The sequence below is a fragment of the Nuphar pumila genome, chromosome 1 (assembly GCF_984573655.1).
Source record: "Nuphar pumila chromosome 1, dmNupPumi1.hap1.1, whole genome shotgun sequence".
Taxonomy (NCBI): Eukaryota; Viridiplantae; Streptophyta; class Magnoliopsida; order Nymphaeales; family Nymphaeaceae; genus Nuphar; species Nuphar pumila.
In genome coordinates, this window is record NC_143249.1 from 43,125,501 (window position 1) to 43,197,589 (window position 72,089).

Genomic DNA, 72,089 nt, shown 5'->3' on the forward strand with positions numbered 1-72,089 from the left:
GATTTTCATTTACGTAGGGTAAGCATTATAATGATTTTTGAACAGTACACATCTCTAATCGCTTATAAGATTTTCATTTATGAAGGGCGAACATTACAAGCCTTTGTTCACTGTACACAACGGTAATCCCTTTTACGATTTTCATTTATGTACGGTAAGCATTACAACAATTTTTGAACAGTATACATCTCTAATCGCGTATAGGATTTTCATTTACGGATGGCGAGCATTACAAGCCTTTGTTCACTGTACACAACAGTAATCCCTTTTACAATTTTCATTTACGTAGGGTGAGCATTACAATGATTTCTAAACAGTACATATCTCTAATCGCTTATAGGATTTTCATTTACGAAGTGTGAACATTACAAGCCTTTGTTCACTGTATACAACGGTAATCCCTTTTGCGATTTTCATTTATGGAGGGTGACCATTACAACGATTTATGAACAATACACATCTCTAATCGCTTATTGGATTTTCATTTACGAACGGCAAACATTACATGACTTTGTTCACCGCATACATCGTTAATCCTTTTTGCAATTTTCATTTACGGAGGGTGAGCATTATAACAATTTCTAAACAATACACATCTCTAATCGCGGATAGGATTTTCATTTACCAAGGGCAAACATTTTTTAGGGAGAACATTACAACGATTTGTTCATATAGACAAACTTCACAAAAAGCAAATCATGATAGGATAAATACTATTTGTAAAATGACGTCTATGTCGGAGCCAACATATGCATGGTATTAAAAGGCATAATGCCTTCTTCTTTTAGAAACCACACTAATGGTCTGAAAGACTTAAGATTTCTCGAATTGTAAGTAGAGATACATGTGCAAAGAGTAGTCATCTATAGAGGTGACAAATAATAGTCCGACTTATTCATCTGTTTAGTAAAATTGAAATTTTATTTCAACCCAGAAAGATTTACATAATTTATATATCCGGCGGCAGCAAACGACGAAAAAGGGTGCTCTAACGGCAGCAGACGATGGAAAAGGGTGTTCGGCGGCAACAGACGATGGCAAAGGGTGCTCCGGTGGCAAGAGACGACGATAAAGTTTGTGTCGTCAAAGGGAGCTCCTGTTACAGCAGATGGTGCAAAAGTTTACTGCTTAGGGCAAAAATGGAACGTTTGGACTATAAAGAGTTAACATCATTGTCGAACCAGTGTTTCACTTTTCTAGATGGAGGATCTCGAACCATCGTTTCCCTTTTTTTTGAATGGAGGACATTTTTGTCATCTTTCAGAACCGTCGTTTCTTGTCAAGAATGGTGGGAAAGGGTACTTATGTCTTTGCAATCACACCGGATTACGATGCTAAGTGATACAGACACACACGAGGATACGAGCCCCATGAGCTTATATATGTGGCGCTCATTGAGACCCCCGAACACGCACTGTGGCTAACGGCCATCTTCGATGGGGTGGGGAACATATAACCTGCTTCGACTCTTTGAAGCCTTTAAAGGAGGAGAGTTGTTGAAAACTGCACATTCTTATCCAAAGTCCCCTTCAAAGCCTTTTTCTTTATTTCAAATCCCTAAAATACCACTAACGGAATTTATATGCCTAGACTTCAGAGAGATCTAATTAAGTTTGTTGATTCTCAGCTTTTTTTTTTAAGGGGTTAGGTTGACTCCAACCAGACTTCATGTTAAACACTTGAAGGATACCAAACAGGTGGTTTATCCTTCCAACATCTATGAAATTCCATAGTTCCTAACTCAGCTAGTTTTCTAAGAATGTGATCACATTCTTTAAGAACCCAAACACAATGAAAGATGTTAGACTGTGAAAATCTTTGAATTGTCACTTCGTCTGCCCTCACTCAAAAATCTCGACCTTTAAGAGTTTGATTTATTGCACTCACCATCACCACATCATGCTTGGATGATTCAATTCTCACATGTTCGGAATCAACTTCCTCAAGAATTTTCAGCCACCAACACCACTCTTTACTCCTTTGATTGTAAGATCTCACCATCCAACCCAATTTAATATAGTGACCCATGTGGTCCAACCTCAAGAGGTTGAAAATGAGTCCGAATTGAGCCTAGACTTGTTTAAACCAGGTATGGAATCGGCATGTAAGGCTTGTGGGCAGGCAAACCAGTTCAAAGCAGAACCAGTTTGCCTACTCGGTTCATCCTGTGGACACCTCTCACCCGTGTCATCGGATTGGAGCATCCCACTTATGTTAGGGTAGGAACGAGGCTCACCCGTCGACCCTGTTAGGTATTAGGGTTTTCCATGGCCAACTGACGGTGTAGAACCCCCTCCCCCACCTGCGACACCATGGTAGGGGGAGGTCATGCAACTGGTGGGTGACACTCCCGTCGTCTAGTGATGGCCAGCAAGTGGTTGCTCGGCGATAGACGGCCAGCAACAGGTCGTCACCTGAGTCATTGGATGGGAGCACCCCACCAGTGTTAGGGCACCGAACCACCCTTGTTATATTCGGTAACTGGAGGATGCCGCCCTTGAGAGTCCAGCCCATGAAGACTCTTGCAGAGCTTTTCTATAGTTTTTTGTTTGGTCATATCCTTATCTTGTTGATAGTCTTATCTTTATCTCCTTGTCTCCTCCTTTGGTTGGATCTGCTCATTGTGTTTCCTATATAAAGGGAAGTCCTATATGTGGCTAAGCATTCAGCTGCTAATAGCATAAGGCAGTTTGCCTCTTCTTCTCCTGGATGTAGGCTCATATGGCCAAACCATGTTAATCATTGTCTCTCTCATCTATGTGTGTGCAGTTAGGTTTTTAACATGGTATCAAAGCAGGTTTGTGATTCTTGATGGTGTTCGCTGGTTGTGGTCTTTCATGACAGAAGATCGAAGATCGAGTATCGACAACACAATGGAAAGATCAACAACTGATAATGGTGGAGCATCATCGTCTAATATTGCGGATGCGAAGGTCAGTTACCATGATCAAAATCACTTACTCAAAATCACCAACACCCTCTTCTCAGGGACTGGTTACCTAAGTTGGGCAAAGGCTGTAAAACTCTTTCTAAGTGAGAAATCCAAAGTTGGATACATCACTGAAAAAATGTGAAGCATGATCCCTCAGAATCCACCTATGAAAAATGGGAATCTGAAAATGATATGGTCATGAGTTGGATATTAAACTCCAAGGAACCGGCCATTGGTATAAGTTTCTTGTTTATGAACTCCACCAAAGAAATTTGGGATGCAGTTAAAGAAATCTATGGTGAACAGTTCAACCTTGCAAGAGTATATGAACTGCAGCTTGAAATTCCTAAGTATAACCATAAAGACAAGCCCTTTAGTGTATACATTGGCACACTTAAGGGAATGTAGGATGAATTGCTCCAATATTGTCCCCTAACAAGTGACATTCTTGGAAACAAGAAACGCCTCTAGAAAGATAAATTTTTTAAAGTTCTGGCTGGCCTTTGGCCTGACCATGAGAACTTGTGTAGCCAAATTTTAATGTTGACACCCCTACCATCATGCAACACCATTTGCGCCATGGTTCAATGTAAAGAAACCCACAGGAAAGTTATGAATCCAAGACCAAAGCACAAGGAAGGGCAATCAGAACAAATGGCATTTCAGGTAGGTTTCAAAAAATATCTTACTCCCATTGAGACAACCAACAATATTATCCAGAATCGAATAAAAATAAAGCCTAAAACTAAATGCTCCTACTGTAAGAAAAGTGGTCACACCAAAGATCGTTGTTGGGATCTCGTTGGTTGGCCCAACTGTGACAAAGAAACGGGTATAAAAAGGGATTCAACTAATTTTGTCACTAAAGATGATTTGACTCGGTTCTTCCAGTAGATGACCAAGACTAATCTAGCCATCACGTCACCAGTCAGCGATGTCCCTGCAGACCAGCAAGGTAAGATTCAAACTTTTCTCTCGTGTCTCTCAAATAATGAATGGATTGTTGATTCCGGGGCTTCGGACCACATGACAAACTGCGTCAACAGTTTGACTAATTTTGAAAAACTGGTATATACGGCAGATGGATCTATTATGATGATTATGACTCTACAATTCTTATTGTCCCTAAACTTGCAGCTAACCTGATATCTGTGAGTAAGATTACAAAAACTCATGATTGTTTGGCTATTTTTTCCTCAAAGGATGTGATGTTTCAGGATAAGAAAACAAAGAAAGTGATTGATAGAAGCATTGAACGTGATGGGCTATATGTATTCAGTCAACCAAGTAAAACTCTTTTATGTTACAGCAGTACTTATAGTTTGTGGCACTCTCGTCTTGGACATGCACTAGCCAGAATTCTAAAACTCTTCCTGAACTTCATAATGATAATTTATTGTGCGATGCTTGCGAGTTTGCCAAGGCAACTCGACTTTTTTTCAAAATTCTTCTAGTCGCAGTAGCATGTTTTTTTAGGTTGTTCACTTTGACATGTGGGGTCCAGCCCCCATCGACTCTATTCTTGGTTTCAAATATTATGTTACCTTTATTGAAGATAAATCTCGTATGACTTAGGTATATTTTTTAAAGCATAAATATGAGGTGGCCAAAGTGTTCAAAATTTTTTATAACCTTGTACTCACTCAATAAGAGCGCAAGATAAAACATCTAAGATCAGACAATAGAGAAGAATACATTAATGAAGTTCTTGGTGATTTCTTGACCCAGCAAGGGATACTATCGCAAACCACCTATGCCGGAACTCCACAACAAAGTGGATTAGAAAAAGGAAAAATCGTCACTTATTCAATGTTGCACTATCTCTCATGTTTCAAATGAACATGCTGCAACAATATTGAGCGGATGCTAAAGCTACCGCATGTTATATTATAAACTGTATCCCAAGTTCCAGTTTGAATAATGAAATTTCTATGGAAAGTTTGAGGAATCGCAAAATTTATATCAATCATTTGAAAGTTTTTGGGTGCAAGTGCTTAGTCCACCTTCAAGAAAAATTCTAGAACAAACTAAAAAAAAAGAGTCGGTAAATGCATTTTTATCGGTTATTCTGCTTCAAAAAGCGGTTTAAAGTGTTTTGATCCTATCACAAAAAGGTTGCATGTTTTGAGGAACGTAAATTCTTTGAAAATGAAGCCTACTAACTGTGTCCCAATAAGGAAAAAAACCAACCTGATATGACCAGTCCCATAACCTTCTTACCTATCCCATAGACAGATTTTGAATCCATCCATAATGACCCAGATGACTCTGAAATTCAAGCAACAGTCAACCCTTCTATACTAGATCCAAATCCCATTTTTGAACCTTATGCAAGTCAGATCACGTCCAATTCCGTTCAAGAGAGTGGTAATATAAGAAGATCCTCTCGACCCTCGGTCAGATTTAGAGATTATTACTCTTATTGTGCCACTGAAAATCCCAAAACCCAGTCTATAGAACTTTAATTTGCTTTCTCAAGGTTGTCCAAGACTTATCAAGCCTATATCTATCTAAAATTTATTCTCAACATGAACCATCTAGTTTTAAAGAAGCCATTGGAGATATCAGATGGAAAAAGGCAATGAACAACAAGATGAAAGTACTGCTGAAAAATAATACTTGGTCTCTTGTCAAGCTATCACAAGGAAATAAAATGGTTGGATGTCGATGGATATACAAAATTAAATACAATAGTGATGGCCCTATAGAAAGATACAAAGCAAGGCTCGTAGCAAAAGGGTATATGCAAAAAGAAGGTATTGATTTCTCTGAAACCTTTGCTCTGGTTGCAAAAATGAGTTCTATTTGTATTCTTCTCTCAGTTGTTGCCAATAAATAGTGGGATATTTATTAACTAGATGTTAAAAATGTGTTCTTCAATGGTGATTTAGAAGAAGAAGTTTATATAGACCCACCATCTGGTTTTGAGTGTGATCTTGGAAAAGTGTGCAAGCTCCAAAAATCTATTTATGGCCTTAAACAATCTCCTCGAACATGGTTTTCAAAACTTAGCGAAGTTCTTGTTAAAATTAGATATAAACGTAGTACTGCCGATTATACTATGTTTGTACATATCTTCTCTCAGAACATTGTTATCCTATTGGTCTATGTTGATGACATAATTGTAACAGGAGATAATATAGCTATGATACAAAAAACTAAAGAGGTCATGCACTCCAAATTCAAGGTCAAAGATCTTGGCAAATTAAGATACTTTCTTGGCATAGAAGTGGCTCACGTTGATAAAGGGATTTTCTTGTGTCAATGAAAATACACATTAGATCTTCTCCCAGACACTGAAACAATTGGAGCAAAAGTTGTTGATACTCCTCTTGAATCTAATTGCAAACTCAAGAAAGATGATGGAAAAGCCACTACTAACATTGAAAGTTTTCAAAGGTTTGTGGGAAAATTAATTTATTTGACTATTACTCGTCCCGGTATCAGTTATGTTGTCAGTATTATTAGTCAGTTCATGCATCGGCCACAGTCCACTCACGTTGAAGTTGCCCACAGAGTTCTTCGATATCTCAAAGAAAGTCCAGGAAAAGAAATTCTTATGAAGAAAAATAAAAACTTTGACATTGTCGGATTTACTGACGCAGACTGGGGTGGTGATCCTAATGACAGAAGATCAACCACAGGTTTTTGTTCTTTTGTTGGTGGTAATCTTATAACTTGGAAAAGCAAAAAATAATTTGTTGTAGCTAGATCCAGCGCTGAAGCCGAGTATCATGCTATGGCTGCATGCATATGTGAACTCATGTGGATTAAAGCTCTTCTCCTTAACATGAGCCTAGAAATTTCTCAACCAATGGAGTTCAAGTGTGACAATATGACTGCTATATATACATCAATGCTAATCCAGTGTTTCATGAAAGAACTAAACATATTGAGGTTGACCGTCATTTTGTGAGTGAAAAGATTCAATCTAAAGAAGTTTGTACTTCTCATGTTGGAAGTCGAGAGCAATTGGCAAATATTTTCACCAAGTCCCTATGTCATGAGCAGCATCACCAATTAAGCGGCAAGTTGGCTCAATTGATATCTATGCTCCAACTTGAAGGGGAGATTGTTATATTTGGTAACTGGAGGATGCCGCCCTTGAGAGTCCAGCCCATGAATACTCTTGCAGAGCTCCTCTACCATTTTTTGTTTGGTCTTATCTTTATCTTGTTGATGGTCTTATCTTTATCTCCTTGTCTCCTCCTTTGGTTGGATCTGCTCATTGTGTTCCCTACATAAAAGGATGTCATGTATGTGGCTAAGCATTCAGCTGGTAATAGCATAAGGCAGTTTGCCTCTTCTTCTCGTGGATGTAGGCTCATATGGCCGAACCACGTTAATCATTGTCTCTCTCGCGTGTGTGCGTGCGCAGTTAGGTTTTTAACAACCCTCCTCACCACTAACTGCATTGATGATGTGGGAGGTCATCCATCCAGCCAGTAGGAGACCACCCCCCGCTTGTCTCTTTTGTCTTGTGGGTGGCCTCCAGTCTGGTTCTCACTGGTGATGAGAACGTCAGGAGGCAATATCGGCTACCCATAAACAAGGGAAGCCGATTGTGCGATTAAAACCCCCACTGACTCATGTTGTGTTTTTTATGCTCAAGGGTGGCCCTGGTTTGCCGGCGCCGGTGAGGAGTCATCGGCAACATCATGGCCGAGCTCGAACTCCATGTCTGATGGGCAAAAGGCTTGCATAGGATGAGCCAATAATATGCCGTTTGTACTTCTAGTAACAAAAAAGGTCGGTAGTAGTAGTTGCAGTTCTCTGATACGATGGATGCAACAACTTCATCATTAGATACGATGGATAACAATGATCGTCAACATATTTGATGCCGTTGGGGATCTTTGTGGAGAACCATCTCTATTACTTAACAGGATCTTTCCTCAAACTTTGCAATAAAGTGATAATCAAAGAGAACTTGAGCTCTAATATCAATTTTATGTAGTGATAAGGAGGATCACTTTTTAACACCACCCTAGCTCAGCTACAAACTAATGTAGAAAATTAATGAAAAATAACGCAAAAATAAATGAAAAATAACCAAAAATCACTAATAATTTATTCATTTCTTTTGTGTTTCTCTACAATGAATATCTATAATGAAGAGAGAAAACCCCTACAAACCCTATTTCTAATATGGATCTAAGATAGATCCAATCCAAAATTAAGATTTAAACATAACTCAAGAATCAATATGAATATGAGATATATCCAATATGAAATAAGATCTAAAACAAGATTTTAAACTAAGATCCAAACTAAATAAGTACAAAGAAAGTCAAATAAAGAAAATAGATCTAAATGGACCCGGTAGTGACTCACTCTCGCTCCTGCATCAATGCTCTCCTTTCTTTGATTCTCACCATCAGGAGGATCGCTTGTATTCGGGTGCCCTCCTTGGAAGCTGGCCTCAAACCTTACTCGTCTTCCCTGCCTCTCTCATCTCAGATCATAGTTTTTATTGTTGATTCTTATATATATATATATATATATATATATATATATATATATATATATATATATATATATATATATATATATATATATATATATATATATATATATATATTGTTAAAGCAAATTAGTGTTCTTTATTATATATATTTTTTATTTGATCATTCTTTGCCTTTTTTTAAAACTTGCTGAGACTTTCTCTAAGTTTTTCAGAGAAAAAAACCTTTCTCAAAATCTCTCAAGATTTTCAGAGAAATCCCAAGAACGAAATTTGTGATTATAACGGACTCAACGGCTATGCAATCCCACCCATGTAACATACGCACATGGCTTCGCAGAGTAATCACTGAGAACAAAATTTTACATGATATGAGTGTGTGTGCGTTTGTGGAAATATTGGCTATACTGGATACTGGAGGGCATCCTATATTCCCTCTATCTCTCTCTCTCTCTCCCTCCCTCTCCATATATATATATATATATATATATATATATATATATATATGAATGAAAACATAAATAATATAAAGAAAACCAGAAAAAACTGTTCTTGTCATGTTAATATAGTGATAGAAGCGTGATATTTTGGAAATACTGTGTTTTGGTATTATATTGGCCTATGAGAATACTGTGACAAAATATCGGCGATATTGATGCTATTATTTGAACTAGAGATCCCTAGGTTAAGATAGCCAATACCCTAACTAGGGCTAGGGCTGGTAAACGAGCCGAGCTTGGGCTGTTCGAGCTTGTTTCATTAAGGGTACACCCTAGCTCGAGCTTGGCTTGTCAGCTCGCCACCAGCCAAGCCCGAGCTCATTACGAGCTGATCTTGGCAAGACAATCATGAGCTTGCTCATTTTCTTTAAAAAATTATTTTAAGCTTAATATATATATATATATATATATATATATATATATATATAATGCATATAATAATATAAAACACACACACACACACACACACACACACACACACATATATATATATATATATATATATATATATAATATGTAAAACAAGGTTACAAGCCGAGCTTGCCATGTTTGTGTTTGGCTCGTTTACCTAAACGAGCTGGCTCATTGAGCTCAATTTCAGATCCAAGCAGAGCTTCTCATGAGCCATGCCGAACCGCGAGCTTCACGTCTCATTTCCCAGTCCTAACTAGGGCTGGTAAATCAGAATAATGAGCCGTACCTGTCGAGCCCTAGCTCGTTACAACCAAGCTTGGCGAGCCGGTCACAAGCTGGATCATTTTTAAAAATATATATTTTTTAAGGGATTTTTAAGCTTGATGATATATACAATATATATGATACATATAATTTATATGATTTATAAAATACATATAATATGTATATTATATATATAATATATTATGTAAAACGAGCCTATATAAGCAGAGCCAAGCTTGCCATGTTCGTGCTCGGCTTATTTACCTAAATGAGCTGGCTCGTAGCTTGGCTCGCCGAGATCAATTTCCAACCCGACACATGCCGGGCCAAACAGCGAGCTGCTGGTCTCGTTTTCCAGCCCTAACCCAGCTGTCTTATTGAACCCAATTATTGGGAGTTTAGTAAGCTAGGGCTGTCGCACCGAGCATCCCCTAGGCTGAGTTCTTCATTACCAAAAGAAATAGTGTCCAAAGAATGCATCCCAGCTTCAGCCTTGTGGTAAGGGATGCAAACCATGCATGGGTTTCCAATTCGTGTGTCCCTTCAGCTTCACGGGTCACCCTTGCCAGATGCGTATAGCTCCTGTGGGCTGGAAGCAAGCTAAATTTGTCGGCTCAATTAACAACTTTTTTTAAATAAAGAAAACATGCCTAAGTTTAGGGATGTCAACGGGTTGGATGTAACCCAACATTAGACCCGAATCTGCATAGTATTAATTGGTTTCAGTAGCCAATTCGGATCCAATCAATAATTGGATTCGGGTTTGGTATTGAGTTTTGCATTCAAACGTGAATTCGACTAAAACCCACTCCAATCAAGTATACATATTGGGTTTTAGGCTAGCGGATCCGGATCTGGTTTTATCTGATTTCATGCAACTCTGAATCTGATTAGATCAGACCTGATTGGGTCAGACTTAGCAATGCCTAAATCTGACCCAATTCCGACCCCTTTACATCCCTAGCTAAGTTCCACCCAGTGCCTCCATTCATCTGGTTGACAAAGAGCTTGAGTGTCTAACAGCAGCAAGGCCTCAAGCTAATGGTGCAAATGGATCAGATTCCACTGGAGCTCCAATCATGGCAATTTTCTGAGATACAGTGATTAAGATAAGATTTGATTGTCATTGAAACGGAATTGGTGTAACACGCTGTCACTTTTCAGATTTAGATATGGATTAATATTCCTTGTAAAATCTATACCTAAATCAAACCATTTATAATTTTTTAGATGTAAAATGCCTGTCTCCAAGCTTTTTATACTAGATTCAATATCATCATATAACATTAGGAACTAGATTCGATTTTTATCTTGTCAAATCTCATTTAATCCAAATTCGCATTGAGGCCTATGTCTTGGGGATGCACATTCTGGCCTTGGTTCAGATCTAAGCATTACTGTCTCTAATCCCGTTCAGGTTTGGATTTGGAGTCAATTGGAAACAGCTATACTGCATCAGATTGGAGTAGCTAATCTCCTTTACCAAATCCACATAATTAGATTCAAACTCAGACATATTCAATCCAAACCTGATCCATCAACATCCGCAGTATTGCTTAAAATCCGAGTTGGATTCAGATCAGTCATGATCTTGCCTATATTCAGATCAATCACCATGAATAGAGCCTAAAACTCAAGCCCCAACGCTGCGTGGGTGGGCTTGGGCCAATAAATTAGGCCCAAACTCCCGAACCAAGGCAGCCCGTGTGTGTATATATATATATATATATATAAAAAGTAGCATATATTATATATATAACATTGAATATAATATATAATATACATTATATAATATATATATAATATACATTATATAATATATAGTATAACATAGAACCCATCCTGATGCGCTATCCCATTACGAGGCCAACCTTTTTCCCCCATCAGCTCAGGAAAGGGTCTCACGTTTCTCAATTTCCTCATACGGGCATCTGGAAAATGCCTAACAAAAACCTATTCTTACATCGCCCATTAACTTAGGTTCAATATCAGTTAAATGATAATAATTAGGGGTGGCAATCGGGTCGGGTTGGCGGGTCAGCTTACCTCAACACGAACCCAACCTGTTTATTAAACGGGTTGCTTGTGGCAAACACGAACCCGACCCATTTATTAAACGGGTAACCCGACACGACACGGTTAACCCGTTTAATAAATGGGTCGGGTTCGAGTAAACGGGTTGACAGGTGGGTCGGGTTCAGGTAAACGGGTTGACCCGCCCGCTTAACCCGTTTATTAAACGGGTCAGTCGGGTTGGTGGGTTGGCATACCCTTAACACGAACCCGACCCGTTTAATAAACGGGTTAGGCGGGTCGACCCATTTACTACACAAACCCGGCTAAGAAGCGGGTTGGCAGGTCGGGTTGGCGGGTCATGTCAGATTTTGCCACCCCTAATAATTATACCCTCAAATGATCTCTTTTCCATGAGGGTAAACATGTATTTTTTCATTCAAATCCAAAGGGCAATATTATAACTCTCAAAAGAATCACACGTTTTCCAGTATGTTGGAGGCTCTGTGACAAATATTACGAGAAATTGCCTGAAAGTTTAAAACAGCAATTTCTCACAAGATTTTTAGACCGTGACAAATATCACGATATTTACATTTTTAGCTGATATTTATCATGAAAACTCCCGAGAATTTTATTTTTAATGTATTTTATTTATATTTTCTTATACAAATATTTTTTATTGCCGAGATTTTGCAAAAAAAATGCATTTATGAAAATTTCAAAATCTCCCAAGTTTTTGGCTGCCCATATTTTGCCGTTTTAAACTTTTGTCACTATGTTGGAGGTTATCTTGAGGTCTCTATTTGGCAGTTTTCAGGAAACTTATGGCCCATGTCGGCACATTAAATAAAATAAGGCCAGTTTTTATAATTAAGGGCGATATTTAAGCATTTAGTACATGTCTAAAACTAATTTGAGATGTGCATCTATGCGCATCCAATTGTAAACATAAACAATGCATGATTATGTGCACAGCACTGAATTTATGACCTGTGTGTTAACATAGTATACTAGAAGCTTCAAATCCTCAAGTCTATATTGAACCTAACACCAAGCCCCGCTCTGCTTGGTTAGACACTAAAACTCAAACTGGTCTAAGACTTTCAATACATATTTAAAATAAAAAAACAAAAACTACTACAGGCCTGAAGCACTTGAAAGGATTACTCGAGCTTGGTAGTAACTCATTATTTTCATTTTCCTGTGATTCTATACCCACAATGAGGAGAGAGAGAGACAGAGAGAGAGGAGAAGAAAGAGGAAAAAATCAATTAATTTAATGATTAAAGTGAGTGACATTGCACCCCCTCTGGAAGATTTCGAGGCATGGCGACAGCAATCACGTACCTCTGTGGGAATAACCTTCTGGGCACAACACCAACAGCATCAGAGGATGATGAAGAATAAGAAACAGAGAAAGCAACAGGTACAGGGGCAGAAGTGGAACCCTCTACCGCCACTGCTGCTGCTCCCTCTGCTGGGCCCCTACCGTGGAACCTTGCAAAACGGTTGATGATGGAGAACCTTTCTAAATCCTGGCATTCCATTGTTATATCCAACACTGAAGGCCCCTTCCCGAACCTGAAATGTACCACCCTCCAACAATTAGAAAAGCATTTATTGCATTTGACTTGCTTTATTTGTCAACACACCTATGAAAATTCAAACGAGCAGGAATTTAATTGAGAGACAAAATAACATGAATTCCATATAGTACAGTGTCCTTTGTATACTTTATCGCGTTCAGCAAATGATTCGGCAGGATGTTGCATATGCATGCAACTCTGCAAATGCAATTGAATCCAAGTAGGTTCTCAAGAGCATTTGATTAAGTCACAATACAAACGACGATTAACATCAATAACTAAGTCACTAAAAATGTGTGCTGAAAACCAACAATTGCGAAAAATTGTTGGAATAGATGCAGCAGCAGCAGCAACAGTTTATCAATGGACACAAGGATGCAATGGCAGGTTTTTGTACCCAAGATCCTAATTTAAGATAATACAACTCTTAACATCCGTGTATAACATTTGTCCCCTTATTTGAATCAGCGTAAAATGTAACGTCATGACCATTTAAAATTTTCATTGGAAGTCGGAGGGCCCGTACTACCTGCGACACCTTTCGCTCCAAAGGACTGTAAAATGGAAGGTTAAACAACTCGGCAGAAGGAAATGGGCCTATCTATTTACATGATCCCTACAGATTTGACCCTACAAGGGGAAGGTGGACAATTGAATTACCTTCCAGAATGGAAGAGATGAGAAGGTGGACAAATGACAAGCTCGACTCCAGCTAAGTTCGAAGTGATTCAAAAGTCACAATTGATTGGAATTGATCCCACACAAAGGTTCCTATCCTTCCATAGATTTACTTGCTTTATCTTAATGCTCCGTCAGTGCCTTATCTTTTCAAGCTTTTTAGATCCAACCACAGTGGCATAGATGAAGAACAAGCCTACAGGCACAAAACTTCATAAAATATTCCTCTTCTTCAAAGACCATTAACCTCTGATGCAGCGCACCGAAACAGGAAGCAGAAAAATGATTTGCCATTGAAGTAGTCCATGAGATGAGCATCAGAGGTTGGCCTTCCCATTCCAGAGTCCCCAAGACATTCTGAAAACATAATGTCATCTCACCACACGGTTTGGCCTTCCCAAACCTGACGCTGGTATTATTGAAAACCTAGTAGTAACTACACCCCCTCTGCATTCATTTTCTAATTCTTCTCATTCTTCCGGGGGAGTTATTCTGGTTATTTCAGTGTAGGAGAAGAAGAAGAATAAAAAGCACAATAAAAAAGTTATCTACAATCCAGGTGGTTGGTCTTGCAGTGAGGAATCACCTGAACTCACATGATGAGAGATGGGTAATATGTGGCCTTGACAGGAAACTATACATTCAAAAGTTGGAACACATAAGGGGAAGCTGTATTGACTAAATCTGGCCTCATGGATGTGTTCAACATGGTAAAAAATAGTAGGAATTTACCCTTGCATCATAGTTTTTCGATGTAAAAATATGTTTTTTGAGGTTTAAAATTTTGGTATATTGTAGGCCGTTGATTTTTCAACCCATGTAAAATCTAACATTTGTGTCAGAAAAACATGACCCAAAGGCCAGTTTCTGTTAAACTCAATATGTACATCACATCAGGAGGGTCAGATGTGGAAAAAAACTGAAAAAAAATAAAATGTAACATTTTTTCACTAAAGGGCTCCTTACCCATGATAGCAAACATTACTATATATATATATATATATATATATAGAGAGAGAGAGAGAGTGAGAGAGAGAGAGAGCAATGGTAATGTACCCAACTCATCCCTGCCCGACCCCATACCTGATGAATTTTTTTTCAAAAATCCGACCTTACTGGTGTTCTACGTGCTTGTTTTCATAGGAATTGACTCTTGAATCATGCATTTTGGATGAAAAAACAGTTTTTGGAGTCTCAAAAGTCCTAAAAAATTGTAGACTGTTGATTTTGGAACCTTATAAAAACCTATCCACACATCGGAATTAAATGATCCTAGGCCCGATTCCTATGAAAACAAGCACGTAGAACACATCTGTAAGGTTAGAATTTCGAAAAACATCAAAAAATTTTAAAAAATTCCATCTGGTACGGGGTCGGGTATCTTCCCATTTTCCTATATATATATATATATATATATATATATATATATATATATATATATATATATATATATATATATATATATATATATATACAGAGAGAGAGAGAGAGATTAGGTGGTAGCTGCCTACCACTTTTCTGGCTTACCACCAGCCTACCAGGCTTTTGAAGATGTTTTGCATGTTTTCCTTAAATCTGTCCATACATGTCTTCTACATGCTTGATTTTATATGAATAAACTATTAGATCATCCAATTCTAACACGCAGGTAGGTTTTTATAAGATTTAAAAATCAACTGTATAAGATATTCATAAATATTCAAGGCCTAAAAAATCATATTTTTTATTGAAAAAACATGATCCAAATGTTGTTTACTAGCAAATCAACCATGTTGAACACATCCGCAGGGTCAGATTTGCGAAAAATAACCCAAAAGTGGTAGGAAGCTACCACTTCTATATATATAGGGAAGGGGGATTGTCCAACCAAAGGAAGGTCCAAAATCTACAACTGTTGATAATAGATGGTGTTCCTTCTCTAACGATCAAGATTTTCATCTATCAGACTTTACATATTGGAATGTTGTCATTCATTTAGTGAGCCACATGTTTTGGATTACGAATTTTTGATATTTAAATGTGTTTTTGAAAGCGCTAAAAATCAACAGCCAACAATACTTTGTATTGTAAATTTTTTAATGCATTGTGAGCCATTGATTTTTCACCTTTCGAAAAACATATCTATATGTTGTAAAGTCTTCATGTAAAGCATATTTCTTACTAAATAAATTATAAAAAAGAAATATATGATGTCTGATCGATGAGATGCTCAAGCATTGGAGAAGGGGAGCCATCCGATCATCGTTGGTTGTAGATTTTCGACCTTCCTTTGGTTGGACTGTCCCCCTTCCCTATATATATATATATATATATATATATATATGGAGAGAGAGAGAGAAGATATTCGATTTGCCACTGCCAATACAGTGTACAATCTAGTAAAGAACACGTTCTTCACTTTTTTCTTTTTGCTACCTATCCTTGCAGGTGTGAGCTACATGGTTTAGTGGAAAACATGTTTTGGATCATGCAGTTGTGCCAAGTAAGCTGGTTTCCTAAGTGGCAGTAAAATTTCATGCGTAGGAAAAACATGGTTTTACATCGAAATGACACAATCCAAGACGCAATCCCTACCACAAAAACCATGTTGAATGCATCTATGATTTTGAACTAGACAGATAGATTGTGTTGTGCGTGTTTGTGTGGTAGTCCTGACCCACAATATTATGCAGTGGTATACTCCTGTTTGAATGGATTTATCCACCAAATGTTAAATTAAAACATACAAATGTATTTCATATGGTTTATTTAGTATCTTAGGAGGTTTTATCATGTCATCATGTCTAATATAGCATAAGATTCAATTTTTTAGTTAATGAAAAATCGATGGTTCACATTTATGAATATAAGGATGATTTAGAAATACTCTAAGACATCATATTTGGACCAATTTTACCACACAAAAATAGTAAATAGAACTTGATAAACATGATCCAAAGGTTAGTTATTCAGTTTCAGAGCTTAAATTTCCAAATCAAAGTGTACCACCATAAGTTATGGCAGTTCAGTAGCATAGCCACCGATATCGCAGATATTTTAAAAATTGCCCGCTATATTGTCAGCAATTTAAGGTAACCCCATAATATAGCCAAAATGTCACGACATTATCATGATATTTGAAAAAAATATTATTTTTATATATTTTAAGCCAGTTTTTGTACTTTTTGTTTGTTTGTTTTGTTTTTTAAAGATTTCAAAATTATTTCCTTATATTTTAACAAGAAAAATGACACAAAACCTCTTGTTTTTTATCTTATTATTTTTTATATTTTTAAATTTTTAAAAATCCCAAAATTTTCCCAAAGAAAAACCCACTTATTGAAAACCTCTCCTAGAAAAACAGTTGGCAAGAAATTGCATTCAATGATATATATAGAGAGAGAAAGAGATGATGGTCCACCCACCTGTCATCACCTTAAGTTAAAAAACCATACATAGATGTGTTTTTTGAAAAAATCTGACAATACGCATGTGACCTCCATGGCCGAAAACCTATGAACCAACTCCAGGATTAACTTTTTTTGATGTATAAATAGGATTTTACAAGAACCTAAAATCAATGGTTTCAAAATTTTCTATGCTATAAAATCGTACCTTAGAAGGTCTTTGGCCATGTAGATCATATCCACACAGCCAGATTTACTGTAACACATCTGCATAAGATTTTTGAAAGTGAGGACAGGTGGGAGGACCTCTCTCTCTCTCTCTCTCTCTCTCTCTCTCTCTCTCTCTCTCTCTCTCTATATATATATATATATATATATATATATATATATATATATATATATATATATATATAGGGAAGGGGTACCGTCCAACCAAAGGAACGTCCAAAATCTACAACCAATGATTATAGACGGTGTTCCTTCTCTAACGATCGATTTTTTTCATCTATTGGACTTTACATATTGGATTTTTATCACCCATTTAGTGAGCGACATGTTTTGGATTATGAATTTTCGATGTTTAGATGCATTTTTTAAAGCACTAAAAAGCAAGGGCCCAAAATACTTTGTATTGTAAAGTTTTAAATGCATTGTGAGCCATCATTTTTTAAAGCGCTAAAAAACAACAGCCCGAAATGCTTTGTATTGTAAAGTTTTAAATGCATTGTGAGCCGTCGATTTTTCATGTTTCGAAAAACATGCCTATGTGTCGTAAAGTCTTCATGTAAAGCATATTTCTTACTAAATAAATTATAAAGAACAAATACATGAAGTCTTAGCGATGAGATGCTCAAGCATTGGAGAAGGGGAGTTGTCAGACCATCATTGGTTGTAGATTTTGTACCTTCCTTTGGTTGGACGGTCCCCCTTCCCTATATATATATATATATATATATATATATATATATATATATATATATATATATATATGACAGACACAAACGAGATAGGTTTTATCCAGCCATGCTAATTTGTAATATTAGTAAAAACTGAAACCATGAATTCCATGTAATGGTTGTTGAAGTCTGCTAGGGTTTTGAGAAAACCAGGAAGGAGGGAGAGAGAGAGAGAGGAAGAATTGTTAATCTCTCATTAGGTCTAATCTCACTTAAACAGAGAGATTAGACAGAAAATAAAGCATGTACAATAATACCCTTTGCTACAATAAGAAAATACGATAGACCCAACCTATTAAATAATTACTAAACTACCCTTAATGCTACGGTGACCGCTTCTCAACACTCCCCCTCAAGCTGGAGCATATATATCAATAATGTTCAGCTTGTCACAACACTTTGAAATTTTTGAACTAGCCAAGGGTTTTGTGAAGACATCTACAATTTGGTTTTCTGAAGATACGTGCTTGGTACAAATGTACCCAGTTTGTACCAAGTCACGTACATAGTGACAATCCACCTCAATATGCTTTGTCCTTTCATGAAACACTGGGTTATTAGCAATATAAGTAGCAGCTCTATTATCACATATCATCTTCATAGGTAATGAGACTTTCACTTGAAGATCAGTCAACACAGATTTAACCCACATCATCTCTGCAGCGGTCTGAGTCATAGCATGATACTCTGACTCAGCACTTGACCTGACAACAACAGTTTGTTTCTTACTTCTCCAAATAACCAGATTTCCTCCAACAAACACACAGAATCCAGTTATCGACTTTCTATAAACAACCGACCCTACATAATCTGCATCTGAGTAGGCAGTAACATCTAGAGAAGGATTTTGTTTAAACCATAGTCCTTTACTAGAGGATAACTTTAGATATTTGAGAATCATCATTGCAGCCTCCTAGTGAGCCTTTGTAGGTTTGTCCATAAACTGACTTATCTTGCTCACGGCTAAAGATATGTTGGGTCTGGTTACCAACTAAGAAGCGATAACGGTTATTGTCCACATACTCTTATTTTTCATCAAACAGATGAGCCTTAGGATCTATAGGAATCCTTGCAGGTTTGGTACTTAATATCCCTGTCTCCTTCAGCAGGTCCAAGACATATTTCTGTTGTGACAAAACCAATCCTTCTTTACTCCTTGCAACCTCTATGCCCAAGAAATATCTGAGTGGTCCCAGATCCTTAGTCACAGAGTGTTTCTGAATGTGGGACTTGGTCTCAAAGATGTCTTTTTCACTGCTTCATGTGACTATAATGTCATCAACATATACTATCATAACCACAATCCATGTACAAGTCTTTTTAATAAAAAGAGAGTGGTTTGAGGCAGATCGAACAAACCCAAATGCTGACATGACCTCAACCAGCTTGGAGAACCACGCACGGGGACTCTGTTTGAGACCATAGATTGCCTTGTTCAACCTGCATACCTTCTGACACTCCCCCTGAACTTCAAACCCCAGAGGTTGCTGCATGTAAATTGTCGCCTCCAAGTCTCCATACAGAAAGGTATTTTTCACATCAAGCTGACATAGAGACCAACCATGGTGCACTGCAACTGACAAAACAAGACGAATAGTCCCAAGACGAGCAACAGGAGAGAATGTTTCAAAGAAGTCCACTCTATAGGTCTGAGTGTAGCCTTTAGCAACCAGGTGGGCTTTAAACCTTTCAATGAATCCATCTGAGTTATACTTAATAGTATAGACCCATTTACAGCCAACAATATCAGCCTCATGTGGAGGATCGACTAAGTCCCATGTTTTCCAAGAAAGCAGTGCATCCATTTCATCCTACATGGCCTTCGCCCATTTAGGGTCCAGAAGGGCTTGATGATGATTGAGAGGGACTGATGCAGCAGATAATGCTAATACAAAATTCTTCATATTAACACCAAGTCTGGCCTCGGAAATAAACTGAGAAATAGGATGTAGTGTACACTGCCTTTTTCCTTTCCGAAGAGCAATAGGTAAATCACCATCAACAATCGGCTCGTTAGTAGGGTCAGGAACACTCACCTCTGGAGAAGCTGATGGCGAAGGCATAGAGTTGGATGGAGCTCAATCGGTGTACACCACAGGAGGATTTCTGTAACGAGACAAAGTCAGACTTGGAACAAGAGGCTCAAGGCAGACAGACTCTAATGGAAAGGGAGGAAAGGAATCACCTTGACTGGCATAAAATCTTGGTGAAGTACTAGAAAACTATGAAATAGACTCAAAAAAGGAAACATCCGCACTGACACACTCTCTCTGGGATATGGGATCATAACAACGAGATCCTTTTTGGTGCTTGGGATACCCAACAAAAATACATTTTATAGATTAGGGCGACAATTTATCTCAGTTGGGACCGAGTTTATGAACAAAGCACACGCAGCCAAATACCTTTGGAGCGATAGAGAAAAGAGGAGCTTCCGGCCTAAGAATTTGAATGGGAATACGATCCCCCACAGAAGTTGAAGGTAGGGGTGGCAATCGGGTCGGGTTGTCGGGTTGGCGGGTTGGCGTGTCAGCATACCTCAACCCGAACCCGACCCGTTTATTAAACGGGTCGGCTGTGGCAAACACGAACCCAACCCGTTTAATAAACGGGTAACCCGACACGACCCGCCAACCCATTTAATAAATGGGTTGGGTCGGGTAAACGGGTTTTCAGGTTCGCGGGTCAGGTTGACGGATCGGGTTGGCAGGTAGGCAGGTTGACGGGTTGACGGGTCGGGCAGACGGGTTGGCGGGTTGACGGGTCGGGCAGACGGGTTGCGGGTTGACCCACTCGCCTAACCCGTTTATTAAACGGGTCAGCCGGGTTGGCGGGTTGGCATACCCCCAACCCGAACCCGACCTGTTTAATAAACGGGTTACGCGGGTTGACCCGTTTATTAAACGGGTTGGCTTAAGCCCAACCCGAACCCGCCTAAGAGGCGGGTTGGCGGGTCGGGTTGGCGGGTCGTGTCAGAAATTGCTACCCCTAGTTGAAGGCATACGGTTTATTAGGTATCCCGCAGTTAGAACCGCATCTCCCCAATAAGACGCAGACATATTAGACTGGATCATGAGGCAACGAGCAATATTTAGAATTTGTCTATGTCTACACTCTGCTAGACCATTCTGTTGCGAGGTATGAGGACAAGTAGTATGAGGTTGGATTCCAAGATTTTTGTAAAATTGTAACAATTCAGAAGATTTGAATTCTAGAGCATTGTCAGTACAAACAACTTTGACACAAGAATTAAACTGATTTTTTATTTCAATAATCAAGGATTTGAGAATACTGGGGGCTTCAGCCCTATCTTTTAACAAGAATACCCAAGATAATCTGGAAAAATCATCTACAATGACCAAATAATAGCGACATTTAGAACTACTAGAAAGTCTACTTGGACCCGATCTACATGTGGGTCGATCAAATCAGATGCCCAGAGCTACGTCCTGCTTTGATACCATGTTGAAGTCGGCTAGGGTTTTGAGAAAACCAGAAGAGAGGGAGAGAGAGAGGAAGAATCGTTAATCTCTCATTAGGTCTAATCTCACTTAAATAGAGAGATTAGATAGAAAATAAATCATGTACAATAATACCCTTTGCTACAATAAGAAAATACGATAGACTCGACCTATTAAATAATTACTAAACTACCCTTAATGCTACGGTGACTGCTTCTCAACAATGGTCATTAAATACTATCAAATAGAAGAAGAGAAACCAAATAATATGTAAGAGCTTGCTAATAAGAGCAATAATGAACTAGGTTGGTATTCTTGTAGATGATAGTACCTCAAAAAGTTATTTTCTAAGTTGCTTGCTTTTTCAATAAAGCCTTCCACAAGTTTTGAGATAAACTGATCCCCTAGCCTTCTGAATGTCCTGGCAAAGGAAGAGAAAGAAACTTTAAAAACATCATGACAGCATCAAATCCCAAGAGTTATAGAACCATATGACCCGCATCCCTATCCTCTAGAAAGGATTATTTAGAAGCAATTAGGTAAATAGCATATTTGCAATGAAGGTTCTTACAGGTTGTCCTTATCAGCATGTGCTTGAGAATCAGCCACCAAGGAGGAGACAAGGCTGCATGCATCTCCTAATGACATTTTAGCAAGAATATAGGTTGCTGTCTCATACTCTGTACTTGCTTCTGCAGAGAGAACTGCTGCTGGTAAGGGACAAACTATTTGCTGCATTAGCTGGGTGGTGAAGATTAGCCTTCTTCTAGGTCCAGGAATTAGTGGGCCATCATCAATCAACTCGGTTTCATCATCAATCTGGAGAAAGAATGAAAGCAAAAGCAAGCAGCAATCAACATCACCTTGAAACTTCATGAGCACAGAAAATGTGGTACTCCGTAACAAATTACCCAAGGACTAACCTTTTCTACTCTTCGGTTTGTGGCACGTGCCCACCGAAGCTCCCCCACACTGAAATAAATCACATGAATTCTAAGTAAACTATCATGAAGATAAGGTAGCTAATTCATAACTCAGATCTCAGCACACCAGATACAGATAAAGATAACAATCACTAACAATCCCGTTGCAGCGCGGTCATCTTGCAAATGCAGAAAAGTAGACACCATGCAAAAATGAAGATTTTTTCAAAGTGGCACCACCTTATACTCTGAAGCTTTCGGGTAGTTCGTGCGACCACTTTATTCCATGGTAGCAGCTCCAAAGAAGCAACCTTACGCTTCTTATGTCTTACAACTACCTGAGATTGAACATTAGCATCAGGCAATGATGAGCGAAGTGGAGAGAGGTGCTCCTTGGCTGCCATAACACTGGTTGTGATTTGTGTAGGTGTGATAGACCCAACTTGGTTCCCATCATTGACATTTCTTTGATCAGCGACTGTGTGCGAGCGCATACTTTCAGAAACTCTTCCAAAAAAGAACTGATGAGCTGCTGTTTTTGCAGAGTTCTGTGGAACCGCAAATCTGTCAGTCATGGTAACAAACTGTCCATTTTTGTAGGTTCCAAATTGTTCAAACCAAGAGGTGGCCATCTGAGGATTAGGATTGGAATGTTCAACTCCCCGTGTCAAAGAAAAAGGGCCAGGAGGATGACTTTGTGGCTTGTTTTGCTCTAACGTAGCCATACCCTGAGACTGTGCAGTGGCTAGAATATGACTGGACACATTTGCATTCCTATTTTTATTTTCCTGTAAGGGGAAATTTAGACTTTGTGGATGTTGCAAAGTTCTTGGTGGATTTCCCATCAAGTCATTGCCTGAAGAACCATAGCCATGTAGAGTCTTTTGTCCCAGCTTACCAGTCATATGTGAAACATCAGCATCATTCTCTCCTTTAAGCCTCTTCATTGCTTTCTTCGGATCATTCTCTGCACTCTTCATAGCTTGCATTTGTTGTAACAGTGAATAATTTGGTTGTGAACCAACTGCACTTTCTGGAGTCCTCTGAAAAGAGATATTGCTAGTTTTGGAAGCTAGCTCATGATCCATCCCTTCTCTATCACCACTACTATTCTTCTGACGTAGATGAAATCCTGTCAAACATCCACGATCTAATGGTTCTAGTGATGAAGCACCACCATGTATGACAGCTCTGTCACAAGGGATTTGATGCAAGGGACTCTCTCTGCTTTGTTGCTCTTCTCTGGATGGAAGATGAAGCACGTTAGCTGAACTTGGACCAAGTTCAGAGGTACTACTTCCCCCTCTACCACTCAGGTTTTGGCCATTCACTGCCTGGAAAACCCAGGCTGTTGCAGGATTGGGTGAAACCTTCTGTGGAACACCTGACATGCTTCTTTGGGCCGACACATTAGACCACACATTATGCAACATTGTTGAGAAGCTACTCTGCTGTGACACACCTTGTTGACCAGAAACTTGACTAATTGGCACAAGTTCTGAGGCATGAACAACTTGACTCGAAGTTCCTGTGCAGGGAGAGCTTGCACTAGAAGGCAACAACTGACGATTCATACCACTACTATCCCTAGCAAACAAAGAAGAAGCAGATGAGCCTGTAAAATTAGTCTCAGCACGTGGATTCAGGTCAAAAGATGCAACTTTTCCAGCAGTTTCCAGCTGTAATGCCTGTGGTGGTGGTTCACCTGTATGTCCATCTTGAGAGCCCCGGCTCCGTCTAAAACCAGAATCAGACTTGCCTGGAGCTTGCCTTGCAAAAGGAAGGTTGACAGAATCTTCACCTATAGCTTGTCCACTTGTACCAGGGCTTTGTTGTTGTAACTGGTTTTGTAAGTAATGCACGCTTGCGGTAGACATTGCCGTTTGATTTGCCTGAAAGTTTGAATTTCTATCGCTGTTGGCCATTGGTGAGAATTCCTGCCCCATGACCATCAAGCCAGACTTATTGCTACAATCATCTCGGTGAGATGTTTCAGAAGTGCGCTGTAAAGTCTGTATAGAAGTCTGGGCATGCAACCATATCTTTCCTTTTTCTGAATTTTCCACATCAGTGTGCCTCGAATTCAGGTCAGTTATGGCTTGTGAAGGGGCTTGGGATGACAAAAAATGCTTTGAAACTGCAGGTGACCCAGATGGAGGGGCAAGATGTAAGCCAAAGCTTTGTGAAGAGGATAACTGGTTGCTCTGCAGATGATATGCAGTTGTATCAGATGTGGCTCCTTCAGACATCTCTGATGATGGGCTATGCTCAGAAGAGCCAAAGGGCTTTACAGCATTCTCCCTTGATTGATCAACCTTGTTAAGAAGCTCAAGCATATTTTGACTGCAAGAATCAATATTTTTTTGTTAACAATTATAATTACAAATTTTGTTTAAGAATTCACGACCATGTTAAACACTCTCCCCCACCCCACCCCCGCCACCAGATAACAAAGGTCAGGAGAAGAAATGGATGAATTCTGAAATTGAAAGATGTGCTTTACAAATTTAGAATGTCACTTATTACCTGGTTTGGCATCTCTCCCTTGATGGATAAAAGGCCATCTGCCCATCAAAGGAAGAAGCAGGAACTGAATCATAACCATGTGTGATACCTTTCAAAGGTGCATCCTCGGGTCCTTTTCCACTGTTCTGCAAATTTCTGTCCATAAAACCCTACAAAAGAAATATATGTCAATTTATGGATTATTATTAAAAAATAATCTTAAATCACTGGCTGTTGCACAAGTGTATATCCTAGATCATCAACTTACTTTTTCTGAATTAACAGAATTGTTGGCATACTTCATGTGAGGCATATGCCCTAGCTCCAGATTTTTTTGCTCTCCAATTGCAGCTTGTTGTAATCCTTGGTAAAGCAAATCATGCTTAGTGTTGCTAGCTTGCTGGGCATTGACTGCAAGATCTCCCATGGGATGGTATAAAAATCTTCGAGTGCCTATGTTACCACTGGTTTTGCTGCTAACTTGCAATTTCTGGTTTTCAGCTGCTAAAGAATGTGAATCATTCTTGGCAGACCAAGTTTTCTCCCTCAGAAAACCTCTCATTGTTGCATGCTGACCACGATACAGATGATCAGAGGTGGGGCCGTCACTAGGACTTGCATTCAGGTAGCATCTCTCCCAACTATTTTCATGTGCTTCACATGATTCCTTATCAGGGTGATTTATGGATGACTCTACCATCTGTCGATGCTGATTCAAGTGGCGCCGATAATTCTCGACATTCTCACTCCCCTTATTACTACTTAAAAAAGGATCAAACTGATGGCTATTCTGTATTTGTTGATTCCTTTCCTGATCAAGGTTAGAGATGCTTGAACCAGGAGTTGGAATGAAACTACTTGCACAAGCGTCATCATTATGCACCTGAGGAACATTTACAGAATTTCGTTGTTCAGATCTCCCACCCAAATTGGAGAAAGGTGGCACAACATGATTGTCACTCTTTTGTACTCTGCCTTGTTCACCAGCTCCCCAAAATTTAGCATCACGCGCCCTTCCTAGATGTATGGCACCCTTAGACTCATTGCTTTGAGATTGTTGCAAATTGTTTTCATTATCTTGCATGTTATCTCCATCAGGTGTCACTGATTCATTCATATTCCAAACATTCAATTTGCTGACAGGTTGCCCATCTGTCTGATAAGTGATAATGCTTGGTTGCTGTTGGTGAGCCCATGAGGAACCCATGCTTAGTGCATCTAAGCTCATACGTGCAACACTGTTTGACTGATCATAGGCCTGACTTCTCCAAGCACCATCAGAAGAATTACCCAGAGCCAGTGGCGTCTGAACGCCCCCATCAACTATAGCAGTATCTTGAGGGGTCTGCTCTAGCCATCTAGCTTCTCTGGATGATTTTCCAAGTGATTCAGATTGACCATCATTGTGCACAAAACCTTGATTACCATGTATGTCATCCTCTGCTTTCCCACTTTGTGTCATCTGCTGAAATTCTGGCCCACTCTGGCCACTGGAGCTCATAGTGGCATCATCAAACAAATGAAAAGATCTTGATCGCAAGGAATTGGGAGTTTCGGTATTAGGATCATTCCACCCTGTATTCTGCCTCCTATTGTCATTTATGTCTGAAGGATTTCCAGTCGAATGTTCAGCCTTTTGAAATCCCAAGCCACTCCATTCATCCTGCACCCCAGTATCACTGCTAGAAGCTTCTGCTACAGCTGACTGCATGAGAGCGCTCCAGCTGCCACTCTGAATAGAGGGGAACATGTTGAAACCGTCAGAACCTTCCAACTGATTACCCTGCATAAAACTTCCTGCACTCATGCTGCTAGGTCTACCAAAAGCATTTGACAAAGGTTGGCCTCCATGTGTAGTAGCATCCCAAACGTAATCATCACCACCATAGAGGATCTTTTCCTCCAAGGGATCTAAGCTTGTCAAACCTGGTGGAGGACCAGTATGAGAGGTTACCTTTTCCTCTAAATTCCCTAACCAGCCAACATGCTCTGTCCTCCCATGCAATTCTTGCATTGGCAAGTTCCTCGGTAAGGACACCTGGTGAAAATTTCCCAAATGGATGTCACTATTTACACTCTGCATGACATTAGGTACCCGACCAAACACATTTTTCCCATGAACATTCTGTTTAGAAACAGAGACACCATCATCTACAGAAACAAGACCAGAAAATGGAGCAGATTGATCACCATGAGAAGAACCAAAGGCATTAGACTGCACGAGTGCTTTCTGAGCCTGGTTCCCACTTGCTTTGGACAGAATATCAGCATTATCCTGAGTGCCCCACTGAATATTGGAATAGGGGTTCATAAGGTTGCTGGAAGTCTCCCTTATGCCACCAAAAGAAGCATCATAGATGGACTGATCAAGCTGTTGAGGTATTAATCCCATGGATCGAATTGTGTGAGTCTGGTCCTGTGAAAGGACTACACCATTAGGGAAACTTTGAAGAGCCGGAGATCCAGTTCGAACCATACTTGGATTGCCAAACATGATCTGGGAAGTATTCAGCATCTTAGGATCAACTCCAATCTGAGGCACCCTCTCACTCAACCACATATAATTTGATGCATCATGAATTGGCGTGCCATTAACCACAGTAGGCACCTGCTCTGCAGCTGTTTGTTTAGCAAGTGCAGAAAACTGACTTTGTGAATTCTGTTGTCTTGATTCCTGATCAAGTTGTTGCAGTTGTCGCTGCCGTTGAAGTTCTTGCAATTGCTTGTATAAGTACTGTTGGTGCAAGAGCTGCATATCAGTCAACCCTGACAATGGCCTCGGCCTAGGTTGTGACAGGCCAGGCTGCTGACCCCTCATGAGCAGATGTTGGCCACCAATAAAATCAAAATTTACCGGAGTTTCTGCAGTTTCCAAACTTTCAGAGATCCTATTGTGGCCAGAACCATTTTCAGAAGCTTTCCCTTTCTGTGATTCAGCTCTAGTCAAATTCCTCAATCCAGAATTATGCCTGTCAGGTGCTGAATCTTCACCCAGAATCACTGCTTGATTGGATCTAGAATTGAAATTCTGAGGCCCTTGGGAAAATCCATTTAGATTTCTAGACTGGTACTTTGAAACCTCTGGGTTCAAACTTAGTTGAGTGAGATTGCCACCTGATGGCATTTGTGAGGTGTGCCTCCCACGACCATTCCCAGAATCTCTCGTGATAAACGCATAAACAAAATATATTATATATCAGTAAGAGAGTTGGTTGTTGAAGGTGATCAATATCATGAAAAGAATCAAAGGACAGCAAGCATGGTAGCATTACCGTTATACCTTTTCCAGAGTCGTGTGGATGATCACTGCTAGGATTATGGGAATATTGAGATGGTGTGTTCTGCCTCTGATTGTTCAGCCACAGAGTATTGTTTAAAACAGACCAATTCCCACCTATAAATTGAGATTGGTGTGCACCCAGGGACAAGGTGTCTTGCTCAAAGAAATTGTGGACCTTGTCATTAGCTTCCTCAACAGGCATAGATAAGCCTACTAAAAAATCCTCTGTTCCTTTTGAAGATAAAAGTCAAGCTGGAAGGAATAAAAAAAGAAAAAATAGCATATGAAATCCAAGCAGCATATGAAATCCAAGCTCTGATGCATGTCAAAGTCAAACCTGGAAGCTCAATGAGAAAGGGATGACCAAACCTGCATAAGAAAGTAGCCCAAAATTTCACATCCATGCATTACAAGTTATCACTCTAAACAGAGACCCTATCAAAAACGTTCTGCAGATCACTCCTTTTCTATACATGCCAAAAGAAAACATCTCCAGCAGTACTACTTTCACGTTATAGAAGATGCCAACCTGCAACAAATTACATCATGAATGATGAGAAACAAATAACCATGCATGGCACACACACACACACACACACACACACACACACACACACACACACACACACACACACACAGATTCTTGATACACCAAACATGACAAATAGATGTAAATGAAAGGATTAAATGGCTTGAGTAGTTCCACATGAGATCGTGCATGAGGACCTAGGGGTGTCAATTGGATCGGATATTACCTGATCCCGACCTGCACCGGATCCTATAGGGTCAGGGTTTGGTTACTAAGAATGGGGTCCAATTAACTATCCGGGTCGGACCCATGAGGTCCGATTATTAAATGGATCGCGTATGGTTTATGACATTTTATACCAAACCTGGGTCCAACCTGAGTTCCAATTAGGATCTGCAATTTTTCAATGTAAAAAACTTTAAAAAAAAATTATTTCACCGTGAATGGACCGGGTCTGGTTTATGTAATTCTTATCTAATCCGAGAATGGTTTTTCTTATGAAAAATCCGGTTGAACCCGAGTGCAGATCCGATACCCACATCACTTAGTCGGATCCAGGTTTGGACCCAGCAAGCACGTCTTCCATTCTCAACATGTGGTGCAATGGCCATTACTTAAAACAACAGCCATCCTCAAGGCAACACCCAAACCTTCCTCCACCAACAAGACCAAACATATGGCATGTGCAGTATCTGTTGAACATAGACTTGCCTCACATTTAAGCATGAACTCTTCCAAGCCTCTTGGTTTTTTGTCACCAGAGTCCTCCACATGACACAACATCTGACAAGTTAACATGGAAAAGCATGACATATTGATATGCCTTAAAAACAGGCAAAGTTTGCGAATCTAATATACATCAATACAATATTAGGATACTACCCACTTGTCTGGACTCTTGACTGATATAAAATTCATAAGATTATAGTTGAAGGATATATCCAACCATATTTTACCTTTTTCATTTTGAGAAAATCATATCATACTTATTGCATGACTAATTTTGTGACTACCTCTTGTAAGAATAAGAGCTCCTCACTAGATCACCAACAATGGACACTCAAAGAGTTCCACTAAAAATACCGAAATGAACACTCAAAAGAACCACAAGAAAGTTCATACACAAATACCCACTAAATGGGTTTCAAGAACAAGAGAGAAAACAAAGTGTTTTTATTGAGTGTAACCCACACTAAAACACAAACAATGAGAGGGGACAATGGCCCATATTTATACACAAAAAGGAGGATGAGAGGAGAGAGTCATTGGGATCTCAACAGCTCTATTTAGAGATGTTGAGAGTCCAACGACTCTTTTGTATTGACTAGCCAATGCTTTGACTAGTCCATTACAAACCAAACTAAAAAATTAAAAAGGTAAAAAAAGAAACTAAAAAATCCTAGTCCAGTTGTGATACATTATTTTTAATACTCCCCCTCAAACTTACGGTTGGACAACAGAAAGTTTGTCCAAGAAAAAGTGAAATCTAGGAGCCGCGAGAGGTTTGGTAAAAAAATCTGCCAATTAATATTCTGAAGAAACATAGGGAAGATCAATAGTGTCATGTAGGAATTCCTCTCATACATAGTGACAATTCATCTCAATATGTTTGGTTCGTTTGTGGAATGACCGGTTGCTGGCAATGTAGATGAAACTTTTGTTGTCACAGCATAGTCGTGATACTCCTTTAATCTAAACACACATGTCATTCAACAATCTCCTTAGTCAGACCACTTCCATAGCAGTTGTAGCAATGACTCTGTACTTTGCTTCAGTTGATGAGAGAGAGACTTTCTGCTACTTCTTGCACCTTCAAGAAATCACTGATTCAGCTAAAAATACACAGAAACCAGTAATTGAGTGTCGATTATTTGGATATCCTCTCCAGTCTGCATCAGTATAAGCAATTAAATCTAAGGACGAAGAAACAGATAAAAAAAGTCCTCAAAAAAAAGAAGTTTTAATATATCTAATAATATGCAAAACAATTCTTATATGAACAGTGGTAGGAGCATGCTGAAATTGGCTTGTTGTGTGAACTGCATTTGAAATGTCAGGTCTCGTAATTAAGAGATATGAAAGTGCTCCGACAAGTTATCGATAAGGTGTTAGATTTTCAACTGGCTCTCAACTTCGGGAGTGTCAACCTTCTTCTCATCTGAGAAACAAAACTTGTCAACAATATCTAGAGCAAATTTAGATTGAGTCAGCAAATAACCTCTAGAAGAATAAGCAACTTCTATACCAAGAAAAAAAATTAAAAAACTCAAATCAGTCATTTCAAAATGTGTTTTGAGAAACCTTTTAATATTTTCAACTCCCTGTTTATCACTTTCAGTAATGATCATATCGTCCACGTAGAGGAGAAGGATAATAATACCTGCTTCAAAAATCTTAACAAACAAAGTTGTGTCAGTCAGATAAGATTGAAAACTAAATTCATGCATAACTTGACTAAACTTGTCATACCAAGCCTTTGGTGCCTGTTTAAGGCCATACAGGGCCTTATCTAAATGAAAAGCTTTTCCTTTTAGGAATAACAATGTCAAGTGGCGGTTCCATATGAATTTATTTAGCCAAGCTTCCATTGAGAAACACATTTTTGACATCTATTTGATATATAAGTCATTTTTTTACTGTGGCAAGAGCTACTAAGGTCCTAACTGTGGTCATTCTAGCAATTGAAGCAAAAGTTTTCTCGCCTATTCCATACTCTTAAAAATATCCCTTAGCAACTAATCTTGCTTTATATCTTTCAAGAGTTTCGTAACTCTTGATTTTAACTTTATACACCCATCGACAACCTATAGGCTTTTTGTCTGGTGAAATGTATCGAATAGTCCAAGTATTCGCCTCTTCTAAGGCATTTAATTCCATTGACATGGATTCTACCCACTCAGGATGTTCCTTTGCTTTAGCATAGTTGGAAGGTTTTATGTATGTATTAATGCAATGTAGGCTTGATACTTGGGTAAAAAAGATTCATAGGACACAAATTTTTCAGGAATTTTTGACACTTTAGATGACCTTGTTTGTAGCTCTTCCTGTTTTTCATTACTGTTATATTTTTTTGAGAGCACATAGATGTTCTAAATTACCATGCCTAGAGTATTAAATAAAATCTTGATCATTATGGGATGATTCTTCACTTATCATATCATTTTTAACCTCTTGATTTTCATTAATATCACACTCATCAATCTTTGGAACTAAATCCAACAAAAAAGAATACTCATTTATTTCCTTAGTTTTCTCAATTTCAAAAAAACTTTCCTTTCCAAAACAGATACATTCCTTGACACATATAACTTTTTAGTTTTATAGTCAAAACATCTGTAACCTTTTTTATCATTTGCATATCCTAAAAAAAACACAAGAAATAGCACGAAAAGAGAGTTTGTCATTTTTATCAGAAAAAATGAAACGCTTGCATCCAAAAACCCTTAAACTAAGGTAATTTTGGATTTATTTAAAAAGATTTTCAATATGAGATATGTTTTTTAAGGAACAGGATGGCATTCTATTAATAAGATAAATTGTAATTAAAGTGGCTTCAGCCCAAAAAACTTTAGGTACTTGATTTAAACAAGTAAAGTCCTTGTTTCTATAATATGCTTATGCTTTCTTTCATCTAAACCATTTTGTTGAGTGGTATAGAGACATGATTTTTTATGTGTGATACCGTATAGATTTAAATAATCTTTAAATTCTTTTGATAAAAACTTCCCCCCTAATCAGTGCAAAAGATGAAAATATCATTCTTAAATTGATTTTTGACTAGATTATGAAATATCTGAAAGTGTGAGAAAACTTCAGACTTATGTTTAAGAAAATAAATCCAAGTGTGTCTCGTAAAATCATCTACAAAACTTAGAAAATACATAAAACCACTCTTTGATATAACAGGTGCAGGTCCCCACACATCTGAATATACTAACTCAAGTGGTCAAGAAGAAACAAAGGTTTTTTCTTCAAAATGTAATCTCTTCATTTTATCAAGAATATAATTTTCACGTGTAAAATTTTCAAAATTACAAAAAAAAATCATCTTTTAAAAAAACTAAATCTTGGATATGGTAGAATGACCACGTCTCTTAGGACATAGATCCAAATTCAATTTTTGAACATTGCAACAAAATGTATTATTGGATATTTTTGAAAAAACCATGTAATATAAGCCTCATTCTCTATGGCCTTCCCCAATCAGCTTCCCTGACTTGCGATCCTTCACTCGACAACCACGAAAAGAGAAGGAAACATTACATCCATGGTTAGATAATTGAGAAATAAATAAAAGGCTCAAGTTCAATTTAGAATTATATCTAATTTTTGAAATACAAAATCTTTTTGAATTTTGAGAAATGTTTTCAAAATTTTATATTCATTTTATCTCAAAAGATGTTTCATCAACAGTGAAAACATTTGACCCACTTGAATTATGACATTCAGATAACATATCACCATTTAGTGTCATATGAAAAGAGACACCTGAGTCAAGAAGCCAAAGAGATTTATCGGGATCAGAGAAGCCAAAGGAAGAGACCGCGACTCCAGTGGATGAGGATGCTCCTTTGAGTAGAGGTTGAAGAGCCTCCACTAATTGTGTCATGGACATGTTTCCAATAGATGGATCACTTGAATCTTGTGGAGGTCCAAGAGAGGCAACCTTCTTCTCATATGGTTTCTTCAATTTAAGACAATATGTTTTCACATGTCCCGATTCACGACAATAGCAACAAATAACTTTCTTTCTTTCTTTCAAACTCATTGCCTTGCTTTTCATTATTTGTCCTTCCATAATGTGGGGGTTTGTAGGTACAAACATAGTTTTCCGATCTAGATACGGATAAAACTGAGTCATCATCACGCTTTGAGATTCTTTTTTTAAGTCTATTTTCCTTCATACTTAATTCTTTTATCGTATCTTCTATCGAAGGGGCTTTTCCTCGAAGAAGAGAGGATTTGGTGGATTCAAACTCCGATCTCAATCCATTAATAAATTGAAAAAAATGCTCTCTATCTATTTGATTTTGACGGAGTTCTATATCTTTCGGACAATGCCACTTTGGTTCAAGAAGAGCCAACTCTTTCCATAATTTGAATAAACTATTATAGTATTCTCCTAAGTCACAGGGACTCGGCAAAGCAGGTGCCGCACCCGCGTCGACGCGACGCGGGTGCGCGTGCGGCACCAGGTACGATCAACACGACCCTGGGTGCGGTCAACGCACCTAGGGTCATTTTCGTCCACGTTTCGAACGTTACAAAAAACCCGATGAAAAGGAAGATTAGGGCAAATAAAAATTGCCCTAATCTCTCCTCTCCAGCGCAGCTCAGCTCGAGCCCTCTCCTCCCGACGCCCCGACGCCACCTCCTAGGCTCCTCCCCTCCCTCGTCGCAAGTACGTACCCTCTAGCTCCCTCTCGCTCTCTTCTTGTGTCAGCAGGGTAGGGGGCGAGCCCCCCCTGCTCCCTCTGATTTCGGCAGGGGAGGGGTCGAGCCCCACCCCCCTCTCGCTCTCTTGTTGGGTCGGCAGGGGAGGGGCTGAGCCCCCCTGCTCCCTCTGTTTTCGGCAGGGGAGGGTCCGAGCCCCCCCTCTCGCTCTCTTGTTGGGTCGGCAGGGGAGGGACTGAGCCCCCCCTGCTCCCTCTGTTTTCGGTAGGGGAGGGGCCAAGCCCCTCCTCTCGCTCTCTTGTTGGGTCGGCAGGGGAGGGGCTTAGCCCTCCCCTGCTCCCTCTATTTTCGGCAGGGGAGGGGGTCGAGCCCCCGTCCATGCGCCCTCTTATTTCAGGGGAGGGGCAGATCCCCACTCCTTGCTCCTGATTTTATTATATATATAATATTATATATATTATATTATATATATATATATTTATATCAAGATAATGTTTGTATAATTAATTTGAAATTTTGAATGTATTTTTTTTTTGTGTTTTCAGGATAAAAATGACGGATAAAGGGAAAAGACTTGCGTCATCCTCATCCCAACATGTTAGTTTTGCTGCTAGTTTTGCTGATAGTTGTAGTGGGATTGATGGTGTGGGGCCACTATGGGTACACGTAGATAAACTTGCAAAAACTGAAAAAGGAGGTGGAGGAAACAAGAGATTTCGATGCAAGCTCTGTGAAAGAGATTTTGTTGGGTCTTACACAAGAGTTAACGCTCATTTGTTGAAGATACCAGGACATGGTATTTCATGATGCAGAAAAGTTGATGAGGCAATGCGAAGACAATACAAGAAAATACAAGAAGAATATGAGAAGAGAAAGGCAATGGCCGATTCTTGTGCACTTAGTGTGCCATTTGCAAGCCACAAAGAAGATGCTGAAAAAAAAAAGTCAATGTAGGAGGTAGAGGAATGATACAAGCAGCATTCAATACATATGGAAGAGAAGAATTAGATAGAAAAGTTGGGAGGCATTTTTATTCTAGTTCACTCTCATTTAATGCGGCTATAAATCCTTATTGGAAGGATTTAGTAACATTCTTGGCAAATCGTAATTTGAGTGGTTATGTGCCTCCAAGTTCAGAAAAAATACGAACCACACTTCTTGCAGAAGAGAGGGCAAATGTGGAGAGGTTGCTGAAGATTAAAAAATATTCATGGGAGCAAAATGGAGTTTCTATTGTGTCTGATGGATGAACAGATATTCAAAGGCGTCCACTAATCAATTTCATTGCTTGTTCGCTTAGTGGCCCAATATTCTTGAAAGCAGTTGATGCATCTGAGGAATATAAAAATGCAAAGTATTTGAAGGAATTGTTTATAGAAGTCATAAAAGAAGTGGGTGATCAGAAAGTGATACAAATCATTACAGACAACGATCTAATTTGTAAAAGTGTAGTGTTGAGTTTGGAGAGTGAGTACCCTCATATTTTTTGGACTCCCTATGTAGCACAGCTTAAATTTGACCCTAAAGAGCATCTGCAACCCCAAAGAAGAAAATTCACAAGCATATGTTTTATGTTCATGGATTGAAGATTTAGAAAGAAATGTCAAAAGCATTAGGAATTTTGTTGTTAACCACCATCGTGCTAATGCTATATTTAATAGGCATTCTAACTTGAAATTGTTGAAGGTCGCTGAAACACGTTTTGCGTCCATCATTGTAATGGTGAAGAGGATTAAAAGAGTGAAGAATGCTTTGATTAACATGGTGACTGATGAAAATTGGAGATTCTATCATGCTGATGATGATATCAAGGCTCAAGAAATTAAAAAATGCATTCTTGATGATGAGTTTTGGTACAGAGTGGTATATTTCCTTCAATTTATGCAACCTATTTGGGAAATGTTAAGAGAAGTTGATAAGGATGATCTCATGCTTCACAAAGTTTATGAAATGTGGGATAATATGATTGAAAAAATACAAGCTATTGTTTTCAAACATGAAGAAAAAAATCCAGCATTGGATGATTCCGAATTTTTTAATCATATTCATTTAATTTTAGTGAGAAGATGGGATAAGAGCAACACCTCTTTGCATTGCATGGCACATTCTCTCAATCCAAAATATTATGCAAATAAGTGGCGGGCTGGTGGTATTGGTCGTGTCCCTCCAAATTTAGACCCAAAGCTATCAAGACATAGAAATGTGTGTATGACAAGACTTTTTCCAAAAGCATATTTTCTACGTCAAGTCACACAAGAGTTTGGAAAATTTTCATCTTCGAAATTATATGGACCGGCATTATTCGAGAGAGAAGAAGATAATATAGATCCTATCACATGGTGGTCAACATTTGGATCAGAAACACCTCTTCTCCAACGTCTTGCATTAAGATTGTTATCGCAGCCTGTTAGTTCATCTGGTTGTCAAAGAAATTGGAGCACATATTCTCAAATCCACAACATGAAGAGAAACAAACTCACCAGCAAGCATGCAGAGGATTTAGTACATGTTCATTCAAATCTTCGATTACTTTCGCGAACCAATGATGAATACAGGTACTAATTTGCTCTCTTAGTTATTTGATTATTTCTTAGTTTTTCATTTAAATATACTTGTATTGTATTTAACATTTTCAAATTGGGTTTGTAACGCAGACAAGGAATATCCAAATTTTATGATGTAAACTCAAAAAAGTGTAACTTCGAGGAAGAGCATGATTTCAACATAACAAACATGGATTTAGTCGAGCCCAGTATTCCTTCTAATGATGCATTTGATGATGAAGAAAAAATTATTAAGATCCATTACTTCATCAGGATATACTTTGGTATGTAATTTAGTTCTTTTCTGCTTTACTTATTTGATTGATATTTAGGTTGATTTATGTAATTGTTTTACTTATTTGATTGATATTTAGGTTGATATATTGCATGCATGATGAACGATATTATGACAATGTTAATTGTTAAATGTTAACAGTTAAAACTTCAAAATTATATATATATATATATTACATTTTTGCCCCTGCCACACCCCCGCACCCAAGGTTTTTGAAAGTGCTGCACCCCCACCCCCGCACCCGCACCCATGTGGCATAGGTATTCTCTAATGCTTTTGTCCCTTTAAAACCATATTTTATACCTTATCTTGTAAACCCGCACCCATGTGACATAGGTATTCTTTAATGCTTTTGTCCCTTTGAACCATATTTTATACCTTATCTTGTAAATTGCACACATATGCAATATCTTTAAGAGAGTGCATTCTCTTAAGATAATCTCATGCATTGTTTGCATGTTCAAATTTTGCAAAACTTGAACACTTCTTGATATCGACGCTACTAATGATCCAAGATATAATCTTGGCATATCTCATTCTCCATTCCTTCCACTTTTTCTCGTAAGTGGTTATGGCCTTATTTTTCTCAACCTCCATAAGAGGTATCTCTTTCTCACCTTCTACTTTGGTAAGGATTAGTTTAGATTCTAGATCGGTCTCATCCACTAATCCCCACAACCATTTTCCCCATATAAGATGCTTCATAATTGAAGCCCATGTTACATAGTTAAAGTCGTTGAACTTAATGGGTTTTAAGGTGACATTATCATTGCCATCATTTTTACAAGATTTGAGAAAGAAAGAAAAAAGAAGAATAGAGGACAAGAAAAAGAGTAACGGTGGAAGTCACGAGCACTTTACCCCCACGCAAATGCCACCAATCACGAACACTTTGAATGAAAAATATAAGAAAGCTCCAACACTTTCAAATTTGGAGTGGTGCGCTTTCCAATGTTCCGAACACAATTTTTAGCTTGATCATCGAGCTACGATACCAAATACGAGCTCCTTGAAGGATGTTCACTAGATCACCAACAATGGACACTCAAAGAGTTCTACTAAAAGTACAGAAATGAACACTCAAAAGAACCACAAGAAAGTTCATACACAAACACCCACTAAATGGGTTTCAAGAACAAGAGAGAAAAAAATAGTGTTTTTATTGTTTGTAATCCACACTAAAACACATACAATGAGAGGGGACAATGTCCCATATTTATACACAAAAAAGAAGATGAGAGGAGAGAGTCGTTGGGCTCCCAACAACTCTATTTAGAGTCATTGGGAGTCCAACGACTCTTTTGTATTGACTAGTCAATGCTTTGACTAGTCCAATACAAACCAGACAAAAAAAATAAAAAAGGTAAAAAAAAAAAGAAACTAAAAAGTCCTAGTCTAGTTGTGATACATTATTTTTAACACTAAATCACTTGTATGGACTCTTGACTGATATAAAATTCATAAGATTATAGTTGAAGGATATATCCAACCATATTTTACTTTTTTCATTTTGAGAAAATCATATCATACTTATTGCATGACTAATTTTGTGACTACCTCCAACTATTACTTTCTTTCTATAAGATCAAATCCTTCTTTTAATATTTATATTGGTACTTTATTGTTGGAAATATAATCTAATGACATATTCAGCTTTTAATTTTGCACTTATATTATGAATCAAGGAATCAAAAACAATATGAAGTAGGATTAGCTGCAATTTGAATAGTAATACGCTCTTCTCTAGGTCCTCTTTCTTTAGTGCAAAACAGGAAATCACCCAGCCCTTTTGTCATCCCTGCAGCTTCTCATAGGCGAGTCTTTTTTGCATGGTGTAGCTAGGAACCTTCCTTCCAAACCTTGAGCCTATGTTCCAACCAACCTGTGAAAGAATGCCTGCCAAGTTCAGATAAGGGAAAAGGAATGCTTCCCCCAATAAAGGAAAGGTTCGATGAGGATCGCCAATCCCAAGTTTGTCTATGAAGAGATGATCTAATTGCATTAGTGTCCATAGTTGATTTCTTTTGTGTAATACTAATTGATAGGACCTCATTGGTAAGTGCTACAAGATCTCATGAGGTTTTTGATAGCCATGCCAAGCATTTAGCTGCAATTTGAACTCTACAATGTGCAGTCAAGGTTGTCAAAATGAGGAACGGAAGCAGGAGTAAATGATACATGAAGCAAAAGCAACAAACAAGGTATTTCAAAATATTTATGAAGCGATAAACGGGAATAAACTTGGAAGTGGAATGAGAAACAAAGTATCAAATTAAAGTGAAATGGGAATCAAACTGGAGCCAAAAGGGTATCAAATGAGAAACAAAATACGAGCAAAGCCAAAAGAGAAACATGAAAGGAATTAGAGGTAAAAATTAATGAAATGAAACAAATATATGCTACATTCTAAGTCACACGGACTCGGCTAAAAGGTCGACGCACCCGCATCGACACACCCTGACACGGGTGCGGCTTCGTACACGGGGCGGACACAGTCAACTAAGTGTCAGACTCGGTCAATGCACTGGGGCCAAGTCCGTCCACATTTTGAACTCGGTCAACTTTGACCGAGTCTATTTTTGTCCATTTATTAAAATTAATTTGGACTCGGGTTGGATCCGGACGCGACCCGGATCCAAGATGGCATCGGGGTCAGATCTTATTATTATTACTATTATTATTATTATATATTCTAAATATATATAGCCGTGTCCCCATGTCCAAAATTTTTGAAATTGCTCCGCACATGTATCGCACATGTATCGCACCTGTAACCGTACCCGCACCCATGTGACATAGGTTACATTTCTTTAACAAATTAAAAATATGATACATGTTGCTCTTGTGATATGAAATTAATGGTTATAATCTTTAAAGTTAACATTAAAAGTACATATATTATAATACTAGAAAACATTAGATTTTAACTTTTACATGGCAGGAAAACCCTTTGATGTTGTGTTTCATCTTTCTCTTCATGAGTGCATTGCCAACCTTAAAATACTTTACCATCAAGCTAAGTAAACCACTAGTATTCATGAAGTTGGTAGAGTTTTACATGAAAGAATGGACCCATAAACGATTGGATGCCTAGAATAGAGAAGGGAAAGAAATGGAGGTGAAAAGTAGAACCATAAATTGATTTTACTCTTTAATATTTAAACTTGTTTTCTAAAACATGTGATAGAACTTTCTTTAAAAAAACAAAAATAAAAGGTCTACTCGTGAAAACCATGACTTTTATTGTAGGAATTATGATTTCAAAACCTAAGAATCATGGTCACCAGTTTAGAAGAAGCATATGGGAAGCATGGGATATATATGAGGGGAACAAGATTCATATCATGTTTCAAGGAGAGATGTTCCCCGCTCTTGAATTGAGGGTAGTGTAATGAAACAAGACGTGCACAATCACAATGCCAACAAAGGGCTACACAAGTGCATGATCACAATATGGCCTCTAATGGACCAAATACAATCTCATAAAAGAGAATAAACCTCACAAGAACACAATATAGAATAAGAACTTTTTATGTTCGCAACTCATATGCTAAAAAGCATACTTTAACCCTTTACAATAGGCTCTACTTATAGAGCAAGAAACACAGCAAAGAAGGCTGAAAAGGGAGGCAGTCCAATGACTAGTTGGACTGCTTCCCAACAGCCAAATAAGATTTAATAAAAAGTAAAAATCAAAAAGATAAAAATAAACAAAGAGAACAATACAACCCCTATTGGACTGTACATATAAAATGACCAAAATACCCCTGATATATATATATATATATACTGATATCTGCATCCATATCACAGAATTTATAAATCTTAGAGTTTGAACTCTTTTTCCATTTAGTTAGAAGAGTTAAGAACTAAGAAGTCATTACAAGATGAACGTCAATTATGTGTTCACTCTGTTTATTCTCATGAAGCCCTCAAGTGCCTAAAAGGCCTAGTATGCCAGCGTTTGAAGGTTGCTTTATGTCATACGAAATTTCAAATGAGAAACAGATGTACACAATAGTGCTATATGTGTTTATGCCTCTGGATCATGATTCATGTGTATGAGTAATCGATGTACAAGACACGAAAGACCCATGTAGCAGCAGGGCAGGAAACAGAGGTAATAGGCTCTCACCATAGGTAAAGAACCCAGTTGTCATTGTTTCAAGCAGCATAAGACAATATTTCAAGGTAAACGAGACAAACATCGGTGGTGCATCATCTGACATGTGGGAGAAGAGAAAAAACACTAAACTGCAAAGTACTATAAGATGTTTTGAGTTAGGAAAGCATACTTACATTTCATTTAATAGTTAATCAATGTTCTCAACATGTATTTATAGCCTGATCAGGGTTTTCAGGTGACAATGCAGTTGCACAACCCTCAGCTATGCTGCCCTAAACAAGTAAAATAAGATAACAAAATATTAGCACATCCCCACAAACAGAAAACAGAAATTTATCAATAGGTGCTTACTTAGCAAATGTCATCAACAATACCATGCAATTAGTAACACAATAAGGGACGAATTGAATGCTCACAAACATCAAAACCATCAAACCATTCATAATTATGCTACCACGGAAAGAACCAAGAAAACCTGAGATGCAGTGATCTCAGTGGAAAATAATCAAATGTTACAACAATTGACTCTTCCACAAGAAAATTTTATGATGTTCACAACATAAAAACCACTACTTGACTAGAAACCTTCCCAATTTGATTCTACCAAGCAAGCAAATGACCCCGTAAACAAACATGAAAGTATCAAACACCAAAGAAACATACTTGAGCTAAAAAAATTTCGCGTCAATCTTCACATACTCTAATTTTCTAGTTGCACACAAAAGCTTGGAATTTACCAGCTACGAGATCAGAAAATCTACGGAAAAAAATGAATTAGAAGCTCGAAAACCAATTCCCAGTTTTGTGGAGTATATTTGTCAATGTTTTCTGATTTGATAAACAAAAAGGACAATAATAAAAAAAAAAATGCAAACCTTTGATCCCGAGTTTATGTTTCATAAGTATAGGATCATCCATGATATCTACCAAAGTTAACGGAAATCATACTACGACGGTAACGAGAATCTAAAACCGAAAACAATGAGAAAAGTAAGAAGCAATCGAAGCGCATTCCATACCCCAAACTATGCCCTACAATTCCCAACCCTAATTCCAAAAAAAAAAATCCAAATTTCCAACAAAGCCACCTAATCCCGGACCATAACCCACAACCCTAGCTCAAATCAAACAATAACCAGAAAACCATTCTCACTGCTAGGCCCTACCCAAAACCCTAACCCTAGCTCCCGAAAAGGGGGCGAGAAAAGGAAAACGAAAATCAACGCCACGACCCACCATCTCACTCGACCTCAGGCCGGATCAACACGAATCCGAAGAGAATTGCGGCCGGTCGACCGCGAATCCAAGACGAAGACGGCCGGAGCCTCGCCGGAAATTCCAGTTAGGGCACGCAGAATCCGTCGAGAGAGAGCGATCGCGATCTAAGAGAAGGAAAATGAATTTCATAAAAGAAAAAGAAATTTTGATTTTTAAGCTTACTTGAAGGAGCGTTGAGGGAAGGAGGGAGGTCGCTCGCCGGCAGTGAGGCGAGGGTATTTTCGGAATACGTAAAAGGGGAGGGGAAGAGAAAGAGAGGGGAGGAGACCGCGGTTCAGACCGAGGGGCAAAGATAAAGGCAGAAAGAAAAAGGAAGAGTTATTAAAAATGGCACATCCTTTAAGTTTAATTCATAAATACGCTCAACTTTTTTTATATTTTTCAAAAGCTACCAATTATTTTCTTGTGCAAGTATAAATCCAACCTTTTTTTAAATTTCACCATGTATATGTTCTTGATGTTCCCACGGCTCTAGCTTATAATTATTTAATGGCGAGTCCTTCCTAGTTTCGGAGTGTAGCTGAGATGCGGATGCTTAGATGGATGTGTGGAAATACAATAAAAGATAAGATTCGGAACGAGAAGTTACGTAAGAAGGTAGGTGTTGCACCCATTGAAAATAAGATGCGAGAGAATCGTTTACGGTGGTTTGGACATATTCGGCGAAGGCCTAATGATGCTCCAATTAGAAGGTTGGAGAAATGGGAAAATATATTAGTTAAAAGAGGTCGGGGTAGGCCTAGGAAGACTTGGATGGAGATGATAGGAAAGGATATGAATGCTTTGAACCTCACCGAGGACATGGCATTGGATAGAAATGATTGGAGGAAAAGGATTCATGTGAAAGACCCAAAATGAATTTCTTTTTTGGTTCATATGGCTGACCCCAATTGTTTTGGGATGAAGGCGTAGTTGTTGTTGTTGTTGTTGTGAGTTTTTCCAAGTTTCACTCCCTCTTTCTTTTTCATTCTTTCTTTTTTTCTTTTTCTTTTTATTTCAAGAAAACCTTCTAACTTTTGTAAAAACCTATTAGGCCCTGCTTGGGAGAAGTGTACCGAAAGAGTTAGGATGTTGTTGAAGACAGTTACATGCTGCTGCAGGGTCTAAACGGAATTGGTGTGTTTGAGAAAAAAAAAGTTTAGGGAAGCTTAAATATCAGTTGGATGTCGCTTAACTTGAAATACAAAATAATTTAAATTTTAACTCCTTTACTAAATAGAAGTTATTTAAAACTCCTTGAATCACAAAGATTTTGGTGGGTCCTTAATTTTAGATGATTTAAAGTTTTTTACCCTATTTACCACAGTAAATCTTATATTCACCTGTTTTACCTCATTGTTAACTGCAATAACGGTGAAGTTAAGAGGCTAGGGGTAGGCTATAGGCCACCCAATGGGTATATTATGTTACATATAATATATATGTAATATATATACACATAATATATATGTAATATATATACACGGGTCAATCCATTTTGGCTAGGTTCCGGTTGAACTTGAACCAAATTTATAGGCCCAAACTCAGCCTATGATGGGTTGAGCCGGCCTGCCCGACTCATTGTCCACCTCTACTTACAATTACACTCACCCACAACCAAACATGGTGACAAATCAAGAGAACTTGAAAGAGGTAGTACTCGTGATTCTAAATAAAAGAGAAAATCCACAACTCTTTTAAAAATATATATTTTTTTAAGTCCAAGTTTTTGTATTTCTTCGAACTACTTGTGAATTCTTCCATTCCCAAACAGAGTTCTCCATAGAAGAATGTTGTTTAACTCTGCCAAAAATAACTAGTAGAGTGTCCCAACTCGGCTTCATCTCTCCAAAATCTTCTCATTAACTAGGACAAAAACAATAGGTGGAGCCGAGGCAGGTGAAAAGCTCTCTTCAACCACTATAAAACATAAACACATACAACTTGTTAGCCTTCAAGCAAGCTTATGAATACACGTTTTATAGGCCAACCTAAGTTTATGAGGCTTATTAATTAGGTGCATAAGTGCATTATTATGATGAATTAACATTTTGATCCCTGGTTTTGATGAATTAAGTGCATTATTATTTGCAGAGAAGAGAAAAAGCAATTCATGAGTTCTAGAGGATCATATTTGAATTTTTTGAAAAATTAAAAAAATCAATGTTTTTTTTACTAATTACAACAAAGTTTGGTGTATTTTTTAAAAACAATCCGAACATTGGCGTGTTATTGAATTCTCCTGAAAAGTTTGGCGCCAAATAGAAATGTACCCAAAAGAAAATAAATCAGGGGAGCGAATTTTTCAGCGGAGGGAAAGGAGGGTATTAGCTTCGGATCCGAACCTGTAGCCACCGCGGCAAGCTCTAGGTTCGGTTGCCGAGCCTGGGGGTTCGGTATCTATACCGAAAGTCAGAATTACCCATCCACCCATAAACTTTTTGTTATTTACGTAATTGTTGAAATTTCGTCGCGGCTCTTGATTACAGAGGTGTACTTTCGTTTGGCGGTATTGACGGCTGTGTCCTCGTCGAGCCAAAACCCCAACAGTAACCGTTAAGAACCAGGTGGCTCGGACCAACCTAAGTCAAGGTTCGAAAATCTTGAAGTTTGACTGATTATTCTTTGGAGATTGATGTTGACTCAAAGCGGGTTTGAGTTGAGTCACTCTAACCAACATAGTTTGGACCTTATCCCTAAGCCTAGAGAGTCACGGTTGTTGGCTTTGCCAAGTTCTATAAATGATTGTTCATATCTACATTTCAATGGTTGACTATCTTGCCTATAGACTTTACCAAGTTCGGTTTAGGAACCGCGAGACTTCGAGTCAACAGAGTACGATCGAACATAGGCAAGCTTAGCGCCAATTGAAGAGTGAAAAGTCTTTCAAGGTTTAAACAAGCCAAGACACAACTCAACCCACAAAGTCGACTCAATACATGTTTTGAGCCCCCCCCCTCCCCCATGTCTCAAAATCCGAACCTTCATCCCCTCTTTCATCCCCGCACGAGTTTGGATTTTAACCTTCATTCTCGTTTCATGTCCTTCATCCCTGATCCAAACGGGGCAAAGCGGGGTGGGGCTCATTTTTCCTCAGTCCATTGCCATCCTTAAAGAAGGATTGGAGACACGGCATGGTGGGGCAAGGCGGGAATTAGGACAGGACAGGATAGGACAAAGCATAAGTCCATCCTTGCTTTCATCCCCGCACTAGTTTTGATTTTAACCTTCATCCTGCCTCTATCCCCATTTCATGTCAATCAAATGAGGCAAGGCGGAGCGGAGCCCGTTTTCCTTTGGTCCACTGCCATCCCTACTCCCGACTTGGCTCATTGATATAGAGTACACTAACTTGGAAGACCAAGATATTGAAGCCTAGGTTCAGTCAAAGCTCAACCACCCTAAATGGCCTATCGCAGTAAGTGTTTCAGGCTTGGGGTTTGGGACCACCGAGCCAAGCCACAACTTAGTCCTTAGTCAGAGGGTTAAGACTTCATTGACTAGGGCAACTTTATAAGGTTAAGTTGACATGTGAAATGAATGTACTGGCAAATATAAAAACTCCTACTATTTTTGTGAAAAACTCAAGCTCGTGGTGTGCCTTTTTGGTAAATTTTCTACATATCAAATTGACCAAATAACCTTCCCCTTTTATTCAAAACTACTAAAAGTCTAAAACCATCATATTTTTAAAAGAATTTGCAACCGTTCGGTCTCCCAAAATTTCTTTAACAAATTAACCAAAGTATCTGGAATTCCATGAGGGTCAAGCCTAGTATAAAATTATCTTATTACCCTCATCCAACGCCCTCCGACAAAGGGGAAAAAATGCGTCTTAAACGTGGCTGCATCGTTAGAACAAAAGTCAGAGCTTCAGACGTTTTCGGTAAACATTGGGTTTTTTTGGTAATTTTCCTTTTCTTCGGACCCACTTTCACACGTACATCTAGGAGGGTATTTTGGTTTATTAGAAATTGTGATAGGTTTTACGCGTGTATTCGAGCGTTTCTAAAACCTGAGAGTCTTTTCGTAATTTGAAGGAATTCGTTCTCTACCATCTCTTGACATAAAAAGGCCCATGTATTCTTCGATAATTACCTTTATGCCGATTCCATCGTGTTGCCAAAAATGTCCTCACAATAATTCAGGGAGATAATCGGGTCAGACTCGGTTTGAATGTTGGCACCACTGAATCCAATCCAATAAGATTCTGAGTTGGATTTGGACCCGAATAGTGAAAGCTGATACTTCCAACTAACCTAAATAGCTAATGGAATATATATTTTTCATGTAATGGGAATCAATGGTGTGTTGGATATGGGACATTGAGTCTGAATCTAATTGATAACCAGTCGATTCAGGTTCTATTGGATCTCTGACCCAAATCTGAACCTTGACACGTAGAATTTACCGAATACAAAGCATCCAAAGCAAAGGCAATTTAGTAGTTTCTAGTAGGACAGACGGTAATTTTAATCTTGCTCAATTAAGGGCGGTATATTAGTAGTTTCTAGTAAGGCGGGTTTCAAAAATGCCATTGGTTTTCCCGTTAGCCCTTAAGGGCCGGATCTGGGAGGATCCATAAGCCAGGCCATTAACTAGATCCCCCCTAAGCTTGCAAGCCCAAGCTATTTGGATTAGAATCTCTTGGATCTTGGACCAGAGGCCTATTTCCTCTGAGATTCTACCATCTCTAGTCCTATCACCCAAAGTCGCCCCCTCCTTCTCTTCATCAAACTAGAGGTCCATGGATTTGGAGGCATTTGAGCCTAAAAGTGGGGCATTCTTGAAGATGCGTTGGGAACTCCGGGTCGGGTCCAGACCCGGTACATTGGCAGGTGGGGAATAGCCAAGTTCGGGGTGTACCCTGCCGTCAAACCCCGTTACCGTCAAAGTTCGTAATTGGGGATTTATTGTCTTTTATTAGGGGTAAATTAGTAATTTAGTTCTAAAGTTGCCAAAGTAAACACGCTACTTCGGCGTGACCTGCTCGACGGTAAAGAGACGGCGAGGACGTTGACGGAAGATGTGGTGGTGGGCTAACGGCCGTTAGGTCACCATTATTGCGCTCTGGTTGCGCAACCAGAAGCTACTGTTTCAACTAACCCAAGGAGGGCCATAGGGACCAGGACCTCTCAATGGGTCGGATCCTGACCCGAAACCTGTCCCCTGAAAGCTAGTTGCTAAGATAGAGGTGAAAACGGGTTGAATATTGTCTTGAACATGGTGGGTCATAACAAGTTCAAAGCTTAATGAGTCTAAATTTTAGTCAGCAATTGGGAGAAAATTTTCAAATCCGGACTAAGTCCAATGTAGCAGAATTGGATCTTTCTCCCAATTTTATGAAGGTTTTCGATTTAAAGAAGAGTGGTGTAACTGTGTAAGCGGCTTGGATTTTATATGGATCTCAATGTGGATCCGACTATGATCACGTATGTCCATATCGAATTTGAATGGGCATGTGAAGTTTGTTTCAAATCTACATAAAAAAATAATGGTCTGGATTTGAATGGGATAATCATCCAAACCCAATCGATCACCACCCATACAATCCATATCACAAAGATACGAGAGTAAGCCCTGACATGCAAATGCAAGTACGACATGTGAATTCGACATTCTTTTTTTCTAAAGCCCAAGGTTTTTTAGTTTTTGTCAATAAAAGCTAATTTTCATAGCTTAATACATAAAAAATGCAGTTTTAGTGAAATATTATTAAAAAAACATTAAACATATGAAAAAAATATCTATGCGTGTCATTCTTTGAGTGATCGTGTCTATGCATGTCGGTGGTGTCACCAGGCCATGCTATCAAAATACAATTGGGTAGCAACTTATTAATGACTTGAGGAAGCTTGGCAATAGGGTAAGGTACGAAGCTTTAAGGCCTGCCCTTGTTAATTAATGTTGTCTATGGATACGTGCCAAGGTGAAGACAAACAAACCTATGGCATATGGTGGAAATATAGAGAAATATTGCAATATGACCAAGAGACTAAATGAGAGGAATAAAAAGTTGATAGAGAGAGAGAGCATTTTTTTTACCGTGAGTATATTAAAAAAAAACTAAATAGTCATCTAAGGAAAGTATACAACAAGTGACGTGCCATAGCATGAAAGCATGATATCACATCACACTTGTCATAAGTTTGAGTAGTTACTACTATCAAATGGTAGATGAAGTACTTAGTATGTCTCCTACATGGTTTGTTTGGTGACAATATAAAAGCAAAAAAATGAAAGTAGTGTACGACAAAAATGATTTGTCTCAAAAAAATCTATTGTTTGTCAAAATCCATTTGATGACTAAAGCTTCAAATGTTTGGCGTTAAAATAACTATCATAGACTTTTGAAGATATGTGAATTGTGTCTGTAACAAATTTTACTATTGACTTTTTACTCAAAAATTAAAAGATTTTGAAGAAACATAAAAAAAGAACAAATAAACTAGACAAAAGTATCTTTCCAACAACAATTGAATCACTGAAAAAATGATGAACGAGTGTTGAGATACACCCTCGACAATGTTTTGAAAAAAAGAAGATAAACCGACGTAGTTGTGCCAAACCTGATTATTATATGTTATTTTCTTGCTACTTACACCAGAAATCTAAAAAAATAATAAAAAAAGGCAAACAGATAGATGCTTTAGCTTTCCAATGCCACAAAGATCGTCTTGATCTGATAAACGGTTTGGAAGAAATATCTTCTAAAAGATAGACTTTTCGATTGTATCGCACCGCACCCTCTCACTAAAAAGTATTCACACATTTTTTTTTTGGATCTTACAAAGTTCACATAAAATATAAGCAAAAAATAACCAATATTTGCGAAGATGAAGAAGTTCACATATATTTTATGTGAGGAAGAGGATATTCACATATATTTTATGCGTGTATGACGAGGTTAACATATATTTTATGAGTGTATGAGGAGGTTAACATATATTTTATGAGGAAGACCACGTAAAGTTCTTATAAAATATATGCGGACTTCTCATATTCACATAAAATATATGAGAACTTTTTCATCCTTACAGAAATATATGTGAACTTCCTTATATTTGCATGAAATATATGGAAACTTCCTCATCCTCACATAAAATATATGCAAACATCTTCATCCTCACATAAAATATATGTGAACATCTTCATCCTCACATAAAATATATGTGAATTTCCTCATCTTCACAAATATTTGTTATTTTTTGCCTATATTTTATGCAGACTTCGTGAGATCCGCAAAAAAAATCACATGAATATACTTTTTAGTCAGAAAGTGTAGAAAAGTCTATTTTTAGAAGACGTTTCTCCCAAACCATTTATTAGATCAAGGTGATCTTGATGACATTGGAAAACTAAAGCATCATTTTTTCTGCTCTTTTTATTATTTTTCTAGATTTATGGTGCAGGTGGCAAGAAAATAACATATAATAATCAAGTTTGATGCAACTACACCTATTCACTTTCTTTTTTTTCAAAACATTATCGAGAATGTATCTCAACACTTGTTCATCATTTTTTAGCAATTTAGACGTCATTAAAAATATACTTATGTCTAGTTTCTTTATTTTTTTGTATCTTTTCAGGATCCTCCATTTTTTTGGTTGAAATGTCCTCTAAAAGATAGACTATTCGGTTGTTTAAGTTGGTAGAGCATGCTTCTATTCCGGATTTAGATATAAAAAACAAGAAACTTAGGTGGGTTTTTGGTTTTGACTCAAAATAAGAAAGTTATTGACCTATGTCTCAGCTATATATAAAAACATAAGTTTTTGATATTGGATAAGAGAGATATAGATCTAAGAATTGTTCTTAAGAAAATGATCACATTTGAGAGAAAATTTGCATATATTTAAGAAATCCGCATGTGAAAAAGGTAAAGAAGTGCTTTCGAAAACTAAATAGTTGTGATTTTAGACATGAAAAAATAGTAAAATATGTGAAACATTTCGAAAAAATACTTCATTTTTGTTGTACGTTCATTTTTCGATATAAAAGTGTAAGATGTGTGGGTAGCAAACATTGCTAATTACAATATCCAATGGCATCATACATGTTAATTGATTGGGTTAGAAATCACTCCGGTGGTTTATCCTATTACTATCTATGATAGCCATCCTTGCAAGTAGGGGTGGGCAACGGATCGAGCAACTTGGTGGGCCAAGCGAACCTGGCCCACCATGAGCTGGTTTTGCCTTAGGGTTTTAGGTCTTGACCCATTAACTATTGGGCCAAAATCCAGCCTATTATATAGATGGGTCAGGCTCCGGTGGGCCTACAAGCAACCAGAACGATCCTATAAGCTTGAGCTACCAATTAATTGCTTTAGTAATATGTAAACTAAAGCTAATAGCTGCATTAATTATATTGAAACTAATATGAAATTATGAATTTTATGATTTTAATTTTCATTAATTCATTGTTTTTTAAATTAATTTGTTAACTTAATTTTCATAATAACTTACAAACGGGTTTGGGTGGGTTGAACCAGCCCGCTAAACATTGGCCAATGGACCAATGGGCCAGGCATCCATGTGGGCAAAAAATACTATGGTTCCTTTTTTTGTTTTTTGTTTTAATTTATAACCTGAAAGAAACCGCACCCTGGAAGAAGACCTGGTCGCGCTGGCTTAGCCTGCCATACATACGGTCGTCGTGCCGATAGCGTAAAACTCTGAGGCTAGTACCCCTGTCCCCGAAGCCTATACTTTGCATTGGCTTGCGCAGAGTGATGACGCCCATGAAAATCAAACCTTTGACTGCCCATCTAGCAGCCAAGGCCCCACCCCACTACGCCAACCCCTCTTGGGGCCAATATGGTTTCTTGATAAAGGTTGTTATCAATGCCAAACATTTATAGATGATATTGGTAAGACTGGTAAACTACCTAAGAGCAATGACTTGAATACAATTTAAAGGTCTAGCCGTGGAAGCGTCCTTCTATGTTCCGGGCAGAACACTTATAAAGTGATCGGTGGGGAAGAGTGTGCTGCGTGGCTCCCTTTAGTTGGGCAGAACACTTACCCGGAACACTGAATCTGCTCACCTAGTCGTGTGGGACAATTTATGAACACATGGGCAGTATAAAGTGAGGAATATACCAAATTCTCTTTTTTTCCATAAAGGAACCGGAAAACCACCCTAGAGGGGTGTAAACTCAGGTGCACCACCGGCTCTTGGATTGTCTTGATCACCATTAGGGATAATTAATGGCCAACACCATAGAGCATATAGCACGAATATCTATAGCATACAGGAAAAAAATAACATATCATAAAGCTAGATTTCTTTTTGCACAACTTTAGGAAATTGTAGGAGATCTTTCATGGATACCAAGATGCACTACTTATATTCAAAGAATCAATTAAAAAAAGTGATATCTTGGATTTTGTAGATGGGGCCTTGAGATCCACACATGGGTAAATGTGGCCTCAACATCATACATGACATATGATGTTCGTTGATATTTTGACATAGATGTCTATTTGACCTAGCCTCTCTAAGGTGGTACGCCCATCATTATGCCAAACTGAATTAGGAGTAGGGCTGCATTACTGCCGTCCATCTCAAAGATTGGTGGTGTTGAACATCAGAGTAGTTAATGTATATAAACCTGCCAACTGATTGAAACCAACCTCCAAGATGAGTGCCTTGTGCATATTGTAATAAATCATGAGGGTCATCTCTTTCAGGAGAGAGAGACATTCCAATGAGGGTCATCTCTTTCAGGAGAGAGAGACATTCCAAGGATGGTCCCGGACTGATTAACAGGAAAATACTTAAATGCCCTCTATAGTGAAAGGGCGACATGTCAGGCAGATCCATTTGCTTCTGAACTTGAGAATATGTTAAGAGATTTTTCTTTTCATGACCCTTTCTTATGGGGTTTTATAGAATGGTATCATGTGTTTGACCACAGAGACCTGCGAAAACAATCACTTTTGGACGTAGTCAGTGAAAAGCATATTCTTGGTCGCTTTTGCAGGTGCCAATTATTGCATTGTCGCCATGGTGATCCAAATTCCTTCATACAAGTAAGGCTGGATCTGTTCTGTAGATGAAAGATACTGTATTATTCTATCAAGTCCCATGGTTGGTCTTCGTAACTGTAGGTCTCCTTTCGATAAACTTGAACAATTTAATGGTGCAGCTTCATCAATTTCTGTACTTCCCCCAGAATTCAGAAATCAGATCACGAGGAAGTCCTGGAAACCAACCTAGCCGTTAATGTTCAGCTTGCTGGATAACAGTTTGGTTCATATAAGTTTGTTAAATAGTAATAAATATTTTTAGATATATTTTGTCGTATAATATAATGTAGAACAAATGATTGATGAATTTGGTTTGAAGGTAATACGTTTAGAACTTTAGAGATAAAATCTTATTGCTTTTATCTGTAAAATAATGGTTTATTTAATAATCTTATTGCTTTCAGCTCTGAAAACTACAGCCCTGCTCGTTTAGCTTGAACTCACCATGAGCTTAAACTTAGCTTAGTTCGTCACAAGAAGCGCTGTACTAGAACACTGCAAGGTAGCTGGGATCATCCAGCTGGTTTACCAGCCTTAGAAAAGATGGAAAGCATTGAGCCAAGAAGAATAATGTTTTTCACCATAGCATTTTGACAAAGGATGAATTGAAAATGTACGTGCATTATGATTGTAGTATACTTTTTTTTTTTTTGGGGTGGGGGGTTACTCAATCTACATGGACTATTAAAGGGATAGAGGGCTAAATATTCACCATCAGTTGCTCGTGACATGCTTTCTCCCTTTTTCCTTCGTCTTATTCTTATTGTTTTTCAAGATTCCAAAGTGATCAAAAGGTACATGGCCTCATCATGGTCGCTTTGATAATTAATTTTCTCATGACCTTTGTGACAGATGAATCACTGGATTGGACGTGCATATCATTGGACTACATATGTTGGCTGAATAAAGGATACGTTCAGTCAGTGAAGTGAAGTGAAAAAAGGAATGAAATAATTGAATAAAGCAAAAAGTGATGTTCAAAGGTTAGTTGTTTAAAACTTTAAAAGAAGAGAACAAAGGAAGATACTCTTGCATGATCTGCTGATGGTTCCTGTTAGAAGATCAGATCCGGGCCCACCAAATCCAGACCCTTGGATCAGCTCCGCTCCAGCTGACGTGCCAAATGAAGATGTGTAAAATAAAAGCAAGAACAAAGTTCACACGTCAGAAGAGTTTATTGTTGACAAGGATAAGGCCAATGAAAATTCAAATGGTAAAGGATCCAAGATTGGCATCAAATAAGAAAATAACTAAAGAACTTGTAAAACCCGCACCTAGCCAAGCTGGGTCGGTTCGGGCTCATCAAGCTCGGGTAGGTCGAAACCAAAGTCAACTCAAGTCCATAGGGACAATTTGGGCATTTTTACAAAAGTGTGGGCATTAAGGGCATATCCCTGTGTGACCAAGGGCAAAACAAGTATATTTTAAGTAATGATATCAATAAATATAATATTAAAATGAAGGAAAAACCGTTCCTCGAAAAGACAAAGAGAACGAGAGTAGTGGGAGTCTCTCCCTCTTTCCCCCCACGTAGAGAGGGTGGTGTATGTTCTCCCCCGGTGATTCACTAAATCCCACGTCTGTGTTCGGGGGTCTGAATGAGCACCACGTATACAAGCACATGGGGCTTGTATTCCCGTGTATGTTGACATCACTTAGCATTGGAGTCTGGTGTGGTTTCAAAGACTTAAGTACCCTTTCTTGCTATTCTTCTCATAAAACGATGGTTTGAAAAAATGACAAAAATGCCCTTCATTCAAAAAAGAAAAAATAAACGGTTCTAAAAAAGGACAAACATGTCCTCCATCCAGAAAGTCGAGGATGATGTTGACTCTTCAAAGTCTACACAACAAAATGAACCTTAATCGTTTCGCCGATGGTGATCCGGCAAAACGATGGTGAGCCGACGATCCGATGGTCATCCGGCGAAATGAACCTGAGCCATCAAAAATGTTTGTTTGAACTTTTCATCGTCATCTTCTTCTTCTTCTCCGTAAAACACTGTAAAACCCTCTCTCTCTCTAGAGAAGAAATCAAGGGAGGCAAAGAGTTCCCCCTGGAGAAGGCCATGAACATCAACCCTCTCTCTTTCTCCCTTCTCTTTCTACTTCTGTGCACATCCAGCAGACAATTCTACACTGCTCCATCAAACACCGACTGACCTACACACTGACTGTAGCATTGTTCAACTTGAAGAGTTGTGGAGCCTGATTCAGAGTTTTTACCCTTACAGAAGAGGGGTCTGAGGGTTCCTCTTAGCGTGGGTAGTATCATTCAACTTGATGAGTTGTGGAGCCTGATTTAGAGTTTTTGTCCTTACAGAATAGAGGTTTGGGGGCTCCCCCCCGGCGCGGGTCCCGCTGTATAAATTTTTTGAGGCCTTGTATAATTTTTTTATTTTCTTTCCCTCTTTTAACTATCAAAAAAGAGCAATAAAGCGTTTTGTTTAATTGTGGGGCTCATGTTTCCTTCGGTTGTTTCTTGCTCGAGGTTTTCGTATCCCTTCCCACGATTTTTCTATTTTTCTTTTCTGTTTCTTTCCCACGATTTTTTCAATGACTCTCCTACAACGATTTTTAGTGTTGTCGGGTCTCCAACGAGCCCCACAACAATTTCTAGTGTTGTCTGGTCTTCCAATAACGATTTGTAGTATTGTCGAGCCTTCCTATAACAATTTGTAGTATTTTTGGGTCTCCAACGAGCCCAACAATGATTTATAGTGTTATCTGGTCTTCCAACAGTGATTTGTAGTATTGTTGGGCCTTCCTACAGCGAAAAAGAGCAATAAAGCCCAACAAAATTTTTATAACTTTATATATTTATTTGATATTTCAAATATATAAAAAACTGGAACTATTTTGTTTAATCATGGTTAAATAAGATTAATCTGTAACCAGTCCAGAATTTTAACAAATTTAAAAAATTAAATATGTATAAAAAGTTATAAAAAATTTCAGATATAAACTAGACACATAAATAAAGAAAACCCTTTTTACAGATTTGGAAAATGATATCCCATTGGGGAGATATGACTCTCGTAAAATGAACTAAAAATATATGCAACTTAAATAATGCAAAATAATAGAGGTCTGGTTTTTAATCAAAATGGGAAAACAAATGATAATAAAAATTGCTGAAAATTTACAGGAATAAACTAGACTCAATAATAAAGACACCGCTTTTTACGGATTTGAAATCCGATCTCTGGTTAGGGAGATATGCCCCCGACAAGTTGGTCCTAATTCAGGAAGCGATTTACGCCGTAAATCGCAATGCGATTTACTGAAAATACTATAAGTTACAATAGCGATTTACATATAATGATTTACTGAACAATAACACAAATCGCTATAGTGACTCATAAAATACACTACAAATCGCTATAGCGATTTGCATTGTTATTTAGTAAGTTGTCACGCGTAAATCACTATTTGAATCAAGACCAACTTGTCGGGGGCGTATCTCCCTAACCGAAGATCGGCTTTTCAATCCGTAAAAAACATCATCTTTGTTACTGAGTTTAGTTTATTTCTGCCAATTTTCAACAATTTTTATGATAATTTTATACCTGTTTTTGGTAAAAAACCAAGACCCTATCATACTCTATATCGTTTGAGTTACTCATATTTTTAGTTCATTTTGCAAGAGTCATATCTCCCCAACGGGAGATCCTTTTTCAACTCTGTAAAAAAGGGTTTTTTTTTTATTTGTCTAGTTTATATCTGGAAATTTTTATAACTTTATATATTTATTTGATATTTCAAATATATAAAAAACCGGAACTATTTTGTTTAATCATGGTTAAATAAGATTAATCTGTAACTAGTCTTGAATTTTAACAAATTTAAAATATAAAATATGTAAAAACAATTATAAAAATTTTTATATATAAACTAGACACATAAAGAAAGAAAATCCTTTTTACAGATTTGAAAAATGATATTTCATTGGGGAGATATGACTCTCGCAAAATGAACTAAAAATATGTGCAACTTAAATAATGCAGAATAATAGGGGTCTGGTTTTTAATCAAAATGAGAAAACAAATGCCATAAAATATGCTAAAAATTAACAGAAATAAACTAGACTTAATAAAAAAACACCACTTTTTACGGATTTGAAATCCGATCTCTGGTTAGGGAGATATGCCCTTGACAAGTTGGTCCTAATTCAGGTAGCAATTTACGTCGTAAATTGCACAGCGATTTACTGAAAATACTATAAGTCACAATAGCGATTTACACATAATGATTTACTGAACAACACCACAAATCGCTATAGTGACTCATGAAATACACGCGATTTGTAGTGTTATTCAGTAAGCCGTCACGCGTAAATCGCTATTTGAATCAAGACCAACTTGTTGGGGGCGTATCTCCCTAACCGGAGATCGGATTTCGGATCCATAAAAAGTAGCATCTTTGTTATTGAGTCTAGTTTATTTCTGCCAATTTTCAAAAATTTTTATGGTCATTTCATACTTGTTTTTGGTCAAAAACCAAGACCCTGTCACACTCTATATTGTTTTAGATACTCAGGTTTTTAGTTCATTTTGCAAGAGTCATATCTCCCTAATGGGAGATCATTTTCCAAATCTGTAAAAAGGGTTTTTTTTATTTGTCTAGTTTATATCTAAAATTTTTTATAACTTTATATATTTATTTGATATTACAAATTTTTAAAAAACCGGAACTGGTTACAGAATTTCATGTTCTGTAACTGGTTCATTTCCTGAAATTGAACGGTAACTTTCAGAAGTCACCATCTTCAAACCAGAAAAAAAAAACAGAAAATCATGAGAAAGGGTGTTACAAAAACCTTTAACAAGAAACAACCGAAGGAAACATGAACACCATGATTAAACAAAACACTTTATTGCGCTGGGGGAAGCCCCCAAACCCCCCGCCTGTAAGGGCAAAATCTCTAAATCAGGCTCCACAACTCATCAAGTTGAACCATGCTACAGTCAGTGTGCAGGTTAGTCGATGCTTGATGGCGCAGTATAGGATTGTCTGCTAGATATGCACAAAAGTAGAAAGAAAAGGGAGAGAGAGATGGTTGATGTTCATGGCCTTCTCCAGGGGGGATTCCTTTCTCGGATAATCCTGCAGTGCATCAAGTTGAATGATGCTACCCATGCTGAGAAGAACCCCCAAACCCCCTCCTGTAAGGGCAAAAACTATGCTATTCACGCTACGAGGAGCCCCCAAACCCCCCTCCTGTAAGGGAAAAAACTTTTAATCAAGCTCAACATCTCATCAAGTTGAATGATGCTACCCACGCTGGGAAGAGCCCCCAAACCCCCCTCCTGTAAGGGCAAAAACTATGCTACCCACGCTGGGAGGAGCCCCCAAACCCCCTCCTGTAAGGGCAAAAACTCTGAATCAGGCTCCACAACAGTCAATGTGCAGGTCAGTCGGTGCTTGATGGAGCAATGTAGGATCTTCTGCTGAATGTGCACAGAAGCAGAAAGAGAAGGGAGAGAGAGAGTGAGAGGGTTGATGTTCATGGCCTCCTCTAGGGGAGATTTCTTTCTCGGATAATCCTGCAGTGCAGAGACTGGGTCCTAAATAATCATCTTCGGGGAACTTAAGTCTTTACAACTACTCCTTTTCTAGAATCATCATTTTTTTTTGCACCAATGGAGGAGAGGGTACTTAAGTCTTTGCAATCACATCAAACTCCAATGCTAATTAATGATGACAAACATGGGGATACGAGACACGCATGCTTAAATACGTGGTGCTCATTGGAACCCCCCGAACACAAGATGTAGCTAACTACCCTCTTCGGGGGAGAACATATAACCTGCTTTGCTTCACATATATAAAAAGTGGAGTGGAGAGGCCCCATATTTAAAGAAAGAATAGTGGGGTCTCTCTCTCTCCCCCACGTATGTCGAAGTGGGGAGAGTGGGGGAGGCCCCACATTTAAATGAGAGTAGTGGGGGAGACTCCCTCATATTCATGGGTTCTATTTAAAACCATCAGCTCTCTCATTTTCTCCATTTTACAAAGAGAGAAAGACAAGTGAGAGCGAGAGAGCAACCATTTGGTAAGCTGCCCTCCTTTTTCTCGTTTCTATTACGATTAGAGAAAGACAACACCGGCAAACCGGGAGAGGTTGTCGGTGTCGTCCTCACAACCGTGAGAGAGAGAATGAGCGATGGGAGATGTCGCTTGGGTGTGGCCAAGAGACTAGCGTGACAGAGGGAGACACCCTCTATCTCGACCGCTGTTATGCGAGCCGCATATCGGGTTAGTTTGGGTTCGAAACCAGACCAAAACAGTATGAGTCCTATAAGGACGAGAGAGACAGATCCCTCTCTGTTTCGGCATGTCATGGTCTGCAATCAAACCGAGTCTAGTTCGATGTGCAGGATGCTCTCTGTCTTGGTTGGTTGGTAGACAGATCAACTCGATCTGAATTCAAATCTAGATTGAGTCAGGTGGTGAAAGCGAGACAGAGAGTGGGCACTCTTAGACTAAACTAACTCGGCCTGGGTTCGAACCTAGACTAAGTCTAGTCATACCCAATAAGACGGAGAGAGTGACAACTCTCTGTCTCGATTTCAGGTTGTAAACCGAACTAGGTCTGGGTCTACTTTGAATAATTGGTTAGTGAGAGAGACAGAGACTAGGTTCAGTCTCATGTTTGATTCAGACTGAACCTAGATCCAACTTGGTCTCGGTTAGGTTCAGTGAAACTGGAAAAAAAATGAAAAAGAAAGAGAGAAGAAGTGAAATATATATATATATATGTATATATCCACAGTCGATACCTTGAGAAATTAGTGAACCATTGAGAAGACCATGAATCAGACCAAGAGACATTGCTCGGTGGACCAATGGAGTACTTAAAAGTTCTAATTTCATGGTTAGACCCACAACTCAATAAAAAGAGCAAAATGCCCTTATAATATTGCCTCGTAACCTGGTCATAAATATGCACCCCAAACTCAGATTCGAGTAAAGTTTAGATTAATGGAAATAGATTCAGAGAGAAATATGTCTGTCCTATTTATATCATCACACACACAACTCAGAATATGAGGTCTGACTCACCACCTTTGGGGTTAGTTTAGTAATTTATAAAATATGAGAAATGTTTGATTAATAATAAGTAAATCCTTGTGTAATGAATAGATATGATATGACTACTATAAGAGACATAATGTCAGTGACAGTTCAATTCATTTGTTCTATGTAAGAGATATTATGAGCATTTCTAGTCGATAATAAACAATTATTTATTTACTTGTATGAAATAGCTTGCATGAAACCATGTATATGATATAGCTATATTCTAAAAATTTATTTTGATGTATTATTGAGAGATATAACGAATGCATATGAGTTAGCAGAGAATGATTTCATGTGTTCATGAGTTTCAATATATTATGCATGTTCGAGAGATGTATTTTAGAAAAAAAATGCATATACTAAGCTTCTTGAGAACATAGAACTACAATGAGAACAAATTTGAGAAAAGTTCCTTTGAGTCACTTATTTCAGTTACAAATTACTGAAATTCGAGTTATCATAGCATGCTAGACTTAACCCCTAAATATTGGAAGTGATGACCCATGAAAAGAGTTACCTAACAAAAGTTAGAGTGAGAGCAGACACAACGTGGTCCACCAGAGATTTATTAATATAGCGACACTATATCTTTTGCATGCTTAGAGAGTTAAATTTTGTAAATAACAGAACCCTAGGCAGACTTTGAGAAATTATAGAGATTCATAATAAATAAACTGAAGTTGGTCAATGTGGAAAAACAAGTATTGCATAATGTATCCTAGAGGTTATATTTCACACAGTGTATAGGACTCTAGGTAGACCAGTTTATGGTAGGATGTAGCATGAGCCACGAACCTTAGGGGTAGATATAACTCTCAAGTTTGACTTTTCGGTTAGCTGTCGGTGGGTCCTCTTTCATTGCAGTGCCTAGTTATCCACGGTTCGGGATCGCTTAGGCCGGTTCATAGTCTGGCCAATACCTTAGAATTGAGGTATTCTACACGAGTTGTTGCGCCCATAGTAGGCTATGACCGATATAGCAAACCTAGTGCAGTAGAGTGAGTGCTAGCTTATGAGTTTGAGAAAGTTATGGGAGAATTAAAAGAAACATAGTTTTTTGTTATGTGATAAAAACTAAACTCATATTAGGGGCTTAGAGCCCACTTCAGTTGTAAGTCAGTGTCTTAGTTGCTTATAATTATTTCTTACTAAGTTGTAGACTCACCCCCATAATAATTACAACTGTAGGTCCCAAGAGCGATATATAAGACAAGAGCTGAAGATATGACATAGCCGCTTCTTCTACAAGAGTGCGTAGGTGTAGAGGAGCAACAACTTTTATCTCATGTTTTATTTTATTGAACCGTATTATGAGTTTGTTCTATTTTTGTTATGGATGACGAAGCCTATGAGGCATTTTTTTATGAATGGATTGTGTTTAATTTTAAAAAAATTATGCCATGGTTATTCTACGCTCACGTTGGACTCTTCCCTTAAATATGCGAAGTTTCACTCAAATATGCGAAGTTTCCCTCAAATATGCGAAGTTCTTTCCAAATACGTGATTTTTTTTTTCTCAGAAGATCCGCAAATACCTAGTGACCTGCGTACATGCAAATTTTTCTGAATTGCATTAATTATGATTCTTTGATATTTAAAATGATGCTTTGATTTAAAAAAAAAAAGACGGTTTGTATTTTAGGGTTTGTTTTTGCCTCTAAAAAGCGACAATGAAGAAAATTTTGTAACAAGGGGAAAATGTCATGGCTGAGGTGGATAAGATAAGTGGTGGAGATGATAGGGTGGTGAATGATGTTGATGGTTCTCAACAAAAAGAGAAGGTCCCGATTATGGAGTTTGTGCAGAGGAGGCAGTTTTGCCTCAATCGTTTGCTTAAGAAAAGCGAGAATTTATGAATAGAAATTATAATCCGAATTGCATTAAGAAGCCAAAGATCAAACCTTAGATGTTGAGCTATGTCTGATTGAAAATGATCCCTTTGAGGAACAAGTGCATGCTCCGAGGTGAGATTGCATGATTTGTAGGCTTAATAGTCGAATTGCATAGGCAAACAAAAATAGTAACCCGACTAGCATTAAAAAGTCAAAAATTAAACTCTCTAATGTTAAGCTATGTATTATGAATGTTTGTAATATGTTCATTTTTTTCAATAAATGAAATGGTTATATGTACAAGCAAGTTCATTTTTGATTGGTTGGAATGAATATATATGTATGAGCAAGTTCATTTTTGAATGAATAAAATAAATAAATATATGTGTTCGATCTTCTTATAAAATATATTTGCATCTCTTCACACAATTAGATATGTGATCTTTTTATAAAATATGTGATTTTACTGCGTTATTTATGAATTTACAATTAAAAGAGGTTCGCATAAGTTATATTCGTGCGCTTCATGAGGATTGCAAAAAATAAGGTGCAAATGTATATTTAAGTTAGGGTTACAGAAAAGAGAAAGAAAGAAAGTTCGCACGATCTCTAGCGACTTTGGTATAAATTATACAATTTTATTAAGATATTTGTGAACTTATGATCACACGAAGGTTCACAAAACTTGTTTTTGGGTACTTCGCGAAGACCGCAAAAAATAAGTGCAAACATACATTTAAGTACAACAACAACAACAACAACAACAACAACAACAACAACAACAACTACGCCTTCATCCCAAAACAATTGGGGTCAGCGATATGAACCAACAAAGAAAATCATTATGGGTCTTCCACATGAATCCTTCTCCTCCATTCATTTCTATCCAATGCCATGTCCTCGGTGAGGTTCAAAGCATTCATATCCTTTCTTATCACCTCCATCCATGTCTTCCTAGGCCTACCCCGACCTCTTTTAACTAATATATTTTCCCATTTCTCCATCCTTCTAACTGGAGCATCATTAGGCCTTCGTCGAATATGTCCAAACCACCGTAAACGATTCTCTCTCATCTTATTTTCAATGGGTGCAACGCCTACCATCTTACGTATCTCCTCATTCCGAATCTTATCTTTTATTGTATTTCCACACATCCATCTCAGCATACGCATCTCAGCTACACTCATTTTTTGAATATGATGTCTCTTGGCAGCCCAACATTTCGCACTATATAGTAAAGCAAGCCTAATAGTCGTCCTATAAAACTTTCCCTTCAACCGCAATGGCATTCTACGATCGCACAACACTCCAGTTGCACTCTTCCATTTCATCCACCCAACCTTTATCCTATGATTTACATCTCCATCAATTTCTCCATACTTTTGAATGATAGATCCCAAATATTTGAAAGAAGCATCCACCGGTATTTCATGCTCACCAAGCTTCACTACACTCCCATCACTACTTCGTTGCTTACTAAATCGACATTCCATGTATTCTGTCTTACTCTTACTCAACTTAAAACCTCTTGCTTACAATGTCTGTCTCCATAATTCTAACTTAGCATTAACCCCAGCTCTAGACTCATCAATCAAAACAATATCATCAGCAAACAACATACACCACGACACATTTTCTTGAATTGATCTCGTAAGCTCATCCATCACTATAGCAAATAGGAAAGGGCTTAAAGCAGATCCTTGATGTAACCCAACCGTTATAGGAAAATTGGTTGTCACCCCTCCACAAGTGCGGACATTGGTTACTACTCCTTCATACATATCTTTAATTATATTAATGTACTTGAGAGAAACACCTTTCTTCATCATTGTCCACCAGAGAACGTCCCTCGGTACTCTATCGTAAGCCTTCTCCAAATCAATAAAAACCATATGCAAATCTTTGTTCCTCTCTCTATTTCTCTCAATAAGTTGTCTAAGAAGATGTATAGCTTCCATAGTTGATCTTCCAGACATAAAACCAAATTGATTCTCCGATACCATGACAACCTTCCTCAACCTAGACTCAATCACCCTCTCCCAAAGTTTCATAGTATGACTCATGAGTTTTATACCACGATAGTTTGTGCAATCTTGTATATTACCCTTATTCTTATATAAAGGCACCAAAGTACTCTTCCTCCACTCATTAGGCATCTTATTTGTCTGCCAAATCTTGTTAAAAAGATTTGTCAACCATTCTAAACCTTTCTCTCCCAAGCATTTCCAAGCCTCGATAGGTATACCATCTGGGCCAACTGCCCTTCTTGATTTCATTTTCTTCAAAGCCTCTGCAATTTCTTTCTTTTGAATCTTGCGCATGAAGTCACGATTCATCTCATGAAAAGGAATTGAAAAGTCTCCAAGATCCTGAACATGACTTTCATTAAATAGCTTATCAAAATAATCTTTCCATCTCTCCTTAATCTCCTCATCTTTGACTAAAACCCTTTGCGTTTCATCTTTGATACATCTAACCATACCCAGATCCCTCGATTTCCTATCTCTCATCTTTGCAAGCCTATAAATATCCTTCTCACCCTCTTTGGTATCCAACTTGTCATAAACCTCCTTATATACCTTATCTCTCGAGTTCCGAACTACTTTTTTAGCTTCTTTTGCTATCATATACTTCTCCAAATTCTCATTATCACGAATTTTACTTAGATTTCTATAACACTCTCTTTTAACCTTAATAGCTAATTTGACATCCTCGTTCCACCACGATGTATCCTTACCTAGCGGTGCACCGCCTTTAGACTCACCCAATACCTCCTTAGCCACCTTTCTCATGCCACCCGCTATCTTATTCCACATAGATTCTGAATCCTCCTCGAGACACCAATCAACTTCCTTAACTACCCGCTCTACAAACATTCCTTGTTTAGCTTCTTTCAATGCCCACCACTTAATTCTAGGATCTATCATATGTCTATCCCTTCTGCGGTATTGTCTAATTCTAAGATCTAAAATTAAGACTCTATGTTGTGTAACTACACTTTCTCCCGGTATAACCTTACAATCGATACAACAACCCCTATCTCTCTTTCTAAGTAGGAAAAAAACTATCTGACTTGTATTAACCCCACTTTTAAATGTTACTAGGTGAGACTCTCTCTTCCTAAACCAAGTGTTTGCTAAGATCATATCATAGGACAAACCAAAATCTAAAATCCTTTCTCCACTTTTGTTTCTTTCTCCTATACCATAGCCTTCATGGATACTCTCAAATCCATCCCTACTAATGCCTACATGCCCATTAAGGTCACCGCCGATGAAAAGCCTTTCTCCATAAGATATCCCTTGTACTACTCCATCTAAATCTTCCCAAAATTGACGCTTAATGGAATCATCTAAACCTACTTGAGGTGCATAAACACTAATAATATTAATAATATTCGTACCTAATACTAATTTAATAAGTAAAATCCTATCACCCTTCCTACGGACTTCAACTACATTATCTATAAACTCACGACTCAATACAATCCCTACTCCATTCCTATTCCTATTTATTCCTGTATACCAAATCTTATATCCCCAAGGTTCTATCACTTTTGCTTTCTCACCTACCCATTTGGTCTCTTGTAGACATAAAATATCAATCTTTCTCCTACACATAACACCTACTAACTCTACCAACTTACCAGTTAAAGATCCTATGTTCCAAGTGGCTAACCTAATTTTATGGTCTTGGACTAACTTCTTTACCCCCACCCGTCCAACAAAGTGAGGGAACCCTTGCCTATTTGACACCACACACGGGCGCCGGTGTGACGCGTCGCTTCCGAGCGACGACCTAGCAACCCTTGCCCATTTATCACTGCCTCCGGGCCTATAGAGTACAGCGCGTCGTTCAGTAGGGAACGCCCCAATGAAATTCTCATATTGGTTCATATTCATAGGGTATGACTAAGTTTTTATGCTCGCTGTCACAGGCCTACCGCAACCCTTCTCCTTTATCCAGGCTTGGGACCGGCAGTGTATAACTAAACAATTATACACAGGCGGAGTTATACATTTAAGTAACTATTAAAAAAAGAAGAAATGTGGTTCACATGATTTTCCATGACTTTAGTATAAAATATGTGATTTTTCTAAGGTATTTGTGATTTTATGATTAATAGAGAAGACTACATAAATAAATAAAATTTTGCGCATTTCTTGTGAACCACAAAAAATTTGTGCGAATATATATTTAAGTGAGGTTTTGCCTTAGCTTATGGGTGAAACAATATATTGTAAGAATTTTGTAATGTTCGCTTGTGCGAAGGGTAAAAAGGTCTTAAAAAGTTGCCTATTTGCAATTTTGGATGGATTTCAAAAAATTTAGGTCATTTCGGTAAACATCATTTTGTTATATAGTACGATCATTTTCTGATCATGTTGCACATTTGAAATGTGTTTAGCACACATCGTCCGCTATTGGGCCCCACAAGTGAAGGCTTTATGGAAAATATGGAGGCTGCTCAAATGTAGCAGCACATCATAAATGTGCAATGTGATTGCATCTCATCCTGTTATTTCCAAGTTGAACCACCTCTTCTTATAAATGTAGCTTGGGTGTGCATGGGAGTGTGCAGATTGTGTGGGTACGGAACAAAAACCTTGCTGAATCTATTTTGAATACATATTCAAACTTGGATTTGACCAATTAGGATCAAACTGGTATCTAGTCCGTTTGCAACCCTAGCATGTTGTCTAGCATCACTTTTCTTTTATTTATTTTTTGGGGTGGGTGGTGTGTGTGTTTGATAATGAAAAGGAAATTTTGTTATAGTTCTAATGTAACTTCAGAGCACGTTTTATAGCGCATCACCCACGTTATGCAGGATGAAAAAAAATGCTAAGAATAACTTTTTTGACAAACGGTGGACACGACGGATGCACAAAATGGCATTTGCCTCGTCCTTATTGGGTGATTATTTATGTTTCGTCCCCCTATTACGGAAAAAATAAGGACGCAGGATATGGTTTTTTTTTTTGAAAAAAAGGTTAGGGGAAGGGTTCTTCCGACTCTCATTCTTCTCTCTCCCTCTCTTGCAGGCAACATGGGGCAGAGGGGAGGGGAATTAAGTGGCATCAGGGTTCCCCTTCTTCTTCGTTATACTCGTGAAGTTACCAGATCTCCTCTGCCTCGTTGATAAACACCCTGGGAAGGCTGAGCTGCCTCTCCAACACCGCCTCGAGCTCCTGCAGAAACTGTCTATCCATCAAAGAGGTCTCGCTCATCGATCAAAATATGAAACCCTTTGAGGATTGATCAGACACTCTGACAGTCCTCAAACGTCTTCCTCATGACTCTGAGGCTAATGAAGTAGACCACCACCTTCTTCTATGTCTTTCCTCAGTTTGAGGGCTCCAGAGAGATCGTCTCACAGAGGGCGCCTTCACCGCCACCTTCATTTCTTAGGGCGAGGGATAAGAGGAAGGAGTTCTAATAGCCGATGGAGGACAAGATTTGAGATGGGGATGAGACAGTTCGGGGGGGGGGGGGCATCTTTGTAGATGACCTGAACGTCTTTGAAGGAGGAGAAGGAGATGGATGTGTCTGATTGGAATTTTTGGTGATCAGATTTTTTCCACAACGGCCACTTTGAAGGATTTTTCGATTGGTGGAAAGGAGATTAGAGGAAAAGGAGGGTGTGAGATGGGTGGATGGGATGAACGGGGTTCATTGCTGTCTAAGTTGTCCACACATCATCATCAAACAATAGGCATTTGAAATACAACATTCGAGTGCGGTCCAAACAAACATTGGACTTGTTATAGTTGTTATGGAATGAACAAAACTAGTGTTATGTCCCATCTTTTTTGTTCATTTCGTCCACTCCTAGACAGTACCCTTAGGGGCATTTGAATCACCGTCCGTGATATGCACCAAACGAGCCCCATGGGCATGCTCATGTCGACTCAAACACGGGATGCACATAAGGAATTTGGTGTATCCTGCATATGCCAAAACAATGCCCTTTGTTGTTCCATGCCCCCCCCCCCCCCCCAACACACACACACACACACACACACACACACACACACACACACACATAAAGAACAATCTTGGACCCAAAAAATGTTTCTTTTTTTGGGTGCATGGGCAGTGTGTCCTATCCTGTTCGTGGATGTGTGTGGACATCCTGGCGTGTCTTGTGCATGCGCATCTGTGATTTAAACACATCCTTAGGGCTTATTTGATGACGCTGCCATCAAACAAAGGATGCGTCTGTCACATCTCAAGAATAAATATTCACCATTTCACCCCCTGTTACGAAAAGAACATGAATAGGGGAAACAAAAAAGCAAAAAAAAAAAGAGAGGGGAGAGTTACCCCCAACACTTTTTGATTCGCCTCTCTCTCGCTGCCTCACCCCTACCCTGAAACTCCCATACTCTCTCACCTATCTCACCCCGTCCCCAGAGCTCTCCTACGACAGTTCCTCGGACGAGCGACACCTCCTAACGAGTCTGTCTTTGGCGACCCACTTTCTAGCGAGCCTGTCTCTGGTGACCCTCTCTCTCTGGTGAACCCATCTTCATTGACCCTCTTTCCAACGATCCTCTGCATGTATCTCTCTTTTTGTTGTTGTTCAAATCGATCTTTTTTTGGGTTTTTGGTAATTTAAACCCTATTTTTGCAATATATTGAGTGAATGCATGCTAAATCTAGTTTATTCAGGGTTAGGGTTTATTCAATCCAATTTTTTTGGGTTTTGTATTATAATAATTATTTTTGCAACTTTTTTAGTGAATACATGTTAAATCTGGTTTATTCAAGGTTAGGGTTTGTTCAATCCAATTTATCTTTTAAGGGTTTTGTATTTTAATCGTTGTTTTGTAACTTTTTTAATGAATGCATGCTAAAACAATTTATATTTTTAATATGCTTAGATATTAGAGATTTTATATCTTAAATGCATGATTTGCGTTTTTTTAGTGAATGGATGCTAAATCTGTTTATTTTGTTTCAAATATGCTTAGATGTTAGGGGTTTTGTATTTTAATTATTGTTTTTACAATTTTTTTAGTGAATGCATTCTAAATGAGTTTTTTTTAAATATGCTTTGATATTAAGGATTTTATTTCTTAAACCCTATTTTTGTTTTTAGTGAATGAATGTTAAATCTGTTTCAGATATGCTTAGATGTCAAGAGTTTTGTATTTTAATCAATGTTTTTATATTTTTTTTAGTGAATGCATGCTAAATAAATTTTTTTTAAATATGCTTAGATATTAGGGATTTTGTTTCTTAAACCCTGTTTTTGTAATTTTTTTTAGTAAATGAATGCTAAATTTATTTATTTTGTTTTAGATATGCTTAAAAATTAGGGGTTTTATATTTTAATCATTGTTTTTGTAATTTTTTTTTAGTAAATGCATGCTAAATCAATTTCTTTTAATATGTTGTTATATCAGAAAATGGCTATACTATACAAAAAACGTGATCCGTTTCATGAAATGCCCTATAATTTCTGCTATTCCCTCATGTCTAAAATCACAAATACCCAACTTCACTATGACCTTTTTAACCATCGCATGTGTGAAACTGACGAAGTTTGCGTGATATATCGCTTCGCTCTTCGGGTAATGCAAACTCCCACTTAAAAGGAGATTAACATATTTTTCTTGCGAACATCACGAAGGTCACATAAAATTATGTGCGAACTTCATATTAATCTCGAACTTTGGAACATCACACATATGTCACGAAGTTCACACTTATATCACGAAGTTCACACACAATTTTATGTAAACCATGTTTTACTCTCAAACTTCAGAACATCTCACATATGACACAAAGTTCGCATATATGTCATGAAGTTCTCATAAAATTATGTGCGAATTTTGAGTATAAAAACTGAAACACCATAACCCAGGGCTCTTTTTGCATAAATTTTTAGGGTTATTTGCGGTCCCCAACCTTCTTCCTGGCGGCCACTTTTCCGACAACTCTTCTGGGGGGATATCATCCTCAAGTATTCCAGAATCTTCGACGTCGATTTTTTTTGTTAAGTACATATTTAATTGCTGAACCATTTTTTTTGAAACGCAATGTTTTTTTTTCTATTTGTTTCGACGATTTGTATGCTTCTATTCCATCATTTAGTTTTTTTTATTTATATTTTGCAGATCTTGTATAATAAACACGGTATGTTTGATGTTTTGTTTGATTTTTTTTGTTGTTTACTTAACATTTTTGGTTTTTGTCCTATGTCACTGTTGCCCGCCTATATTCCTTATCTTGGTATTATAGAAAATTCTTAGTTTGTTTAATAAAATATGCAAACTGAGAAGACTATGTCGAAAGGGTCCACACCCGGATCATCTTCTATTGTTGGAGCACAATAAAAAAAGCCAAAGAAAAATTACAAACTGAATCATGATTGGTACTATGAAACAAGGAGCTTGCTTGACACATGGATAGAGAGTGAGCCGCATCCAATGCCAAGAGTTTAGGAGTTTGACATTTAACATGGAAGGCACCCTTCATAAACTCAGAAAACTATGCTCGAACACTCAGTAGAAAATGTAAAATAAGTTGGCCAAACAACTAGTCATTTTCAGTGGCCCATATCTAAGAAAGAATGTATAAAAAAAGTTGAAGGGTTTGTGACCACAATCTTGTCTCCCATCTCGGAAGCATCTAAAGAGCGAGAGGGTGATTCAGTGGTAAATAAGAGTGGCTCATTGTCTCACTCTGATGTTGTGTTACTCGAAGAGCAAAGCGATATATCGTGCAAACTTTGCCAGTTTCACACATGTGAGGGTTAAAATGGTCATAGTAAAGTTGGGTATTTACGATTTTAGATATAAAAAGAATAGCAAAAATTGTAAGGCATTTCAGAAAATGAGTCATATTCATATAGTACAGTCATTTTTTGTTTAGATATTAGGGATTTTGTTTCTTATACCCTATTTTTTATTTTTTTTAGTTAATGCATAATAAAATACCTTATTTGTTTTTGAATTTTCTTAGATATTAGGGATTTTGTATCTTAAATGCATGACTTATATTTTTATAGTGAATAAATGCTAAATCTATTTATTTTGTTTCAGATATGCTTAGATGTTAAGGGTTTTGTATTTTAATCATTGTTTTTGTAATGTTTTAGTGAATGCATGTTAAAATCAGTTTTTTTTTCAAATATGCATAGATATTAGGAATTTTGTATCTTAAACCATGTTTTGTAATTTTTTTAGCAAATAAATGTTAAATCTGTTTATTTTGTTTCAGATATGATTAGAAGTTAGGGGTTTTGTATTTTAATCATTGTGTTTGCAATTTTTGTAGTGAATGCACACTAAATCAATTTTTTTTAATATGTTTAGATATTAGGGATTTTGTTTTTTAAACCCTGTTTTTGTAATTTTTTTAGTGAATGAATGCTAAATATGTTTATTTTGTTTCAAATATGCTTAGATGTTAGGAGTTTTGTATTTTATTCTATGTTTTTTGCAACTTTTTTAGTGAATGAATGATAAAGCAATTTATTTTTTTCTAATATGCTTAGATATTATCAGGGATTTTGTATCTTAAAAGCATGATTTGCATTTTTTTTAGTGAATGAATGGTAACGATTCAGTTAAAATTGATTGTGGTGGCTATTACATTTTTAATCCCTTCTAAGGATGCTGAATATGACCTATTTAGGTAACTCATATTGACCCTGATACCGATTTTGGTAACAACTTGTATTCTGGTTACTTTCTTGCTGTCTTGGAATGCATAATCAACTTTTATTTTTCATTCTCTTGGATAACTTAACAACTTGTATTTTTGGGACTTGTTTTCATCAATGTGTTTTAGGTATCTAGAGGGCATATGAAGTTATGGTTGAGCTTGTTGGGCCAGTGCTATGGATTTGTTATGCAATTAGTTCCTTCTGTTCAAATTCCAAGAGAGAGAAAAATGGACTTTGTAATTCCTTGTTCAAATTCGCTACAAAGGCAATTTTAAGTGGCATAAAAGAATTTTTTCCATTCATTTCTTTTGAATAGACTATTGTCAGTCTTTGTCGGGGGGGGGGGGGGGGGGCGTGTTGATATTTGTTGTTTCATGTGGATTTTTCATGATTAGTCTTGTCTTGTATTATTATTGTTATACAAATGCCTGTTTCACAATGTGCCATTCTTCCATCCATCTCTTGTGTCCAACTTTTTGGATTTTTTTTGTAGACTTAGATCACTAGATGAATTTAGCAAAAATCAGAAAACACTTCGATCACAAACATTCATATCCAATATGATATCAATTATAACATTGACATATCAAAAAAATGATTACGTATTTATTTTTATACTGTTTTGATATTTGGATCTAATTCCATATCTATATTTAAGGCAAAAATCCATGACTTATGACAAACATTCGTAATTGAATCCAATATGATACTAATTATACCATTGGGATATCAAAAAATGATGGGATATTTGTTTTTACATTAGACTCAATATGATATCAATTATAAAATTGAGATATCAAAAAAATAATTGAGTATTTGTTTTTACACAAGTTTTATACTATTTTGATATTTGGATCCAATTCAAGAACCATATTTAGAGCAAAAAGCAATGATTTTTGACAAATTCATAATTAGATATAATATGATACAAATTATAACAATGAGATCAAAAA

The 72,089-nt window shown here is 37.8% G+C and overlaps 1 protein-coding gene across 2 annotated transcripts; it reads right to left on the reverse strand.

Annotated features, from left to right (window-relative positions):
- Positions 1-12,472: 12,472 nt before the first annotated feature.
- LOC149848829 (uncharacterized) lies at positions 12,473-42,820 on the reverse strand. Of its 2 annotated transcripts, XM_089997661.1 has the most exons (12): positions 42,693-42,820; positions 41,426-41,524; positions 28,735-28,894; positions 28,366-28,617; positions 25,354-28,244; positions 25,107-25,255; positions 22,821-24,923; positions 22,581-22,629; positions 22,229-22,476; positions 21,989-22,078; positions 12,938-13,171; positions 12,473-12,791 (listed from the first exon to the last, which is right to left on the reverse strand). In XM_089997661.1, exons 4-12 carry the CDS (start codon positions 28,565-28,567, stop codon positions 12,728-12,730), a joined length of 6,030 nt encoding a protein of 2,009 aa, XP_089853787.1. In that variant the 5' UTR covers positions 28,568-28,617; positions 28,735-28,894; positions 41,426-41,524; positions 42,693-42,820; the 3' UTR covers positions 12,473-12,727. The 2 variants fall into 2 exon arrangements, with proteins under 2 accessions (XP_089853787.1, XP_089853780.1); XM_089997654.1 differs by lacking the exon at positions 42,693-42,820 and adding an exon at positions 42,489-42,583 and having other exon boundaries at positions 12,473-13,171.
- Positions 42,821-72,089: the final 29,269 nt, after the last annotated feature.

Coding starts and splice junctions, on each gene's coding strand:
- LOC149848829 (XM_089997661.1), bottom strand. CDS start 28,567: ATGCCTGTTGAGGAAGCTAATGACAAGGTCCACAATTTCTTTGAGCAA. Junction 25,256..25,353: donor ATTCTGTTAATTCAGAAAAA/GTAAGTTGATGA, acceptor TTTCTTTTGTAG/GGTTTTATGGACAGAAATTT. Junction 22,630..22,820: donor CGAAAGCTTCAGAGTATAAG/GTGGTGCCACTT, acceptor GATTTATTTCAG/TGTGGGGGAGCTTCGGTGGG.